The 71,302-nt window shown below is 40.4% G+C and overlaps 5 protein-coding genes across 7 annotated transcripts in view; 3 read left to right on the top strand and 2 right to left on the bottom strand.

Moving 5' to 3' along the window:
- The window catches only part of LOC102793274 (hormonally up-regulated neu tumor-associated kinase), a 14,551-nt gene extending 10,907 nt beyond the window's left edge, over window positions 1–3,644 (top strand). Inside the window, exons 8-11 of the mRNA XM_087852243.1 lie at window positions 231–408; window positions 526–609; window positions 2,183–2,459; window positions 2,549–3,644. Of these exons, the coding sequence (XP_087708369.1) occupies window positions 231–408; window positions 526–609; window positions 2,183–2,459; window positions 2,549–3,312 (1,303 nt within the window). The 3' untranslated portion in view covers window positions 3,313–3,644. The remainder of the gene's footprint in view (window positions 1–230; window positions 409–525; window positions 610–2,182; window positions 2,460–2,548) is intronic.
- Window positions 3,645–15,647: 12,003 nt separating this feature from the next.
- Window positions 15,648–28,986, bottom strand: selenoi (selenoprotein I). The gene is made up of 11 exons (XM_087852746.1): window positions 28,882–28,986; window positions 28,518–28,797; window positions 26,496–26,564; window positions 25,983–26,091; window positions 25,307–25,381; window positions 21,578–21,840; window positions 21,379–21,487; window positions 21,242–21,290; window positions 20,965–21,145; window positions 19,177–19,356; window positions 15,648–18,668 (listed from the first exon to the last, which is right to left on the bottom strand). The coding sequence occupies exons 2-11, from the start codon at window positions 28,572–28,574 to the stop codon at window positions 18,561–18,563; spliced, it is 1,200 nt and encodes a 399-aa protein (XP_087708872.1). The 5' UTR covers window positions 28,575–28,797; window positions 28,882–28,986; the 3' UTR covers window positions 15,648–18,560.
- A 107-nt stretch (window positions 28,987–29,093) lies between these two features.
- On the top strand, window positions 29,094–30,460 carry ost4 (oligosaccharyltransferase complex subunit 4 (non-catalytic)). Of its 2 annotated transcripts, none has more exons than XM_006792999.2 (3): window positions 29,094–29,099; window positions 29,722–29,859; window positions 30,331–30,460. In XM_006792999.2, exon 2 carries the CDS (start codon window positions 29,723–29,725, stop codon window positions 29,834–29,836), a length of 114 nt encoding a protein of 37 aa, XP_006793062.1. In that variant the 5' UTR covers window positions 29,094–29,099; window position 29,722; the 3' UTR covers window positions 29,837–29,859; window positions 30,331–30,460. The 2 variants fall into 2 exon arrangements, with proteins under 2 accessions (XP_006793062.1, XP_035764607.1); XM_035908714.1 differs by having other exon boundaries at window positions 29,722–29,868.
- Window positions 29,945–48,597, bottom strand: agbl5 (AGBL carboxypeptidase 5). 2 transcript variants are annotated; one of them, XM_087852744.1, is made up of 16 exons: window positions 48,318–48,597; window positions 48,060–48,231; window positions 47,758–47,924; window positions 47,448–47,625; window positions 45,918–46,096; window positions 43,796–44,327; window positions 43,446–43,615; window positions 43,064–43,199; window positions 41,417–41,634; window positions 41,130–41,323; window positions 38,543–38,722; window positions 34,004–34,146; window positions 33,819–33,871; window positions 33,460–33,647; window positions 31,815–31,948; window positions 29,945–31,705 (listed from the first exon to the last, which is right to left on the bottom strand). In XM_087852744.1, exons 1-16 carry the CDS (start codon window positions 48,530–48,532, stop codon window positions 31,631–31,633), a joined length of 2,934 nt encoding a protein of 977 aa, XP_087708870.1. In that variant the 5' UTR covers window positions 48,533–48,597; the 3' UTR covers window positions 29,945–31,630. The 2 variants fall into 2 exon arrangements, with proteins under 2 accessions (XP_087708870.1, XP_087708871.1); XM_087852745.1 differs by lacking the exon at window positions 38,543–38,722.
- Window positions 48,598–51,803: 3,206 nt separating this feature from the next.
- Window positions 51,804–61,319, top strand: LOC102784356 (poly(A) polymerase type 3-like). The gene is made up of 18 exons (XM_087851938.1): window positions 51,804–51,899; window positions 52,147–52,308; window positions 52,431–52,497; window positions 52,594–52,675; window positions 52,842–52,951; window positions 53,035–53,088; window positions 53,186–53,300; window positions 53,406–53,495; window positions 53,851–53,989; window positions 54,116–54,188; window positions 54,289–54,409; window positions 54,604–54,688; window positions 56,851–56,904; window positions 57,073–57,192; window positions 57,285–57,385; window positions 57,461–57,690; window positions 58,255–58,352; window positions 61,254–61,319. The coding sequence occupies exons 1-18, from the start codon at window positions 51,892–51,894 to the stop codon at window positions 61,264–61,266; spliced, it is 1,722 nt and encodes a 573-aa protein (XP_087708064.1). The 5' UTR covers window positions 51,804–51,891; the 3' UTR covers window positions 61,267–61,319.
- Window positions 61,320–71,302: the final 9,983 nt, after the last annotated feature.

Genomic DNA, 71,302 nt, shown 5'->3' with positions numbered 1-71,302 from the left:
ACTTTACGCAGAATGGAAATGCAATCATGTATGGCTCCTGCTGGAAATAATGCGTTTTCCGAAATCCGCAGGAATGATGCCACAGTCTGTGAGCAAGAGCCGTTGCAGCCCTGCTCCAAAAATCCTTCAGCTCCAAGTCTTTCTTTGCCACACAGGCCTGTTAGAGAAACTTCTTCTTCCTTCTATTTCTCATTTGTGAGCCTTTTCCAAAGCTTTCTCTTGTTTTCCAGGTTGTCTCCAGAGGATCTCAACTCGACCGTGCTAGAATACATGACAGAGACACTGGGATATTCCCTCTCTGAAATCATACACGTGGTCACAACCAACCGACCCTCGGCCCTCACGGCCTCCTATCACCTGCTGCTCAGCCGGCTCAACAGGAGCCAGAGAGGAGCCAAAGCCAGCAAGGTATTCCCGTTATAACACACAGATATACACACAAAGGCCTGAAAATATGAAACACAAAAAACCATCAGTGCAAGTGATATATTCATGGTTTGGCATCAACAATGATTAATTTGTCAGAAGCTAGAGAATAACGACTGGAGTCTTCCCAGCAAGAATACATGGAAAGAGAGGAATAACAGTGAATCCCAGACTCCACAACAGGTAATGCTGAGGTCGCCCATCTCACTACTATTATTACTCTCCCTGACATATTGGTTCAATCAACATTCAGATAAAGTTTTGATCCATTTTAAGTGATAAACTGAATTCGGGCCACTCATGTGTGCTTACAGTACAGAATAAAGGAACATATAAGTCAAAAACAGCCCACACAGAAAAACTGACCATGCATCTCATTCATTTGAGTCACATAGACTGTATATAACATTACCAGCTGGTTTGTGGACCCGTACTAAAGTCTAGAATTAGCATTAGAGGATCACATGCTAGCATATCTGCTAACACCAACAAGCTTGTTTAACAAGCTGCTTCTGTAAACCACACAGACACAAACAGCTGCTAATTGTTGCTACTTAAAACACAAAATGCAGCCTTTCTCTCACCATCTCTTTTGTACAGACTTCTTCTACAATTGGCTCTACACGGACACAGCAAGTCGAATTATATATTCAATTCAATTCAATTTTATTTATATAGCGCCAAATCACAACAAAAGTCGCCTCAAAGCGCTTCATGATACAGAGAAAAACCCAACAATCATATGACCCCCTATGAGCAAGCACTTTGGCGACAGTGGGAAGGAAAAACTCCCTTTTAACAGGAAGAAACCTCCGGCAGAACCAGGCTCAGGGAGGGGCGGGGCCATCTGCTGTGATTGGTTGGGGTGAGAGAAGGAAGACAGGATAAAGACATGCTGTGGAAGAGAGACAGAGATTAATAACAGATATGATTCAATGCAGAGAGGTCTGTTAACACATAGTGAGTGAGAAAGGTGACTGGAAAGCAAAAACTCAATGCATCATGGGAATCCCCCGGCAGCCTACGTCTATTGCAGCATAACTAAGGGAGGATTCAGGGTCACCTGGTCCAGCCCTAACTATATGCTTTAGCAAAAAGGAAAGTTTGAAGCCTAATCTTGAAAGTAGAGATAGTGTCTGTCTCCCGAATCCAAACTGGAAGCTGGTTCCACAGAAGAGGGGCCTGAAAACTGAAGGCTCTCCCTCCCATTCTACTTTTAAGTACTCTAGGAACAACAAGTAGGCCTGCAGAGGGAGAGCGAAGTGCTCTAATAGGGTGATATGGTGCTACAAGGTCATTAAGATAAGATGGGGCCTGATTATTTAAGACTTTGTATGTGAGGAGCAGGATTTTGAATTGAGTTCTGGATTTAACAGGAAGCCAATGAAGGGAAGCCAAAACAGGAACAACTTTTGTACAGACTTCTTCAACGATTGGCTCTACACGAACACAGCAGGTCAAAATATATATCCGTTGCATAATTGCACTAAAAACTCCAGAAAGGCACAAACAACACGCGTACAATCAAAATCAAAAATCAAAAACTGCAGAGTTGAAACCGGGCAGCAACCACCTGTCAATCAAAGTGTCCTAAATAATGCAATGCTTTTTGCATTGGCTTTAATTTGTTTTAGTGTTTAAGGCAACATTGTGGCACAAACTAGTGTCAGGTAATGTGTTTTAGTATCATACATGTATTGTTGGTTTTATATTCCTCTTTCATCATCCTGACAACCAATCACTGATCACCCTTCAGAATGAACCAACCAATGAAAAAAGCTTGAAGCAGCTGAGCAAACCTCTGAGGAACCAACAGGCGAGTGAATTTAAGAGCAGCAGAAAGAGGACTGAGCACCTGCACAGAGAGGGTGACGAGAATCGGTCACCTTCTCCTTCTCTACCCCAGCTTCCTCACTCTGCCTCTCTGTCCTCACCCCCTCATCTCCCCTCTCCTTCCCCTGCACCTCTGTCTGCAGAGGAGAGGCCTACTGATGAGGAGCCCTTAGATGCCAGAGAGACACTGTTTGCAGAAGGTGAGGAGGGCATTAAATACAAATGCTGCATGCAGTGACAGTATAATACAATGTCAACTATACTATACTTTTATCTCGTTGTATTCTAGTGACTGTTTTTGGAGACAGGGAACTCGTCCACCTTTCTCCTCCTAAAAACTCCACATCTCAACTCTGTGACTCCGCCCCTTGCCAAGTTCCCTTACCTGCGGAGCCAATCAGAGATAGTAGCACGTCGAGACCAGTCCGAAATACGCACCTGCTCAGGACTACTCAGTCAGACGGTGCTGCAGACCCCGGGTCAGACTGCTTCAAAGGCGCCCGACGCCAGGAAGATTCTCATCACCTGAGCATCAATGAGCGACTGGAGAAGCTGCAGACGTTTTATTCGTCCGAGAAGAACGGCACGTCTCCCAGGACGCTCCTGGACACTGACACGCGCACCACACACTCCTCAGACAGAGGCCACTTGGGTTCTGTTGAGGCGTCACAGACATCGCCCTCTTCCCCCCTTCCACTCCTCAACAACGTGGCGCTTAAAGATGGGCGGGGAAGGAAGATGACATGGGCAGGGCTGACCCGACCCGGGCCCCCGAGACTCCTCGTGAATGGGTCTAAACCTCCTGCTTTCCCCTCACAAAGACAACATACTCTGGTCTTCAAGAACCTCAGGCAGGAGAGGGGAAGGAGGAAAGAGCTGTCCGCAGCACGAGGAGAGAGAGTAGCAGGAGGGATCAATGGAGCCAAGAGGAACTCAATTCAGTTGCGCTCGTCTCTGCAGCGCCGCGTGACAGACCTGAACCTTCCACTGCTTTCTGCAGGCCTGCAGGGGAAACCCGACAGGAAGAGTCAGCTACACAGCATGGACTACTGACACAAAGATGACAGGATCTGATAGTATTTCAGGGACAGTAACTAAAGACGTATTCAGTAAATACTGGTGTCAGCAGAAATAATAGTGAGCGACAGTTATTTGGAACAGATTTAAATGGCAGCTACAGAAAAGTACAATCCTAAAGATATTACTTTCTCACTCTGCTGTTCTCTTTATGCCTTTTCTCACCAGCAGGGTCAGTGCTGCAGTGCCAAAGCTTTCAACTCTTAACAATAAGCTAGTCGTACAACTCCAGTGTCCATCAACAAGACGAGCACCTATCAAGCATGTTGTTCTTGAATTTCGACGTGCTGATGTCCACTGACACAAAGTCAAAGGCAGAATTCAAAATGATTGTTTGTATTCACTCTTCTGAAATAGATTTTTGTACTGACGGTGAAAGTAAAAGCAGTCCTTGATACTGGTTGATGTTTTTGTGTGCTTTCTTTTTCAAAGTTATTGTTGCCATAAGAAAAAAAAACTGTTACACAAAGAATACAAATACTTTTATTTATTTAGTTTGTGGTATGTGTCAGATGTACACTAAACAACTATCATGGTTAAAAGAAGTGATAATAGGAAAACATGATGATCATAACAAGAAACATATTATAAATCTCAAATTCATCTTTAACTCTTCTTACTCCATCTTCTGTCAGGTTGCGCTGTGTGCAGGCAGGAATGGTGGACCCAAAGTGCAGACTCCGGAGACAGAAAGTAACACAAAAAAGTAACAAAACTGAGTATCCAACATAAACTTAGACGGACAGACAGAACACACAGCAAAATGAGGGTAGATCGCGACACAGACACAGAGAAACAGAAGGCTTAAATACACAGAGGGAACAATCAGGGAATGAGTAACAGGAGGGAAACACAGCTGGGGCAAATCAGGCCTAACGAGACAAAGGAAGCACAACCAGACGCATTTACATGAGACATGGACTTTCAAAGTAAAACAGGAAACATAACACAGACTGAACTTACAGACACAGACTCACAGACAGGCACTACAGAGGGAACAGAGACGTGGGACCAGGGCAGACACAGACACTGACTGGACACGGGGATATAGCCGACAGGGGAGACAGCAACTAAGGATAACACAGAGACATAAACCAAAAGACAGAACTCTAACAAAGAAATCAAAGACTAGAAATTATAAATAATATAATAAACGCAAAAACCCTGGGTCAACGACCCAAGCATCCTAACATCGTCTTCCGATTATCCGGCCCCAGGTCGTGCTTTTTTTTTGACCAATGTCTCACTTGGTGAGAGAAATAAAAAAAATGTTTGTGAGCACAAACAAATATCAGTTTGTGACTATTTGATTGACGAATATCGTGCCAATCAAATAGTCAAGCTTGACAAGGGTAGTAGAAAAAAGCACAGGGGTAATACATTGTATATGCAAGTACATGTCTATTATTTTAATAAATTGCTAGTTGGTTCTTAGGCAACATTATAACATCATAACACATCATGCAAGTTTTGCGGTCATAAATTAGACGTTATTGCCATGAAATTAAATGCTATTATAAGGTGCTGTAAGTGCATAAAGACTACACATTTTAGTGTATTGTGATATCATGTTGCAACATAATGACATCATAATATCTGATCTAGATAAGAACCTTCAGGGGCCTACTGACGCAAAGATGAGAAGACTTTTTCGGTTGTTCGACTCCTGTATAGTCGGAGTTCACAGACAAACAGAAAGTTTCTGTATTATAGTAAAATTATAGGCACTAAGCACCCATATGATTTACACCCTGACTAGTATCGGCTGAGAGATGCTAAAGGTTACTGTGCTTTAAAATCATAAAATTTAAGATCTTACATGACACAAAATGTGAGAACATTAGCTGTTGTTCTGAATGCACCTTCATATGCAGAGGTATCATTAGGGCTGTATCGTCACTGATTTCTAGAATCAATTAGACTCTGATTCACAAGGTTCTGATTTGATCCACGAGTCGATTCGATTCAATTTGAATCTGAGAAATTTTGCCTCAGATAGTCAGAAACATTATAATTCTGATGATTTATCAGTACATATCCATATTTTTATATCTATAAAAAGAAAGCTGCCACTTGTGAGACTATCAGAGGTGTGAGCATCACAGCAGATGCCTGTGAAGGAGATTTTCCTGGCATGGCTTTTTATAGCAGATAACCTTAAAAATATTCTGCAGTAGAACAAAAACGGAAGAAAACCATGAACCAACATATAAACATTACCTGATGCTGCTTAAGTGAAGCAGAGCAACGTTACAAAGGTTTGATTAGAAACACAGCAAAGCATTTTTCAATTTTGCATCATTTTAAAAAGTTTACATTTCTTTAGTATTGAACAGCAGACATGAGAGTTTCTTCACGGAAGTCAGTTAAATTTAAGCAAGCAATAATGCAGAAAACAGATTTTTAGATGGGAAACTGTTCTTGAAGTACACTGAGGGGGGAGGGGGGTGCAGGAAGTGTGATTTTATCATGGTGGAAGCAAAACACCAAAAGTCAGAGGGAATTCATGGCGATGTTTATGTGAAGCGAAATCTGAAGCGCAGTTTGGATCGTCTTTGGCTGCTGGTTTAATCAACTTTGGTTGGAGAGTGATGAAACCTGCAGCTTCAGACTCGAGCACAAAAAAAGTCGTAAACACAAAGCGCGGACCCGCCGACGCATCAGAATCAGTGAGCTGTCGGCCCCGATGGCGTGTCCGTGTACCTGCCGTCGGGTGAGAAAGCGTCGGGTCCGCGCTTTGTGTTTACGTCTGATTACGTCTGACAACTGATTTAGCTGTTTAGTGGTTGTCGAAATTTAGTGAGGTTTAACCTGAGATTCTCGTGTTTCGGGCAAAAGAAATGTATATTTAAAAAGTCAGCAATGTTTTCTCCCCAAATCTCTGGCTTGTGCCACCTCCCCCCCCAAGTCTAGGATCTGCGGATCATTAAAATTCAGGACAAAGATGTAGAAGAATCTGGTTGCTGCTTGGTGGCTCTCAATAATTCAGGGACCGTCATCTGATACTTTTGTTTGCCAGTGTGTGTATTGGTGAGGTGGATGTTCTGTGTGTGCCCACTATGGACAGATTGAACCCACTGAGCTGGATACATTTCGAACTCCAGTTACCTCTCTGGCTACTTAACAGTGATATGAACCAGTAAGCTCTGATACTGTTATCAGACATGAGCACACATTCAAGCTATACAATAGTAGAGTAACAGTAAAGCTGCCAAGTAAAGTAAGCCTATGTAAATAAAGACATAACATTGGAAACAAAATATGTTATTTCAGTATAACTCTATACTGAAACTATATTAGCTCTTTGGATTAAATTAACATAAAAAGATCCATAATGCTTGTTTTGGATGCTGGAAATGTTGGTGTGAGTAAACAAGCATCGGTAACCCTCACCCGTTTACAAATGACTTCAGTCACACTGATTCTGAATAAACCATGCGCAGAACAATTTGGATGAACGTGGTATGGAAATTCAATTAAAAATGCATGCTGCACCTACAGATCCATAGCTGCTGGAACGTTGCATTTGCATGCATGCCACAGGAAATGTCATGTGATGAGCATTGTGCCATTAACAAAGGCTTTCAAAGGTGTTAGAGAACATAGAGTTCAAGCTCTACTGGCTTCATGCAGGAAAAGTTAGACTTTCCACAACCAGTGGTATAAAAGGGTCCATTTAGGTCAGAATGACATCCGAGGGTCAACGTGAAGCTCTGTGAGGTCTTTTTCCATTTGTTTGCGGCACTTCTGCACTAACTACACACACTTTCTGAAAGTGGAAAGGGAAATAGTAAAAGATCAGGATTATACATGCTTTATGGACAGCTGTAGGTCTGTGTGACATTTACATCTGTTGGATACGGTGGCCCTGAGAGGCCAAACAGACTGCAACTTAATAAAACACCAGCAATAAGAAAAACGCTGCAAAAGCACACAAAACACAACGGAAATAGGAAAAACGAAAACAGAAATAGGAAAAAACAGATTGCCAAAAGCCAAAAGGGAATTGTTTATGGGGAAACAATAACCCGACGGACCAGTTACAGGAACCAAAAACATGGTAGGTGTGTTTTATCAGGATTCATAAAATACTGATGATGGATTTTTAGGCTAATAGTTAGGCTAACACACTTACCTCTCATCTTTTCTTTCCTCACAAAACTAATAGATCCACAACACACTAGGGAAGTGTTTATGGGGAAACAATAACCCGACGGACCAGTTGCAGGAACCAAAATATGCTAAGAACTGCGCTGGGAGACACTTAAAAGAAGTGGAGGATCTATCAGTCTTGTGGGGAAAGAAGAGATGAGAGGTAAGTGTGTTAGCCTAACTATTAGCCTAAAAATCCATCATCAGTATTTTATGAATCATGATAAAACACACTTACCGTGTTTTGGGTTCCTGCAACTGGTCCGTCGGGTTATTGTCTCCCCAGAAACACTTCCCTTGTGCTTTTGGAAATCTGTTTTTTCCTATTTCTGTTTTCGTTTTTCCAATCTCCGTTGTGTTTCGTGTGCTTTTGCAGCGTTTATCTTATTGCTGGTGTTTTAGTAAGTTGCAGTCCGTTTGGCCTCTCAGGGCCACCGTATCCAACAGATGCTTACACACTGCTGATGAAGAAAGTGAGTACCCACATAAAGACGCTATTCAGCTGCTGTTCAGTGACATTTAAAGCTGTCTGTAAACACATCTGCAAGCACAGTCGTGAGAACAAGAACGTTTTCTCAGGACTCTGTACAGTCCCAAGAAAAGTAAAATCCATGATTCAATAACTTGTAGAACCACCTTTAGCAGCGATTGCTCAAAGTAAGCATTTTCTGTATGACTTAAGGAGGAAATTTGATCTACTCTGCTTTACAGTGTTGCTTCACTGAAGTTTTTGGGCCCTTAAGAGAGCTATGCATAAGGTCTGGACTTTGACTGAGACATTGATTGAGATCATGGTCCTGTTGTATTTCAGCCAAGCTTTTGCTGTTGGACTTCGTGGCTGACTCAAAAACTGCAAGCTGCCCAGATCCTGTGGCTGAAAAACACTCTACCACCGTGTCTGACAGCTGGTATTTGTGCTGATATGTTGAGTTAAAACGTGATGTTGTGTGTGATGGACAAACATCTCTACTTTGGCCTCATCTCTCAAAGGAAAATTGTTCCAGAGTCTTGTTGTTTGTTCAGTTGCAACTTTGCAATCCTGAGCCGTGCTGCCATGTTCTTTCTCCTGCCAACCAAGCTATACTTGTTCAGTCTTTTTCTTTTAACTTTAACCTTTAAAATGCTAACTGTAGAGTCTGAGATGCAGCTCCTGAGTTTTTAAAAAGCATTGCATAGTCTGACCTTGAAGTGAGTTTGCTGGGACGTCCACTCCTGGGAAGATCTGAGATGACACACACCTGAAGGCTATGGCCCATTTGGTAAGATGCTATAGAGATGGTTGCTTGTGGTCAAGGGCAGTTAGTCATGTGTGCTCATTTAGTTAAAATTGTTCAGACATCAAACATGCCTGGACTTGTCTCCCTGCAACTTCTTTTGACGTTTGCTGTTTTTAGTTAGTTAAATATTAGAGACACATTAGAAACAGCAGCCGTGAGCTTTCTGAACCCAGCAGATGTGTCCTAAATCTTTTTTTCACTCATCATTTCCCTCCAGTCTCCCTTCTTTCCTCATTTGTCTTTGTACCCATTTATAAAGTCATTGTAAGTTTCTCGTCTTAAATAGCATTTGTCCACACCGCCCTCTGCGGATCAGTGTCTTTGTCTTTACTAAATTGGTATGCAACAATGTGGTCTTGTTAGATTGCTTTTGATTGTGCACAAAACGTTGTCTCCGTGCAGACTAATCCTGAGGGAGAATCGTGTATTTAAAAGCTGCAGAAAAGAGCCCACAGAAAAACCCAATGTGCCCCGATTGTACTTGTAAGCTGAAGCCTTCGTGTCTGTGTATGTGTGTGCCTGCGTGCGCGTACGCTGTGAACGCATAATGCCACCGTCTACAGTCTATAGCTCAGTTCATCTGTTAACGGCTGATGAGAGACGTCCCCAGATGATCCCAGAACAAATGCAGGATTAAGAGCTGATACAAAACCCCAAATATGCTGCGTCTATGTACAATAGACAAGAATATTGTATCGCTATCATGCATGAAAGAGAAGAACTCAACCACTCAGCTACCCCCCCTCGAATATCATGATATGACACAGATTTTTAAATTGCTAGTAACGATGACACTGATATGGAAAATGCTAACTGGTGGTGACCTGGAGGCCACAGGGGTTACAGGTGCAGTGCTTATGGAATGAAATGGATGGTGTTACTCCATTAGCACTTCAATAGTCTTGGGTGTCTCTGAGCATAATCGCCGTGTCCATCACGGTGTTTGCGTGCGCGCCTGTGTGTGCCAGTCTGGGTAACCCTGTGTTCCGGCGTGTCTAGTTTCTAATGATGGTCATCCATAATTGAGACTCACCTCGCAGTGGAGGGCCGGGAACAGTCCAGGGTGGCGTGGTGGTTAACTGGGCTCCAGCTGCTCACTGTGAGCGTCCCTATATGAGTCACGGGGGGTCAGCGGTGCACAAAACGCCCAGCACCGCAGGGCAGCAACCTGAGCCCGGGGCAGTTTAATTGATGCCACCTCTGATTAACTGTCAGTTGGGCATCAACACCAGCTAATTCACTAAAGGACGTCCTGACCAGAGACGTTTTAACCTCGGCGCGTGGGAGCCGCCCTCAGCTTAAACACACGTTGACTTTCAAAGCGCGGTAGATCACTGTTTGTCCATGAAGCACATCAAAATCCTACAGTACAGCATTATAAAAGTTTAAGGTCAGGGATGGACGGACACCTTTAATATCTGCATGAATTGGGTTCAGTGAGAATCACTTCTGTCTTTTAACTTCTCTCTGCCATGTAAAGCTTCTCTTATCTTTCCTGCAATGAAAATAAAGGCTAATGAAATCTTTTTACTAAAGTTTCTCATCATCTACATAACAAAACATGACATGAAAAAAGCTTCCTCTCTAAAGGTCGTCATTTACATTTATATTCACTATACATTCAAACTTACTAACATTTTATCACATCTAAACCAATAAAAACAATATTTTAAGTGAACTGTTCATTATAAAATATTATTGGCACTCATAAACAGTAGAGGTGGGAATCACCATACATCCCATGATACGATATTATCACAATACTTAATGCACGATACGATATTATTGCAATTTTTTAAAAATATTTTGCGATATTCAGATTCTGTACATAAAGGTAAACTTTATCAATATTCATTTTCTCTAATATCAAAGTCTCACACTCACTCTTTCTCTCATTTCAGTTTGATTGTTGACAAACTGAACGGTTTGTATTACAGTCTAGTCCAACTTAACTGAATCAACCATCTGGTACAATTATAGCTATTCTGAACTATGCAGTTTATGAAAACTATGCAGCCCCTTCAGCAACTGAAGAATTTGAAAGTAAATTAAAACAAAATTTAATTTTACATTAAATAAAAAAGTTTTAAACTTAATTAAAATAAAACATGTCTTAAATTAAAATAAGTAAACTGTCACATTTGGACAGTGAAGGAATGTCAGGATTCTTGCTCAGAAAAAGGATCAACATGCTCTGAAGTCAGAGCACAAAAACCTTTTTTGTAACAAAATATCGATTTCTGCTGTCCCTGTATCCATACATTATTAGCAAACAAAATATCACCATACTACACAGTATCGATTTTTTCCCCCACCCCTAATAAACAGTAAGAGATGCCGCTACAGGTGCACAGTTTATGTCAACCTAGTAAAAGTCCATACATTTGTTTCTAATAAGCAGACAGTTAAAATTTGTCAGTTATCTGTTTTACATGTTCCTGGGTGGATTTGAGAACAATCAAGTGTGCAGTTGTAATTGTTACTCATTCATTAGCAAATATAATTAAAGACAAAGTTTTTTCCACCTGGTCCCACAGAAGCTGTGCTGTTTAATGGATTAGAGCTGATCTACGAAGCAGCCCCTGCTTCGTAGATCAGCTCAGTCTAAAATAATTCTTCACTGAAAATGATTTTAAATTTCATGGCTTCAGAAAGTGGCCCCAAGGACTCACGTTTTGACAATAGTAATAATGTGACTGGAAGACTGAGCACATGGATCAACCCAGCAGAAGTCCCCTGTGCTTTAGGATTAGCTTCAGGAAACTAAAGCTTCTTTCTTTGTAACTTCTTGGTCTTTTTTTCAGTTTTCTAATGCTGCGAATCCACCACAGCTATCAAAGAGGCCAGCTTTAAACTTTTTTAGCATTTCAAGCAAAAAGACTGTGAGATTTTAAGGGATTAATATATTTCTCCATAAAGTGTGGAACTCGTTTGGTGCACAGATGTTAATAGGTAGAAATGATCATCTGTAATTTATCCCCCCCACTCTTCTGTAACACTTCTGCAACCAGGCCGTTGTTCCCAGACAATCAAGTTGATCTCATGTTTAATGTGCCAACAGTCCCCTGGCTCGCTCTTTGTTTGAATGAATCATTGCTTCGTGAAAAAGATCTTGGGGAGCTGCCAGCTGTTTTGACAGGCAGGACTCAGCACCTACACATGCACAATGGAGAGGCCGGCCCGACGCTCCTCCACATTCAAACATACAGCTCTGTGAGCTACAAGCAATTATTACAGGCAAACTTGCCACGGACTCTGGCTCTTTGATGTTCTCTGGCAGCTGCCCTAATGACTTTAAGCATTTCAGATTTCTCTTTGTTTGAAAGTTTTCATTCATTTTCAATCAGTACTCTGTCTCTTAAACTTCCCCGTGAGATTTATTTTTACAGTCTTTCTGTGAGCGCAAAGCTGATAAAAACCAAAAACACACAAGCTTTTTGCTGTCAGACAAACTTGCATGCAAGGACACATCAATTACTAATGAAGTCTGTTAGAGAGAGCAGAGCCACATAAGTCAGGGGTGTTGAGTTCGGCACATTTTGTTCATACTATGAAGAAGACTTTAAAATGCCAACAGTTGTGTTACGTGTGAAGCTCGTTTTGTGGAGAACTGTGTGCTGAAACAATGCTTTTATAGTTCTCAACTGTCAGGTCCACTCTACGCAAGTAAAACTGCAACATCTGCTGAGCTACAGCGCCATCTGCTGGATGAGCTGCATAATGCATAAGGATGGGCCAGTTCCTACCTTTGATATTTCATCTCTGAGGCACACACAGCACTAGAAATGTGCAATGAATTGAACTCACTTGAACAGCATAGCTCCAGTAGTGTATGTTTAATTGTTTTCCTTATTCCACTCAAAAATGTAATTGTGTTGCAGATTGTCTGAGTTCATTCGACCACAGTTTGACTGGAGAACAGCTGCAGACATGTTGAATTCATTGCATGGGCAAAACTGTGGATGATTTAATCCACGTATTAGTTCATTCCACTTCTTAACTTTTATTTTCACTATTTTTCTTTCCACATGTGACTCAGCAGTGTAGCGATTTACACATCTGCCTGTCAAGCGACCGATCGCTGGTTTAATCCAAGGAGGAGATGCAGATTTCTTGGGCGTTGTGTCAAAAAGAGCATGTGGTATAAAAATCTGCCACGCATGTGCTGTGGCGACCCCTTGTGACAAAGGGAGCAACTAAAAGTAGCTTCTTCCGTTCGTGTAAATAGGTTCAACAGTATATTCCATTTTAAAGCAATTTCATTATTTAAATGAGTGAAACTGAAATTAATTATGTGGTAAAATGCTCATTTTGATGTGGCGCAATAATGGAAGCATTTTTCTACAGCTGAGGTCGATTTTTATTATATTTTCTTATTTTAGCATAAGACACTTGAATATCAGTAATTATCAATTTTAGTAGTATTTTTTTTTGTCTGATTACATCTGTTGCAAAGGTCAAGTGCTTCCCATTTCTGATAATGTATACTATGAGATGCAGCTATATTTCTCTAAAGTTACAATTAGGGCCGCCACGATTAGTCGACTAGTCACGATTACGTCGACTGTCAAAATCGTCGATGACTGATTTAATAGTCAACGTGTCGTTTGAAGCTTTGCAAGATCACAAAAGACGCAGGAATAAGTAGTAGGATTTAAGAGTGTAATAACGGACTGAAACAGAAGATGGCAGCACTGCATGGACAAGGATGCCAGCTGCCGTTAAACCCCGAAGAAGAAGAAGAAGCAGCTCTGTCCCAGAATTCATAGCGCAGCCCAGCTCAGTTTCCAACAATGGCGGCAGCTAGTTAGTTTTAATATTACTCTTATTATTCTTTCTGGGTCACAAAATAAACGTTTAACATATTTTTAGGAGAATGTAGCTGTGTAAACCTCAAATATCTGCTCAGTTTATCAAGACACCACATATTTTCAAAAGCGCTCCGACGTTTTCGGAGACGTCTGTTACCCACTAGCTTGATAGCTAGCTGGGGGCTAGCAGTGTTGCCAACTCCTCAGTAAGGAAAATCGCTATTGGTTGTCCTAAAAGTCGCTAGAAGTCGCTAAATGACGTCATCACCTAATTTGCATAATTGGTCATGCTAATGTAATTGTAACCTATGCTGCTGGAGAGAGAAATAACATCATGGACGAGACATAAAGTGAGCAAAAAACGTCCTAAATGCATTTAGAATTTATTTAGAACTACAAATTAAATTTCTTTTAGCAATTATTGTTTTTTGTAATGTCTTTCACGTCTTTTTTTAGCAACTTTTTTTAGAAAAAAAGTCGCTAGGGGGTCTGAAAACTCGCTAAATATAGCGACAAAGTCGCTAAGTTGGCAACACTGGGGGCTAGGCTCACTAGAGCCTGTGAGAACACCGGACTCCCTGTAAATCATTTTCAAACCCACCGCAGTCTTTCGCTACTCAGGTTAAATATATATAAGTCACTTAGATAACTTGAAAATGTTATTATTTGGCTTTTTTTAGTATTTTATTTGTTCCTGAGTAAATCGGTTTGGCTGAGATTAAAGTTATAGTTTTTACACAGCTGAATAAACGTCAAGCAGACAGCTGATTATCAGAAGTGTGAGATACTCGAGAATATACTCCGGTGTCCTGTTATATTTTAGATAGCAAGGAGTTTATTAAACTTCACCAAAACGATCTGCAAATGTCATTAAAATTTAATAAACTATCATCTTGTCTTTATTTTTAGTTAGCACATACCTTAAACACTTAAAGCTGTAAGCTAATGATAGTTATATAAGAGCAGATGCTGCTGGTGCAATAAGCTGTACTTTTATGTCCAATGGATGATGATCTGATTAGTCGACTAATCGCAAAAATAATCGGTGACTAGTCGACTATCAAAATAATCGTTTGTGGCAGGCCTAGTTACAATATATACTACCCTAAGTTGTGAAAATTGGAGTGTGCAGTTTGCCCTTAAAAAGTTCAGGGAACTGGACAACTGGATCACTAAATGACTGCTACGCCTAAAAGGATATCTACAGCATCTGAAAGTCATGTCTTGTCACTTTGTTCCACCATACAATACGTTCTGCAAAGACTGTGATTGCTGGTTCCTTCATTTTTCAGCATGACAATGATCCCAAACACGCTGCCAATGCACTAAAAGCATCTTGATAGAAAAACACACAGTGGAACATTGTGAGACATGGCTTGGCCTCCACCAGAGACCTCAGCATTACTGAAGCAGTGTGGGAGCATTTTGACAGAGAACAGACCAAAAGGCAGAAACGTCCAAAGAAGAGCTTTGAATGTCCTTCAAGAAGCCTGGAGAACTATTCCTGAATACTTAAAAGACAAGAAGGCTCCATGAGAGAGCTCCACTGGTGAAGAAAAAAAGCGCTCACACCAAATATTAAGTTCCAAGCTCAATAAAATTGTACAAAGTCTTTTTGTTTGCTTCAATAAATCATAGCAACTATTTCCATTTTCCTAACAAAATATAAAGAAATGACCGGTGGTCTGAGAGTCTTGCACACTACTGTGTGCAAAGAGGATTGGCACATATATTAAAACAACAGTGTATGAGGTGCTGCTCAAATCTGTTAGATGGGTCAGATGGGTCAGCTGTAATATTCACTGCTTTTAACCGATCAATAAATTTGCGCTGACACCCAAAAGCTTCAAAGACAACAGTCGGGATACTGTGGAAAGTTTCTCTGAATATTCTGCATGCAGCTAATAACATAGTGCTGTATGTAATCACAGCGCAGCACTCTTACTACATGAGGTGAGTGAATGCTGCTCTCTGCTACCCTCAGGAGGACACTTAAGAAATGACAGGCTTCCAAGCCCTGAAGTTCAAACCTCAGTCAACAGCAAAATGTTAAAGAAAATCTATTTTTATTTGTTTCCGTACAGTCCTTCTTCTACTGGTTAAGTACAACATCACAAGAAGCCACACTGAGGCTCTGGAGTGTTTGCCAGAGCAGCATTATACAACAGCTTGGTTCATCTGAGGGTGGGTGGTTAAGACTCGCGTGGTGGTGAGTGAAGCTGAAGAACACAAATTGGATTCTAAAGAAACTAAGGAAGCAGCATGACAATTTTTTGTTTCCTTCTTTAAATAATAATAATTTAAAATAATCCCAGATAACATTTTCTCTGATATGAATTCCCTGTTTGGAGTTTGTAGTGTCTGCAACCTGGAGAGGAAATCCTACTGCTCCTTTCCACAGGATCCCAAAGAAAAGACCTGGAGGTGATCTCATCATCTGGTAAAGCAGCACAAATTAAAAAAAAAAAAAATCCTACAATTGTTAAAAACAAACAAACAAAACCAAAAAACCCTTAACATCGACACATTTAAACACTGTTCCATAGACCATTTTGTGTTTTGTGCTGCTGACTGGCATCACACCCCATCACGAACTGTGAGACAGTCAACAATCCCACTTACAGTTTAAAAAAAAAAAAAAAAGGAAGAAGAAATAATAATATGTATTTACAGAGATATTCACACATACAGCGTATACACCCATACTTAAACAGACATGTACTCATGGAGCTGTACATACCCAGACAGTGCACAAACCCACCAGAGACACAGTTAGCTCACTGTGCCGGGCTTAAATCAGTCACAGTTGTTGCCACATTACTACAATCTACTTTATGAAGCGGGGCTCCATAAACATCATTTATTTAAAAAACTGTCCTATCAGTGTCAACTGTTATAATGCGATAAAGACTGAAAACAGGTACTGCGAATCACAATCATCTACTTAGCTGTCCATGTTCCTCCCAGCCGTACAGGGACACTAACCAGGTTGTGGTCTCAGTGTTCAGTGATGCTCAGTAACAGTTTACGTACAAAACTTCTGCACAAGTGGTAAAACTGCAGAGATGATACCAGCGTTGTTTATATATCCCCAGTGCATGTTACCTATGTATCCTTAAAATAAAGAAGACTGTATAAAGAGATGATGCTTACTATGACTGTAAATCGTATTCAGTCAGATAACTAACAAACATTAACTGTTCCTGAGCCCAGTCCAAGGTTTTCCTATAATTCTTATTCAGTGTTGAGTTTTGTGGGTTTTGTCCTTTTATTTTCAGCTTACTGGTTCTTCCTGTCCCACCTTTCAATAAAGACTGAGGTACCCCAAGTAAACAAGAACTTTACATCTCATACTGGTTTTCTTCTGGTTTGGCTGGTTTTCAAAAACGGTGAAACTAACAACCTGAGCTGAACTACAACAAGCCTGCCCCTCTTCTCTCGGCATGCTTTGAAAACCAGTTTGATGAAAATCCAAATACCGAGGCCATGACTGAATGGTTATCACACTGGATACATAGTTACAATCACAAGAGAGGAACAGTGTTTTACAGGACTGGAAAAAGCAACGAGAAGTTATCAGACACACTGCTGAGAAAAAACAAAAATAGAGGAGCTGACAGTTTCTGTGTGAGGAGGGACCACGGAGCCAGGCGGTGCTGTGGAAATCGCGGTGTCCCGTGCGACGACTTGTTCCCTCAGAGTGAGCCCGCTCCGTTAGCGGTTTTTGGACCCACTCTTCATTCAAGTGCTGCGCAACTTTACCACACACCATTGCCATAGCAACAGTTGAATCAACCAAAAGATGTGATGTATGTTAAAAAATGTTAAAAACTACAACCAAAACAGTTTTAAAAAATGTTTAAAAAAAGAAGAAGAAAAGAACGAATCAGCATGAAGACACGACACCTCAGATAGTAGGTAGAGTTGGGAAGCCAGTGCTCAGACAGAGGTCAAAGTGGAAAGTTAGTAAAAGTCACCTGGGTTTGCTCTATAGTCAACTCTGTTCTAAGACGACAGCGCAGAGGGAAATTTGTACAATGTTTTACAGTTTCATTTAAGTTAGAAAAAAAGGATGCCCCAAATCCCCCTGACATATACCATTTATATATATATATATATATAAGTCATCTCATTAAAAAAAAAGTGACAGAACCTTAAACACTGGACCCAGCTGTGGAGCCACATGTGGCCAGAGTTTGATGGTTTGGTCACGTTCAAGAACAACACTACTTGAGGCATTCCTGTTAATATAATAAAACTGAAATGGCATTTCCCCAAGGCATATGATACATTCATAATACTTTTAAGAGTACACGTGTGTGTGTGTGCGTGTTTGTGGCTGTGTCTATAATCAAATATCTGCCACAAAGTATTTATTCATGTGCATTAAAACAGAATAATGCATCTTCCTGTGTCAATTAGGAAGATGCATCTTTGTGAAGACCTCGGGAGTGAGGGGAATTTCTGCCTTTCCTCACTTTGAGTCAGAACTTAGAAGACAGGCTGTGTGAGGGTGGAGGCCTGGAGTAGAAACGTGTGCGGTTAAGGGTTAGGCATTGACTTGTTATGGACAATATAAGAGGGGGGCGGTCTGGACACTGCGCTGGGACAATGAGGGCCCTCGCGAAAGATAGCAGAACAAACGATGCGAGTGTTTATCTTTGCATGGCTCGTCTGGGCTCCTGTCCTCGCGACTGAAGCACATTTCCGTAGGAAACAATTGCACCTCATTGGCTCAACCAAGTTGGCCAATCATCAGTGACGGAAGCCAGAGCCCCTGGGCCCACCACACCGCTGACACCAGAGTTTGGTTGGTGGATAGGTTAGGGGAAGTGTGAGCGTGTGTGCTCAGAGTGACTGTTTTTGAAGACACTGGAAAAAGAAAACCCTAGTCCTTTCCACTTGCAGTGTTGTCATGGATGGAGGGGATGCAGTTTCCGCGGTGATGAAAGTGAAGTGTCGGTAAGCAGAGGAGGAGAGAAGCTTAAACCTCTGCTCCTTTCAAGCCGATTCGTTCCTCCTCCTGTCAGTCGCTGTTGGGCTTCTTGAGGGAGAAGGCAAAGATGTTGAAGTGGTTACTGAGCTGTTCTACCTAGCAACGAAAAAGGTAAAAACAGCAGTTAATTCAAATTCAAAGGCCTTCATATATTCTGTTTCAGTTCAGTTTTGTATTGAATGCAAAGTTTAGGAACACGAAAATCACTGGTCTCCTCGGGGTTCAGGTTTTGGGCCACTGCTCTTTAACATGCACATTTTCTCTCCAAGTTAAATCATATAGGACAGAAGCATTATTCATTACAGCTATACAGGCCATGCAGTAAGATGTATTATGTATAAAATGGCTACATAAATGAAGACCTTTTTGAATTTGGTGTTTTAATGTCTATAAGTTTTGACCTAAATGAACACAATCACTGTTTTTGGGTTTTTTTTAAGTGTCTTCTTAGCCTCAGTTGGCTGCGTGTTACTGGCACTGCTGCAGTGCTGGTAATCAGGATAAAGGCAGAGCTACAGCAACAAACACATCTTTGTCTTTGGAACAGCTGCAGCCTCTTTGCACAGCAGGGAATCAAACATGTTCTTTGCATGTGTGCTCTTACCACAGACACGCCGTAGTGTATGTGCGCTAATACGACAGCAGCTGTCCACAAATAAAGCAGAAGCGTCTCGTTGGTGAAGACCCTGGTGATGGCTAACACCACCACCGCTGTCATGGGCAGTAACAGTATGCTCAGTGGCTGGCAGCGTGTGTTACTCATTTGACACACAATCAGCTTACACTGAAAGACAAAGACACGTGAAAAAGCATTAACTATGTACTTAATCAAAGGTAATATGTATGGCATGTTTTGATTTCCAAAAACATGATAGTAGCGTTTGTTTTTTGATTTTCTAAAATAGATACTCAGTGAAGCATCTTACAGACCGACACCCTTCTATTTCTGAGGAATTCCATGAGGTCAGTAAAGCTACAGTTTCACCAACACAAGTATTAAACATAAATGTTAACCAGGCTGACATTACTGTTAGCCTATATACTGTTTGAACAGTCACATTAGCCATCTGTTAAGTTATGGTTTAAGGCAACAGCTAGTAACTGTGGCTACTTGATAAAAGGATAACATTATTGTGGGAGTTAGGCAGCAAATGCTATTAGTCTTGCCCCTCTGTGAGGTTAACAGACAGCATTACTTAACAGAAAAACACAATCAGTGTCTAAAAAGTGTTGTGTTGCTCCTAAAGTCTCACACTGAAGTTGAAAAGTCCCGAGTTGAAGTCCACCAGCAGCTAAACAGAAACAGTGGCAGTCCACCTTAACAACTCATTATAGAAAGAAAAATACAGTGCCAAGTAGGGGTGGGCGATACATCGAATAAACTCGATGTATCTCAAGTCTTTCCACGTACGATGGTTAAAATGGCTTTATTGTAACCATCCAGTATAAGTTGCCATGGAAATATTAAGCTGTCTGAATGTAACTCACTCTAAATTTTCTTTTCTCCCACATGCTGCGAATGCATCATTAACCCCCCCCCCCTTCCAACCAAAAAATGTTCTACCAGCGCACTGCGCTGAGCATGTGTGTCTATATACCAGCAGATAAGGAAAAATATGGTGATAGCGGGAGGATGTTGAACATAATGCTGTAATTTGCAAAACATGCCGTAAAACTACTGCTGCAAAAGGTAGCAGTACCAAGAAAACTTTCCACCAGCTCAAAAGTCATCCACTGCAAAATTAAGACTGTTTTAAACTCTGCAATCTGAACCATACACCAAAGAAAACTTTAAATATGGTAAATGGCCTGCATTTGTATACCCTAAGGACCCCAAAGCGCTTTACACTACATTCAGTCATTCACCCATTCACACACACATTCACACACTGGCGATGGCAAGCTACATTGTAGCCACAGCTGCCCTGGGGCGCACTGACAGAGGCGAGGCTGCCGGACACTGGCGCCACCGGGCCCTCTGACCACCACCAGTAGGCAAACATGGATTGGATATTGCAGCCAGGAGGCAGCCTGGGATCGAACCACCGACCTTCTGATTAGTGGCTGACCTGCTCTGCCACCTGAGCCACCTAAATAAGCCAGCTGTGATACGAGCTACAACAACTATTGGTGAGAGAAACAGAAAAGCGGCACAGTAGCTGAATACATGTGCATGGACCAGGACTATTGTAATCTATCTTTGACAAGTTGAAAAAACACAAATGAAATCTTTGGTATAGAAAATGGTATCAAGTATTTTCCTGGGTATCAGTACAGAGTTTGAAATTCTAGTGAGAAATTCTGACTGAGGAAACTACATTGCAGAGGTGAAGGAAAAAAATAACACAAAAAATGTAAAAAATAAATAAAATAAAAAAAATTACACACTTACCGTGACGTTGGCAAAAGCTGTCCCCACCATGAGGTAGAAGATCCTGGGCTGCAGCTCCAGGATGTTGGATGGAGAGTAAATCACCCAAATGGTGGACAGGACAAACAGAAGAAACGGAGAGAGGAAAGGCAGTAAACCTTCATACAGGCTGCTGTGCTTCAGTGTGTTATTCCTGTAACCCCTGCAAAAGCACCGTGGGAAAACAGTTAAGAACAGAATTAGCAAAGGCAAGAGAAAAAAGAAAATATGATCTAAAGCTGATATAAGTTGTGCTTACTTGAGGACGTTGTAGAGGCTCATAGGTAAGGTCACAGTGAAGGAACAAGCTGGAAATCAGCAGAAATTAGTTTCAGTTTCACTGCTTTGGCTAATGAATGAACATATTCAGTAACTGAGTAATTAAACACAGCTCACCAATGATCATAAAGGTGAAGAGGTCTCTGTAGAGAAGGTGAAAAATAACTGGTTGGTACCAGGTTTCCACACCCACTGCAGCAGTAACCAAGTAAACAAGGGAGATTGTCTGCAAGGAGACAGGACACAAGACAGATGTTTAGAAGTCTTAAAGTGTAGTGTCTCACACTGTCAATCATCCAAATGCCCAAAAACTTACCACTTGGCTGATATCATATCCCCAAGGCAGAAACAAGATGCCAGTGTTATATTTCTCCCAGTGGGACAGTATGAAGGAGAACAGCACCACCCACAGTATGTAATAAAGTGTGACCACACCGACACCACTCTCCGCACGCCCAAATATAGAGTATACAGTGGCCACGAAGAAGACACAGGCCCAGCTGTCCAGACCGTGGTCAAAAAGCTCCCCTAGTGGTGTGGAAGAGTTGGTGCGACGTGCCTGTTTGCCATCAACACCATCTATAAAAAGCACAGACAGACACAGATCAGCACGTACAGTACAAGTTTATGGGGATATGTATATATGATGACATCTCTGCTCAGCTAAGGCTGAGCATAACTGGTCAAAGGGAGCAACATTCCTACTTCCCACTTCACTGTTACACCAACACAACTGGGCTTCATTCAGTTCACTCAGGAGCACAGCCTCATATGAAACATAACAGTTGCTTCACTTTAATGGTTCACAGAGTATGATGGAAGGATAGATAAGAAGGGATCAGTATAACTAACACAGATCATGTCAGTGGGAGAGCAACAGACAATTATAAAAAGATATTTATCATAAACTGCAATGAGAAAGTCAAAACTAAATGTATGCCCAGAGATAAGAGGCTTCGTTCATGTCTAAACGTTCACATTTAATGTTACACGCAGCGATTACTGAGGTCATCAGTCATTAGGGCTGTGCGATATGACCAAAATCTCATATCCCGATATTAAGACATCTATCGTCCCGATAACGATATAAATCACAAAAATGTAACGTTTTCTGTAAATTCTGTGAATCTCGGGCAGCTCGACTTGCGTGAAGTGTTTCCAGCTGCGCGTCGTGTAGCTGGAGTCGAGTGTTTTAACTGATGCATGAAACGATACATTTTTAGACATAAGTTGTAACGGCCGCCGTTTTCTTTGTGAGTTTTTTAAGCGGACACGCAGTGGTTTTACCGTCGTTGTTGCTAGCGACAACGCATAAAAACAGGCGCTTGTCCGTCCGTAGTGTGGTTATATTAAATATAAGAGATAGAGAGAACTTTAAGAAATAGATATAGCCACTACAGTGACCATCAAAATGATGAAAAATATTGCCATAAACAGTTTATTTTGCGACACCACGAAACAAACGATAGCGTAAAATGAAACGATAGATGTTTTTATATCGTCATCCGATATATATCGTTATATCGAACAGCCCTATCAGTCATTCACTAATGGTGTTCAGGACAAACAGAAGAAACGGAGAGAGGATTCAACTCTAACCTAACTCTGCCGTCCAGCAGGAATGGCTTACGTTTCAGGATGCTGCAGTGTGACCCTTCTCTACAATCAGGGAATGAAGCTGCTTCAAAGTGTGAGATTATTATCTTATCTTATGCCACGTTGGACCCCTAATTAAAGATTGTGAAATCATTATGTAGTTTTAGTTTGCATTATTCTCCTGAAGAGGTGATAACTATTACAGTTATTAAACTGATTTGTATTACATTAGACTGCTCATTTATTGTGAATGAATGATATTGTTTTATGATGCATTATACTGCTGATTTATAAGAAATACTGTTTTCAGAGAGTCATCACCTTATTTGTCTGATTAGAAAAGAACAGAACATACTGCACAGGAAGCCAAGGTCATAACTTAGGCTCACTGAGAGAGAGAAATAATGTGGATGTTTAGGTTTTATGACTAGGTTGAGGGGGGGCTGAAGCTATAAGAATGTGTAGAACACTCAGACACTTCGAGATCAGGCGGACACCTTCCCGCGCTCATCTCCCCTCCGGATGGTTTAGGCTCATAAAGTGTTGAATTGTATGGAATAAAAGATTGTTGATTGAGCATTTATACACTGAGTATTGTCCTTCCTTCAGCCCAAAGATCAAACAGAATTGGGAGAATTTAACAAAAGCCAATTACAGCGGTCCCTCGTTTATCGCGGTACTTACGTTCTAAAAATAACCCACGAAACGAAGTAGCTAACTTAATTTTTTTACAATTATTATAGATGTTTTATGCCTGTAAAACCCCTTACTACACACTTTCTACACTTTACTCCGACAGGCATGAACATTTTCCCACTTTTCTTTATGGTTTAAAGACTAAAAGTTCAAACCTTCGTAGAAAAATAAGTCCAGCATTACAGAATAACACCAAAGGCACCCGTGATTGCCTTTGACGGTGCGAAACGTTTCATCGACATTTTTTTGTTTGTTGGAGAAAACTTACAAACATACAGTGCAGCACTTCAGAGTCACACCGCTAGCGATCAAAGATTTAGATAAATTTGACAAGCTGAACGCGTTCTGTATTGTGCAAGAGACACGGCACAAGATTGATTGACAATGGTCTACAGCCAATCAGAACACATTACACAATGCGCTGTTTAATTATTTTTTTTTAAAGCATGCAAAATTGCACAAACAAAAAATCAGCGAAACAGCAAGACCGTGAAAGGTGAACCGCATTATAGCGAGGGACCACTGTACTTATGTTATAGCTATTAAGTGGGCAGCCATATGTACTGAAATCCATTTCCCCAATGACATTTTCCAGCCTGGACCAACCTTGCTACTTGTCAGAAGATACGTCTCTTTTTTGAAGCCTTGACAACCACACGTCATACTGAATATCAGACAATTTTATTTCAAATATGCTTTCCTTCAAGTTAGGGCTGCTCAATTAATCGAATTTTAATCACGATTACGATCTGGGCTTTCAACGATCATTAAAAATGACTGAGCCGATTATTAGCCCCTCCCTCGTGCTTTACTCTCGCGCTGCTCCGTGTGGCAAATCGAGCGCACCTCTCTGCATTTCGAACACGTGTCACAACAAAGAGGACCCGAGGGAAGCTCGGAAAGCTAAGCAGAAGTTATTTGGAGAGGAGAGTGACTGCCGTTGATTGAAAAGAGAGGTAAAAAAAAAACTTCAGTGGTGTGGAAACATTATGGGTTGGCGGAGTCAGACGTGGATCAAGTAGACACAGTGTGTAAACTTTGCTACAGTTTCGTAGCTGCACCACAGAGCAACACTGCAAAGTACATTTTTCATTTATTTTTTTATTGCAAACATTTGCACTGTTATCAGTATTTGCACACTATTAATATATTATTTTTTATTATCTTTAAAGTCATTATTGAATACATTGTTATTGTTAAATAAATATCGTCAAATAATCTCAATTTCAGTGAAAATAATCGTGATTATCATTTTTGCCATAATCGAGCAGCCCTACTTCAAGTTTTTTTTTTAAATAAAATATATAAATATCAGAATTGGGAGTGCAATATATGTACTCTTATAATGTTGTTGCAGTGGTGGTTAGTCCCTTATATTTCATAGACATACCTCCAGGATGTCATGCATAGCTTTAGACAGACAAGTGCAGCTTTATCTGATTCAAGTTACAAATATTCTGATAACTTCTATGATTTCAGTTAGAAATACTTCTAAAAAATGAAAATGTAATGCTATGAGATGTAACATGAGTGCATATAAACAATCCAATTATAGCAAAAACAGAAAAACAGGTGTCTGCGTGCCTCATTCTATAAAGTAAACATCCGAAACAAAAACAGAATAGGGGCCTTTAAGCGTTCGAGAGGCACTGCACTTCCCTGTGAGTTTCTCTACTTCCCGTGAGTAAGAAGGGAAAAAAATGTACAATAAAAATAAAACAAGCCACATGGAGTTGCAGAGGTCAGAACTCACCAAGTGTATAGGCTAAGAAGTTGAAGATCCCCGCTGCAACCCAGACCCAACTAGGCACGTGTTGGTATCCTGCAGCTGAGAAACAAACATTGTGAGTATATGGCACGACACATGGAGATCATGAAAAACTTAGACTAGAGAAACTTTCCACATTACTGATTCCACTCATTAGACCAATGTTATCCAATCTAAAAAAGTCAATATTTTAGGACAACTGTTAATATGTGTGCACTGTTTGGATTAGCTATTCCTGTAAGAGCTCAGTACTGACAGAAAAAATCCTGACTGGCCCTCATATTGACTGTAGAGGTCAGCCTTTTGTCCATGAGTGTTTCATTTATGTGTGTATAAGGTAACCACTTAGATTGGACAGCAAACATGCCAGAGCAAAGTATCTTATTTGCAATACAGAGATGTACTCTAGCATGTTAACAGGAACAGCTCCCTGAGTGTTGTTGCCTGTGTGAATGACGTAACGGGTTAGTGATTACCATGAGGCACCATCGGCAGTCAATCGCTGGACTTTGCCTTCCATAAACAAACTTGCACATGTCTGAATCTCTCTTCCTACTCTAGACAACAGCGATGGATTCAACCCACGTCTAGTCTGTTTGAGGGGAAAACAAACTGAGCAACCCTCCCCAGTTTAAGAAAAAAGAAAAAGTGAATGACCTACAAGATGCATTGAAGTCAAAGTCGTAGAAGGCCAACATGAGGAAGTTCAACACAAGGAACATAAAGCCTGTAAATGTAATGAGGTTTGGTGCCAACCATGTGGGTAGAAACTGTTGAGAAAAGAGTGAGAAAAAAAAAAAAAAAGGCTGTGAGAACAACAATTCATGATCATGGCACTCAGCTCTCACACACAGTTTTCTCATCATAGTAATGGCATATTGAATAACTGGAATTTAATTAGTACTGCTGAATAAAAGATTTATGTATATTAATATGAACCTTTTCAAATGACTGTCTGGTTAAATGACAGCATTAAAAACAACAACAACAAAAAATCCTCCCAAATCTAAAACAAACCATTACAATCAGTGACTGATGTGTTCTGACACTGGCAGAAAAATGAGCGCTGGTAATGCATCAGGTTGTCTCGCTACTGTATCACAGCACACGGCTGGAAATCTCATTAATGATGTAGCCTGCAACTGACACATTAAGCTGGACGGGTCTTCCTCACCTTCACAACAAGGTTCCAGAAAGGATGCATGACGTAGATGGACAGGGGATTCGAGTCCACTGCGCTGTACTGCAAAGAGGCACAGAGGTGTGATCACAAACAGGTCTTTAATTCTGTATTTCATTGCAGATAAAGCAAAGCAACTGCCTTGTTTACTGGACCGTCTTGGTACTAAATAAGAATAAAACTGATTGCAGTGTGCACCTTTATCCATTGTAGGACCCAATGTAAAAGCTATATTGCATTGCACTATGTGTTTTATTTTGGTAGGCTTTCCTATTATGAGTAAATATTGACTCTTTGATATCAATCCTTTGGCACACCCATCTCCTGCGATAGACTTTGATCGCACTGTCACTCCTAGATACTTGGAAGAAGGGTGGGATCTTCATTTTTAGGGGACTACACAAAGGTTAACTATTGGTTTTTTGTTTTGCTTTGTTTTTGTTAAATACACCGTTCTTACAAAAGCTGGGCTCCCCAGTTCACTGTGAATACAGTGCAGCACTTAATACTGCAACAGCCAACTAAGGACACAGGCTAATTTTACTACACAGTGCTCTCACTCAAGCCTACACAATGATTTATCTAACCTAATATGAAAATGTTTATCTACTACTGCAATACTGACAGCATGTTCACTGTAGATAATGATGATTATAATATGTAATGACATAATAGGTTGTTTGTGTAATCACCTGTGTGATTAATTATAACCACACATGGAAAAACAGGCACTATAATCATAGTCTGTATGCACTAACAGATACACAAGTATGTCACTTTCACACCAACTAAGGTGGCCCTGCAGTCTGTGACCTGTTACAAAGGAGTGTGAGAAGTGGAGTGACAGAAAAAAAAAGTGAACTGATCAGCTGAGCAATCTCCACGCTCTTGTGTTCTTCCCACTTAAAGCTCATCTATATGCATCTTTATTCCCCTTTTGAGATGCAACCTCTGTTTTCAAGGAAAGCCACAATCCCCTCATTTGCTCTCATTTGTCCTTCTCTGCTGTCTGCTAGAAACCAGTGCTTGGGTTACGGCTGCTATTAGACAGAGGAAGCCACTTATAAAGCAAATACTGGGAAAAATTGTTTCTTGTGACAATCAGAAATATATGACGACTCTTGCTTTTGCTGCTGTGTGAAGCAGTAAAAGCATGAGGTATTAGGAATGAGCCTGAGTACCCACACTGAGGTTTTAAAGGAAGAAGAAACTTGACTAAAATAATGCAAAATATATAGAAAAAGTTGTAATGTTATAGCACATGTTAACGAAATGAAGATATTCAAAGATCAACTTACTACTTAAAATACTCCATGACTTCCATGCCCTTACAGATGAGCGCACTGGTAATAGCCCAGTGAAGCGCATCCTTATGGGAATTAACTAACAACTAAAATGCTATTAGTTGGCAAACACAAAGTGTGATTCCGTTCAAAACCCATCAAAAGACAATGTTGTACACCCCAGAATTTTTTACAATTGTATTTAGACGTTTTTAATGTGCTTCTTTGTTTCTCATATCCTACTGGATCCAATTCAATGGTTTCCTCTTCACGCTACCATTACAGGTGTTCGTTAGCAGTTTTATTCCTTACAGTGGCTGAAATAAAAAGAAATTAACAGCTGGAGTCCAATAAAAAGGAAATAGATAAAGTATATGAATTGTGGTGTCAAAGCAAAGAAGCCTCCATTCAAATACAACATAAGCAGACAGGAGTCGCTAGCTTTTAGCGCATATGCACCAAATGTAAAGTAAAACAGAAAATAAGGACACTTCCGAGCAAAATTTTCAAACAAAAAACGTACCATTGGTGAATATGAGATGAGCTACTTGGCGGCTTTTATTTTCAACAGGAAAAATGGCAAACATCCGGTATCGTTCCGTAAACTCTGAGTACCTTTACACATTTTTCAGGGGAAGCACCCTGCAGATCGTGACAACTAGCTGCTAAACGCACAGAACCTGTCCGCTCAGCGGCTAGCTGCTAGCATGCCATTGTAACCTATAAATCATACCTTATATTTGTCGAAGCCCGCAAGCTGCTCCTGAGTGACATATTCGTAAAGAGCCATGGCGGTAGGGTCTGGCTCAAAGACGAGATAACTAAATATCTCTTCCTTTGGAAATGCAAATCTCCAATGTTAGCTGCCGTGTTCAAGTACCATCTAGCTTGGCCGCCTTCGTTTACGCCGGGTGAGGCGATGTCGAACCATAGGAGCCACTCCTACGGAGCGCAACCCCCTTCCCGGTTAAAGGTAACCGTAGCTCACTATCGCCACGCAGGCCTGGAGGACCCTGAAAAAATAAACCACACAAAATTCCATGAAATTCTGTTGACTGGGTCACTCTTCCACTATGGTATGGTGATTGTGGTCTCACCTGATAAAAAGAATGCTAAAATAACTTTTAAAGTGCCGGAAGCAGTTTTGACTCCTGTTAATTGCTCACCAACTCCATCAATCAAACAGCTTCTATGGCGCTCCTAGATGTGACGTGGCTTTCCGCTTTGACCGGAAGAAACGTCACTGCGCTTACCTGCTGTTGGAGAGCTGGGGTATTGCTCGAACCGGGAGTTAAAAAGCAATTTAACAGAAAATGTGAGTGATAACATTTGGGAAACGTGATTGCAGTTGGATAAAATTTGTAATTTCGCTGAAATATAATATGAAACGTTACTTATTTTACTTAGTTCAGTTCGTGGGGGTGTTAGTAGTTAGCATGCTTAGCATTGCTAACGCTACGTTGATTGTCCACTTAGAAATTTTACTAAAATGTATGATAATTTGGCGGATTATTTTGAAACTATCCGATCACTCCTATCTGTTATTATCACTCTGTTGATTCGCATAAAAATCCTAATATGCAAACTGCGGCAACGTGCAAAATGTCGGCACTTAATTGTAACATTACAAGAAGTTGTGCGTAATCTCGCTACTATTTCATTTTTTCCCAACTTTCTGTGTTAATTTGTGACATAATTGTCATGCCTTGCCTTCAAGTCGCTAGTGAGAGAGAATGATATTTATTTGAAACTGGTGAAAGGTCCTGAAATGCATTCAGATATCTACCAAAGCTGTAAAAATAAGCACAGAATATACAAAATAAACATGACTTTATTTTAACCTTTTGAAAATGCCTCTTCTCCTACTACCCACTGATGTAACACACTTTTTCTTCACCCCAGCACCTGCCTAATCTTGCCTCTGTGTCCCTTTGCAGAATGGTGACAGACGTGCAGCTGGCCATATTTGCCAACATGCTTGGCGTCTCCTTGTTCTTGCTAGTGGTGTTATACCACTACGTTGCTGTGAATAACCCCAAGAAGCAGGAGTAGAGTTGTACAGTATGACTGCAGAGGTCAGTGAGGTCAGACACTGTTTGCGTTTTTTCTTTTAACATTGTCATTTCTGATGTTGATCATCATAAAATAACAAATTGGACAAAATCAGGTTCTTTCAGTTTTTCTTTTTATTGTGTTTCTATTATGTATACCCCCATGTATTAAAAAACATGACTCAAATCCATCTATAACTGTTTTATAGTATGGCAGCTTTTACATTTAGTTAGTATAATTTTGATGCTGTCAGTGCTACATTATTCTATTATTGAAGAAAAGTCCCTTCTACAGTTTTCAGTAAGTGTCATTAATAAAGGAAAATGCACAGAAATAAAGGTTATTGGGCTACATATATAGAGTTAATTTGTTCCATCCTAGTTCATGGCTGATCACTGAGCACTACTAAAAATCTGGAGGAATAATTACAAACAAACAGGATTTTAAGGTTTAACAACTGTGAAACGACTGAGGCTTTTTTTTCCTCCCCACAGATGAGATGGACATCAAAACCACCACCTTGATTACATCATTCCCCTCATCATCTCCTCTTTCTAAGAGGTGTAATTTCTGTTTGCACAAGGATCTTTTTTTCTTTTTCTAATAAACATGTTTGAATTTGAATTTCTACAGTCTTTGAATTTTTTCACCTGCTCTGTACACATGTAAACATTTGTTATGCAACTTTAAAATACATGGAGTTTATTGCAGATTATTTATACTTCCAAATTTAAACACAGTTTTGTTCATCACAATCTTTTTTGCAAAAAAACCCAAAACACGAACGCTATATGAATAAATATACACATATACATATAAAAGGATGTATAATTGTAAATGATTAGTTCTCACTCGTGCGAAAAAAAGGACTGTGACAAGAAAAGTTAATTCAGTACAAACGGGTTACTATTTAGGTGTTTACTCCAGTTGGATGCATCACGTTTCCTTCATTAGCCTCACTGAGTGCATTTTGCAGCATTAATTTAATCCTCGACTTCCATAAGCCTCACACAAAATTTTAGCTTCAGCATACAGCTATGATCATTTTGGTTTCTTATACACATAATACATTATTTTAAACCTGCACGCAGGAGGATTTTATAATGTGACATTTACTTTTTTGGTGAGTAGAATCACAAAAACTAAAAAACAAAAAGGCCAAGTAGGTAAAAACCATTTTATAAACAGTATGTGCAAAGCACAAAAGTGGAATAAATACACTCATCTCACATTTGTTAAACATCCACAATAGAGATAATGAGATTATAAAGTTGCTATTGTGCTCATGAGTCTAAATAAAAATCATCCCTTCCTTGTAATTGTACAAGTGGCTGCCTAATAAAATATTTAGCAGTGCATAACAGTATTGGTCGGTATCTGAGGGGAGCAGCAAGGACCAGAAAAATGCAACTTAAATCACAAAAACAGGAAATGTGAGGTACAATTATGGTAGCTGAAATGTTCAAGGATGTTTCAAGTCTGCATTCTTGAGCAGCTGGAAAAATTTGGAAAGGTTGAACCACTCCCCCAATACAGCTGCTAATGTAATGTCATAGAGCAAGGCACTTAACCTTCAGCTATTCCAGTAAAAACAAAAGCTGCTCAGTAGTTGTAACAGGTAATTCTAGGTTCTAAATGTTGCCCAAAAAGGCTAAAAACAATACGATTAAACATAAAAAAATTTATTTATATTGCACATCATCATGCCCCAACCAATCCTCCACTGGTGACAAGTCCCCCTCACATTTTGAAGTATTCAATTGCTCAATATGATATTTTTCGGCTGTCGGTTTCCTAGGCTTCTCCACACAGGGTTACTGTCTCACACATGTTCACAGTGTCAGGCACAGTCACTGGAGTTTCCTCCACCTTTAAAGACAACATCACACAGCCTGGTCATCTTTTAGTTATTCATATTAAATTATAGCTTCAATCTAAATGTACATTAACAACAAGAAGCGTGCACATCGGTTTTCACCTGTTGTTGTGTTCCCATGTCCTCTGCTGCACTTTCTATGATAGCACTTTCTTTGCACGTGATACTTCTGTCTGTGCTTTTCTTCATTAAAGCTTTAGAGGCCAGCTGTATGGCAGCTTCTTTCTCAGATACACCTGCAGATGGAACAACAGAGGGGAGTCAGCAAGGAATATGTGAGGTGTCCACTGTAATATGGGAAATGGGAGTATTAAGTAAAACTTGATGGTAACATTGTGGGTTTAAGGACCAGAACTTCAGAAATTGTTACATTTTAGTGGACACAAAATTATGTAGTGCAGTAATAAAATGCTCCAGCAGGAGGCAGTTTATTAAAGTCCATTTCTGAGTCTAAAGACTGCTGGGTTCCATCTGTTCATTTTTACTCTTTTCAATTCAATTCAATTTTATTTATACAGCGCCAAATCACAACAACAGTCACCTCAAGGTGCTTTATATTGTACAGTAGATCGTACAAAAATAGATACAGAGAAAAACCCAACAATCATATGACCCCCTATGAGCAAGCACTTTGGCGACAGTGGGAAGGAAAAACTCCCCTTTAACAGGAAGACTCTTGTGTCTGGTTGATGTGACGAGAGGGGATTGCAGTGTATGGTCACAGATAGCGTGTTCCCTGGATTAAAGAAGACCAGTTACACTCAGTTCAGCTCCATATTCCAAAGTTTTGAAGCTGAAATTAATCTTTATTTATGTCATGCTGGGCCTTGGCGCAGCTCTTCAGTTCACTACATCACAGAAATCAGCTCACGCCCCTTCCTTAGGCTGACTTTCTCCTGACTGGCTGCTGATTGCAAACAAAAGATCTGAGCAGCAAGTGGGTAGAGCTTTCTTGCTCAGAGCCAGAGCTATGTGCCTGGGTTGACCATCATAAATTATATATTTTTCCATTCTCATATATATATCACTCTTACATACATGGGCCTCAGAGAAAGTTTTACTTATATTTATTACAAGCATCCGGCACTGTAGCGGTAAAACATGTTGTTTAAGATGGTGTATAACCTGACGGACTGTGTCAAGGCCAGGTGTCACTAAAATAAGCATGTGTATCATTCAAAACTTCTAGCAGAGCTCAAGAATAAAAACATTAAGCTAATGTGCCTAATAGGTCCACTCTGAAGCATCACTATGCTAACATATGCTAATTACCACTAAAGTAACTACTACATCTGCGGATCAAAGCCAGGTGGCAAACACCATAGTAATTAGAAATGTATGACTGCACCAAAAACAGCTGTTTAAATATTTCACTTAAAATCAGAAATGTCCACCTCATATTAGCCAGTGTCAAAATCAGGGGGTGACTGAAGTCATTCTACCACTTGGGGATCCTGAATGTGTGTCCTCTATATGGATGTACAGATCTGTACATATCTGAAAAGTCAGGAGACTCTATAAGACTCATTCTCTGGATGTCATTCAAAGTTATCTCATTACATTTCATGCACACTGTGGTCAGATGCACAAATAAGCACGATCATGAGTTCTATGTTGTTGTTTTAGAAACGATTCTCCTTTAATATCAAGTAAAACATACTTCTATGAGATGCCTTCATGTCACTTATCCCCATTTTAACTGATCATTGGTCATAAACAGCCCAGAGCAACAAGCAGGTGTACATGCCTGACAATGACAGGTGTCTGTGGAGGCCAGGTCTGAGCAGCTTCCACACCTTCATGGTAGCAGACACCTCTTTACCTCCTGGTGGGTTATTGCTAGATGGAGATGCTTTATTGTTGTGTTTGGGAGGTGCGTCAGTCGAGCCCATCCTTCGGATGGGAATGCGGCTGACGTGGGGCTGCAGCTCACACCTGGGCAGGCGACAGAGAGGTTAACATTTTCGCTATTCAAGAAAGAAAATATCAGCATGAAGAAGGAGTTTCCAGTGTGGTTTTCATTTCATTTTTCAGATCCCAGCCTTTGTTGACTGTTTTGGAGTCAAATTATTACAATGCATAAAAAAAAAAAAAGATAGGGCTTACTTGCTAAATTTGATGGAGGAAAGGATGTGTTCAGGCCCCTGGTCTTTAGCAGTCTGTGACACATGGAGACATTACAACAACACATCATAGTCTAAGTGTATATTAATACGGGAGATCTTTTGCAACAAAGTGTAATAATGGAAATGTGAATTTGCTCAGTGAGTGAGCCAGCAAGGTAACCTAACCTCTCTACCAGCTTCTGTGGGGGGATGAGTGATTGTAAGAGTTCGGCACCCTCTCCCTATGTGCCCAGGACGTATAGGTAGAGGCATTCTGGACCAGACCGCAGAACTGGGTCCACCAGTCTCAAGGTCCGGGCAGCTAATGCCTGTCAACCAGATGAAGACACATAAATAAACAGAACAAAGAGAAGAAAGGAGAAACAAAGAGTGGAAGATGAAACACTAAGAATCTGATTTATAAAACTTAAGATTTAAGCCATTTAGTGTGTGTATGTTTAAAGTATCACAATTATGCTGGCAAAAACCAAATATGTTGAAATAACTGAATGTCCTGTAATATCTCATAATCTACATATACTCCTAACTAAGTTTAAGTGGTGAGAGTTTTGGTGTTGATCTTTTCCTCGACGTGAAAGCTGAAAAATAAAGATCACAATCAAAAGAGTCAAACGAGAGCAAAAGGACCCACACTCTGTAGCTGCTTGACAAACGGATAGTTTTTATTCCAGAGGTTAAACAGAGAGGCGCTAAAAGACAGCAGCACATTCAAGAAAGGTGACAATTGTAGAGACGTTACACGGACAAACACATAACTGTAGTCTGGTATAGAAGGTTAGCACCACATTGAAGGAAACGGCACAATTCTCATAAGGAGTATAAAGCCGAAAGACCTACTGAGAATGTGACTATGCATACAGTGTTTTCACCTAAAGCTGAGTTTGTCATTTTCAATGAAGATGTAGACGCTTTAGGGCTGAAACAACTGGGACACAGAACATCATAGTTCACAGTGAGAAAGCAGGAAAAAAACAACAACTACAGAAAACTCCTTCACCATTTAGCAGGTCACTGATCTAGACTGGTAGATCGTAACTCCACTGAGCTGTGGCTACACTAAAACCTTTAGTACAGTAATATTAGATGAGACTACAAATCTGTAGATTATATACTCATCTACAGGTTTGCAGGGTTTTCTGAGCTTCCTCTAACTTAGAGAGCTGACATTTGAAGCTAATGCCGTGTTCAGACTATACGATACCAGGCTGGTCAGATCTGAGTCACATAAAGCATCGATTGGAGGTTGAGAACAAAAATGAGAGTAACGCATGCCAATAGGGTGTCATGATAGACAAAAAAAAGCTGTGCCAACAAAAGGGCTAGCATATAAGGTAGGTGTACTATTGCATACATTACAAAAGAGAGAATGATGTTCCAGTATAGTTAGGAAGAAGTGTGAGAAGCAGTAACACAAGATAGCCAGTGTCATAGACACTCCTTTGTTTGCTGTTCTGTTGACACTCTTTTATTGAAAATCAAAATGATATCACACTGATTGTGAAAGAAGAGATGAACAAGATTTTATAACTCTTAATCACCTGACACATCGACCACTGCGACAGACTGAAGTATCATGTAGTCTGAGCCCAGCGTGAGTATTAAGGACTGTTTCTACAAGAGCTTTTTATTTGGCTTAGCGACGCTTGAATTCGCAAGAAATTTATGTTGTGAGATCACTGCAACTTGGGCAAGTCACACTGAATATGAAAGACAGATGAAGAAGAAGGATATATACCCTATAAGATCACAATAGGAGCAGGACCTTCAAAACCTACTGCTTACAACAAAGCAAGGCACAGCTTAACTACAATGTGTAACAGCACTGGATCAGACAGTAGCTACAGTGAGCAAAGGCCAGATGTTCTGAAAGCTATTTTGATCCCTTAATGATCTGGTTTGTTTGCTTCTTCTAAAAAAGAAGAAAATAAATAAATAAATAATAATTCACTTCTGCATGTTCAGTGCAACATAAACGGTCGGTCCTAAAACACAGACCATCATCAAGTACTTGGATAACAGCACGCAAAAAACGAATTACAGACAAGTTACTATAATTCCACAATAGATGAGTAAAATCTTAGACAACATGGTAGCTTCTCACGACTGCTTACCACAAGATATATTAACTCTAGCCGTCGACAGCCTACTACACACCTGCCACGATCGATTTACACAAGGAACATGTCTATCTGCTTGAACAAATTAGGATAAATATTATCTTCATCAGTTTAAGGAAACATATAATACATAAACAAACAAAAACTCTTCACCATATTTACACCTAAACTAGGGCTGCCACGATTAGTCGACTAGTCACGATTACGTCGACTATCAAAATGGTCAACAACTAATTTAATAGTCGATGCGTCGTTTGAAGCTTTGTAAGATCACAAAAGACACAGGAATAAGTAGTAGGATTTAAGGGTGTAATAACAGACTGAAACAGAAGATGGCAGCACTGCATGTACAAGGATGCCAGCTGCCGTTAAACCCCGAAGAAGAAGAAGTAGCTCTGTCCCAGAATTCATAGCGCAGCTGTCAACAATGGCGGCAGCTAGTTAGTTTTAAAATTACTCTTATTATTCTTTCTGGGTCACAAAATAAACGTTTAACATATTTTCTGGCGAGAATGTAACTGTGTAAACCTCAAATATCTGCTCGGTTTATCAAGACACATATTTTCAAAAGCGCTCCGACGTTTTCGGAGACGTCTGTTAGCCACTAGCTCGATAGCTAGCCGGGGGCTAGGCTCACTAGAGCCGTGAGAACACCGGACTCCCGCAAATCGTTTTCAAACCCACCGCCGTCTTTTGCTACTCAGGTTAAACATGTAATATAAGTCACTTAGATAACTTAAAAATGTTATTGTTTGGCTTTTTTTAGTATTTTATTTGTTCCTGAGTAAATCGGTTTGGTTGAGATTAAAGTTATAGTTTTTACACAGCTGAATAAACGTCAAGCAGACAGCTGATTATCAGAAGTGTGAGATGCTCAAGAATTTACTCCGGTGTCCTGTTATATTTTAGATAGCAAGGAGCAGACGGCTGAGTTTACTCAACTCCACCGAAACAATCTGCAAACATCATTAAAATTTAATAAACGATCATCTTGTCTTTATTTTTAGTTAGCACATATCTTAAACACTTAAAGCTGTAAGCTAATGATAGTTATATAAGAGCAGATGCTGCTGGTGCAATAAGCTGTACGTTTTACGTCTAATGGATGATGATCTGATTAGTCAACTAATCGCAAAAATAATCGGTGACTAGTCGACTATCAAAATAATCGTTTGTGGCAGCCCTAACCTAAACCAGTGTTAGTGTCATATTAAAAAAACAATAAACACCTGCCAGTCAAACTGGCTATAAGCTAAACTCATTCTTTTCATATAATACTACTTGCTGGCAAATAGTCCCACAAATCAACCGTAGTTATCCCAAAGCAGCTACAAGATTGCAAAATCCATAATGAGGTCTCCACACAGGAAGTGAGTGACATGGTGACCAAAGTCAACGATAATCAGAGAAATTGTAGCTATGACCAATGAGAGGGAAGGATGCTGTTTACTGATGTATGAGAGGACGGTAAATGCCAACGAATGAGCCGCAAAACATTTCCTGTGTGGGTGCCCCTTAAGGACTTAAGCTAATGAGGGTACACAGTTTCTGGCAGTAGGCTATGCTGTGATTATAACGTCATGACCAATGTTGGTCCGACATTGGAATGATGCAGGTTTTTGTTTTTATTTATTCATTTATTTTTAATGGTATTTAGAATGAAAAACTGACTTGTGTACAAAAATCTAAAAGCAAACCTTTAAATGTCACTTTGAATCATAAGAAATTAAAAAAAGCTATTTAAATGTTTAGCCTCAAATGACAGTGACATCGTTTTACAAATCAACATTAAAGCGAAACCCAAAGACAACAGAACAGATCAGAGGGTGCTTTGGAAGGCTTTTAAAGAAAATAAAGTCTGATTATGTTCAGTCTATAAAAATATGTCAATAAATAATTCAAAAATCAAACGCATCACAACAGCAACTGTGCGAATAAAGAAGAAAATCTCCCGGCTACTTTCAAATGGTGAGCAGAGTAACATGGTAATTAGCTTTAGCTTATTATTGTATACACAAAAAGCTTCGTCTGGATCCATATTATAATATTATGATGTCTACGGATAACATCTACTGTGTGCTCTGAACGTCTTATAGGACAGCAGATATTAGGTACCAAGAGGTACAAAGAGCCAGAGGACAGTGCGGCAACCAGCACTTGATTCAAGGTCGGTGAGAAAAAGCATTTCAGTCACAGCTGAGATCTGAGGAACACATTCGCTCTCAAGTGAAAGTGTTATTTACCTTAAGGTGCTAAAACTGTAGACATGTAATTACTGTGCAGAAAGAAAAAAATTATTTACTAGCACCAGTGATGTTTTGCACGCACGCACGCTTTGACCTACATGGACTACCAGGCTGGTTTCTGAAAAGACAATCTCACTCAATCATCTCGCACAAGCACATGAGCCCAGTGTTTCATGGTTTAAGTCAGATTCAGTCCGGGGTGGGCCCAGTTGGACTGCTGGCGGCCGGCGGTAAGCTCTGAAGGAGCAGGGGACTCAGTTTGGAGAGCAGCCCAGGGCGGGGCAGGGCCTGCAGGGATGGGAGCAAGGTGGAGAGGCTGGGGGGCTGGAGGGAGTACAGACCTGTCATACTGACGGAGGCCGGGAGGGGACAGGAGCCTGCTGCACACACTGAGGAAGATGAGGAGGACGAGGAGGAAGGGGGTGAGAGTGGGGGGCGAGCGGGTGTGTGGCTGTTGCTGGGAGACCGGAGGATGAAGCGGTGGTGATGGGGGGGGCGTCTCTTCTCCTGGGGCTTAGTGTCTACAGAGAGGGAGACACATACACCTGCTCAGAGACGTGCAGGGACCGTAGGGATACACAAAGCGGCTGAAACTACCCTGCATGCACTGAGAACAAAGTCATTACAGGTAACGCAAAGTAAATGCAAAAAAACTCATTAAAGCAAACTGAAATTCTTTTGGTACACAGGGTTTCTGCCAGGGAAGAGAAAAGGAAGACAATCGCTATATCTTTTTTCACACTTCCAGCATGAAGAGAAAGTAAAAAGCATGTAAGCATGTAACCTATATGTAATCTCATATCCCAATATAAGACCTTTATCATCCTGACAACGATATATATCAAAAAAATTTTACATTTTCTGTAAATTCTGTGAATCTCAAGTGTTTTCAGCTTGGCGTCGTGAACCTGGAGTCGAGTGTTTTGACCAAGACATGAAACTATACGTTTTTAGACATACAGTGGCTTGCAAAAATATTCAGCCCCCTTGAACTTTTCCACATTTTGTCACATTACAGCCACAAACATGAATCAATTTTATTGGAATTCCACGTGACAGACCAACACAAAGTGGTGTACACGTGAGAAGTGGAACGAAAATCATACATGATTCCAAACAGTTTTTACAAATAAATAACTGAAAAGTGGGCCGCATTTTCTTTGTGAGTATTTATTACATGGCGTGCTGCGGGGGAAAGCCTATTCTAATGTTTTGAGCACCTGACGGCTCTTTTTTGCTTCTCATGTGTAGGTGGTAGAAGAGGTTTGTCGTGTTTGAGTCTGAGGTGGGGACCGGTTTCCTGCATAATTTGCATTGTACAGTTTTCTGGTCCGTGTCAGACTTTTCATAACCAAACCATGTCCATGCTACAGAGGCCCCTCGTTTAGGAATAAGGTCCTCGATTTGTTTTGACTGGTCCTTCTGTTTGTCATCATTTCAGTTTATTTTGAAAAATCTCAACAGGATCTTCAGCTTTATTGTGAAAGGTTAATGTGGAAAAATAAACAAGCAGACGGCGGAGCCACAAGCTGGGTTTACCATCATTGTTGCTAACGACAACGCATAAAAAAAGTTGCTTATTTATCCGTAGTGTGGTTATTTTAAATGTAAGAGAAAGAGGCAACGTGAAGAAATTAATATAACCACTACAGTAACCATCAAAACGATGAAAAAATATTGCCGTAAACAGTTTATTTTGTGACACCACGAAACAAACGATAGCGTAAAATGAAACGATAGACGTTTTCATTTCGTCACCCGCTACATATCGTTATATTGAACAGACCTAAAAGCATGCCTGCATATACAAGCTGGAGAACACCAAAACATATTCAACTCTATTGAAATAAAGTGATGAAGGATATATCTTACAGTGATTAGTGGACCGAAGTGGATGAATATGAGCAGAGTAAGTAAAACAGAATAAAGTCATAACATTTGCCAGGTTCTTTAATGCCCTTTAATAATTGTGGATCTCTTTGTTTTTACATTCATCAGGTGCCAATCAGCCCAAATAGCAAGAAGAAATTAAAAATACATGCCATGAAAGAGTTGGGGTCTTAGGAGGCTAGAAATGTAATTAACTTATAATTGTTAAATTGTTATACTGTTTATCTGATGGCTTTATCTGCCAACTTTATTTTCATATTCTTCCATCTGAAACAACAGGAAAGCAGTTAAAAAGATTTTTTTCTGTCTCTGATGATTGCTCCACCCAACCATGTAGCAGAATACAGGCATTGTGAGGAGCCAAAAAAGTAGTGACGCTTATCACGTCCAATATAGCGGACAGCTCGACATGCCCATGATGTCACGTGCAAACCCTTTATACACTGGTGGAAACCCTGGTACATGTGTTATTGAGACTGGGCCGCGTGTCTATTCTGCACTCATCATATTTCTTTAAAAAGAAGAAAAGAAACTTGATAACTCTAACTAACTCTAAACATCATGTTAGAATTCTGGATTATCCATACTGTGAGAAAAATTTAGGAGTTTTGTACCAAAATGTAAACCAATGTTGAGATTTTTCTTTAGGGTAAGGACACAGCAGCAGGAAAAGGGGTCATGCAAAGGTCATGCGGGGGTAATGTGGGGGATGTTACAGGTCGTTAACATCCAGGACACCAAGCTCATCCCAAACCTGTGGCCAGTTTCGCGTCACGCGCAGCAAACCAGAAGCTAACATTCACGCAGACAATAACACATCAGCCAGCCTTTTTGAACAGCTCCAACAGCAACGAACAAGAGGTTGAAGAAAAGGAAAGAGAAGAAAACGAGAAAGAGAGAGACCACAAGAGAGGATTTGTGATATAGAGAGAGAGAGAGAGTGGAGCAGACGACCACTGAAGGAGATGTGACTTTTTTTTAAGAAAAGAAAAAAAAAGGCAGCCACAGCACAGGCAGATAGTTGGGAATTCAACTTACCTCTGACTGGCCCGAGTGTTTTGTTGCCTCCACGTCCGCTGCTGTTGTGCTGTGTATGAGTTCGGGGTGGGGGGCAACCGAAAGTAAAACTTGGGGAATTGTGCATCTTCGGCGAGGGTGTTTGGCTGCTGCTACTTTGGCTGTTGCAGCGGACGCGGCTGAGGGTGTTCTCCGATGCAGATCCAGACAGACAACTAGTAGGAAAATGAAGAAATCACAGAAATCCATGACCCAGCTGTTATCTTTGGACAAACTAAAGGCAAAAAAAAAAATGTGTGGGAACTCACTTGTTAAAGCTCTTTGGTGGTGACACCTTGCTGCCATTGTGGTGTATTCGTGGAGGAGGGTTGGCATGGATGTGAGCGTTCAGTCCTTTGGTGTTGCGGACGTGCTTGAGGATCCAGGCTCGGAGATTTGTCAGACAGGTGTGCTCAGAAAGCACCAGTCGCGGCCAAGGGTTACACTCTGCCATGTCCAGGGCAGAGATCGCCACAGCACGCCCCACCTGATGGCATCACCCAAATGTATTTCAGAACTGATATAGATAGGCGCACTTTGTTTACATAAATTGCCAAATTTCTTTAACGTGTCAGGGTAGGTGTACAGTACTGTCTTGAGCCACATCTCATTTCTTTATATTTTGTAGAAAAATGGGAAACAGGTGCAATGATTTATTAAAATGTGCAAAAATACATCCGGGTTCTGGGGAGGCCAGTCAATGACTGACAGTGTTCCACTGTGTTTTTCTGTCCAGGTATATTTTTCCTACACTTTCCAGATGGTTTAGGTCATAGATTTAGGTTCTATTTGTTGGAGGAGGAGGGTCGATGCATACAAGTGCTTTATCGGTCATTAGCAACATAGTTTCTCTTTTTAAATATTTGATTTGCCAAATACTTTGTGACAACGGCTATGTCCACACGTAGCGGGTATTTTTGAAAACACCGATTTTTCTGTGCATTTGCACCTTTCGTCCACACGTAAACGGCGTTTTTGGTCACTGAAAACGGAGATTTTTAAAAACTCCTGCCAGGGTGGATATTTTTGAAAACTCCGTTTTTGCATTTACGTGTGGACGAGAAAAACGGAGAAAACGCAGCGTCAAAGGTGTGCACATTTTTTGACGTCACACTGTGCGCCACGTTATTGTTTCGGTGAAATGAATTTCTACAATACTGTTACTGTTAATTGTTCTCTCTGCAGTGTTTAAATGCTTACATATACACACACAGTTACTGTCCCTCCACACATACCACTCGGTTCTGCTGCTATGCCCCAGCTTTGTTTACTTTTTCCCACCGAGGCTTCTAGACTTCTGATTGGCCAACATTTCTACACGGTTAGGAATATAGCGCCACCTGCTGCTTTGGCATGTTCCTAACAGCGTTTTCCTTCATTTCTGCCTTTACGTGTGGACGGGATTATTTTTTAAAACGAAAACGGAAAATCTCAGTTTTCAAAAATACCCGTGTACGTGTGGACGTAGCCAACAACTAAGTAATATAATCTGCTCTCTAGTGAGACTTTCATCCTGCCGAATAACTCTAACTCCATTGTCTTGTGTGAAGGTAACGCTCGTTTTGCTCTATAGCTTCAGTGAGCTCATCACGTGTGTCTTAACCGGTTCCACATACAGTATGCTGCAGGCTGTGGTTAGTGTGCTTTCAAAATAAGAGCAAGTAGTCCTTGTCTTTGAGATGTTGCTCTCACTAATCAATAAAAAAATGAAAATCTAATGTGAGGTGACAAGTATGCTTGAAGGGGAAGGTAATACACTTGGACATACCTCCCAAGTCTATGGCTGGGAAATAATTCAAAGAAAAGTGGAGCAAATGACTTTCTATGGAGAGTAACTTTATTAGTAATGGCCACAACACTTGTTATGATATGATATGATATTATATGCATGTGTGTGTTATATATGCGCTTCCTACCTGCTCAAATATTTCTGGAGTGTATTTTGGAGGGAAGGATGGCGGTGGAGGGGGGGTAGCTCGTCCGTTGTCATGGCAGGCAGGTGGGATTGTATTCATGGTTTTTCCTGTGTTATAGTTGCACTCCAGAGTGTAACTGGTCGGTACCCAGTTGCAGAAGCAAGATAAAATATAAAATTACAACACAAAAGCATTACTGTGTTTCCGAGGCTTTTTGCAACTTAATTTGTACTGGGCCCACAAAATCTGCACTTGGTCATTATGGCTAATTCGAAACTGAGTAAAAATTCTGGAAATCACACTTTAAACACCTGAAAAACGACTACATAAACTTCCTACACCGAACACAGATTGCAGCAATGTCATAAATGTAATGTCTGACCTGTGAAGCAGCCCTATTGCCTTGTGAATGGCGACCCGACCGCTGCCTTCTTTAGATTGGCCATCTCTCTTGTCTCGTGCGTACATGTTTTTCTCAGAGAAGTTACAGCCCAGAAAATCAAAGTGGGCAGAATTCACAGCGATCAGCCTTGGATACAGCATGTTCTCGACCTGCGGCAAGAAAATCACAGCAATTCAGACACACGTGACAGAAAGTACAAATCAAATGTAGAAAATGTTTTTCTAAAAAAAATTTTTTTAAATGAAAGAAAAGTAAAAAATAAATTTGAATGTTATTTGACAATTTTGCAAAAGTACTGCAAAGTAATGGATAAATGCATTCATTATTACCTGCTGGCTCTCATCAGGAAGGCTATTTCCATACATGAAACACCCACGTTTAGACGCGTGCCCATGCAAGTCGACATAATATGCCACACCCCCCTCCTGTGGTGGCACCGACTCCTGTTCCTCCACCTGTGGTACTGCTAAATCTCCAGCTCCTGGAACTACAGTCTCTGTGGAGCTCGATGAGCTGTTCTGATCTCCCTTCTCCGCCTCCGAGGTAGCCCAGGCGTTTTCCTCCATCGTCACGGGGACCTCTGGCTGCGCAGGCTTTGCATCTTTCTCTGCGTTCCGTTGGTTTAAGGTGACTTCGAGGGCAGTGAGGGGAGGTGCTTCATGCTGATTTGCAGGTTTTGTTTTAGCAGCTGGGGGCTCTGTATGGGTGGGGCCGTTAGAACGAGTGCTTGGCTGTGTTTTGTGCAAGCGGTTGTGTGTGTGGTGGTAGAGCAACAGTGTTTTGGCTGCATAGATGGACGGGTGTAACTCGGGGCTGGGGTTCAAGTATTGTCTATTCAGGTTCACACCCCTGGAATCCGTCCTTTAAAAAAAGAGAAAGTAAAGAATCTTTATTGTCGACAAGCGTAAACCCAGCAGAGAGTCTTTTGTACACTTCTCCTCTGCCAAATTTAACATGTGAGCTATTTTATACATTATTGCATGGTGATGTTTAGATTAAGTAAAATTGTAGAGGAACACAAGTCTGGGAATCAAAAGAAGAGGCAGCATACCACTAACATGCCAAGAAAGCAGCGTCACCATTTACTGACACCTCAGTGCATCATTCTCTGAGACACAGGGACATCTGGTAAAAAGGTCACCACATCTCACCTCTGCTGGCTCTTCTCACCTCCTTATGACTAGTAGTAGTGATGAGCCTAAACTAAACTCAGCTGTGGTCGACTTTCCCTTCCAGTTTGATTTCCAGAATCTTATCATTTGTACCAAATGCAGTTTCCATAACCAGACTAGAGCCAGGGTTTCCATCACTGTATTTGAAATCGTCACATCTTGAAAGATATTACTTTTTTATTTATTTAACACAAGCAATTTATCGTCTGTACACAATAATTAAACATAAAATCATCAAAAAAAAAACCAACATAAAAACATCAAAACTGAAAAAAGTTAAATATAAAGAAGAACCAGGCTAAAACCAGATTATGACTTAATGATATTTTACCTATACAGCAGATTGGCTCTCTGTCTTCCTGTGTCCACTAGGTCTACCATGATTTGGTGCTCTCTCATTGGTGTAGTCTAAATTATTGCTGGGAATGTGAAAAAAAAACTCTCCAGTGTCTCTTATTCTCTCACCCCTGTGTCAGCATATGCATATCTTCACAGTGTTACAGCAGATAGCAGGTGGGCAGCTTTCCATTAACTGAGTGCAAATGCGCCTGCATTAAATTGCACGTAATTTCTGAGTAGGTCGTAGTCACTGGGCTTTTTTCCCCCTGAGTGATAACTGCATAGGGCTTAAAGAAACTTAATTTTTCCAGCTGGATTTCTTGATTTCTCCTAAAACGAGCAGGTTCATTGGCCACACACATGCATAAATTAGTTCTTATATAATTTAAAATGTATGCACATGTTAGCAAAGACATTCAGTTGATATTGACAATGAATGTTGTGAAGGCAAAGTAAGAAGAAGATATGCACATAGCAATACAAAAACTAATGGTCATTGTACAAATTCAGACACATTTGCACTGTAGCATCAGGTGCCATATCCCCGTTGGTTGCCTGGTCTTCAGACAAACTTTCTATTCAAATCAAAATTTCATTAGGAAGCCAAAAAACAAAGATTTTGAACACACAGAATGCTTATTTTTAATAGGATATATCCATTGTATTTGCAGTACATATGGGTCTACAGTTGTAAGACTTCCTATGCAGAAACACAGAGATAATCATCTTATACTAGCAACTGTTAACTGCTGTGTAGCCTTTTAAAAGGCTCAACATCAAACCAACTTGCTTTGTGACAATAATGACAGAACAATGTAGCACGACGATACATTGTAGCACATTTCCAGACTATAATTGTGGTGCACACTACTCACATTATTATTGAGAGGAAACGCTCTCGTGTCTCATTTAAGGATGTATATGAATGTGAAACTCTTACCTGTAGTGTCCACGGACAACCCCGTCTGGGTTCAGCATGGGAATGAGCTTGAACACAAACATGTTGCGCAGCGCGTGTGCACGTGGGTCATCTCTTCTCAGGATGAAGTTGAGGAAACCGTTAAACACAAATGATGAGGGAGTCTCCCCAGGGTGCACGCGACTGCTGAGAAAAAACACCTGGGAACACACACAGACACGCAAATACCGAGAGTGAACGTTCCCGTTTAAGGTCAGAGTCTTATAAATTATCATTAAAGGTCCCAATCTACAAAAGACTGGAAGTGATTCACAGCCATGTGGCAACTGGAGATCACAGAAAGTCAAGGATATTCAGCGACTTTAAGAATACCAATAATTGACATTTGTACTGGTAGTAAATACTAGAGGTGGGGGAAAAAATCGATACTGTGTAGTATGGTGATATTTTGTTTGCTAATAATGTATGGATACAGGGACAGCAGAAATCGATACTTTGTTACAAAAAGGTTTTTGTGCTCTGACTTCAGAGCATGTTGATCCTTTTTCTGAGCAAGAATCCTGACATTCCTTCACTGTCCAGATGTGTTTAACTTTTTTTTGGCAGCAATAAACATGACAGTTTACTTATTTTAATTTAAGACATGTTTTATTTTAATTAAGTTTAAAACTTTTTTATTTAATGTAAAATTATATTTTGTTTTAATTTACCTTCAAATTCTTCAGTTGCTGAAGGGGCTGCATAGTTTTCATAAACTGCATAGTTCAGAATAGCTATAATTGTACCAGATGGTTGCGTTCAGTTAAGTTGGACTAGACTGTAATACAAACCGTTCAGTTTGTCAACAATAAAACTGAAATGAGAGAAAGACTGAGTGTGAGACTTTGATATTAGAGAAAATGAATATTGATAAAGTTTACCTTTATGTACAGAATCTGAATATCGCAAAATATTTTAAAAAATTGCAATAATATCGTATCGTGCGTTAAGTATTGTGATAATATTGTATCGTGGGATGTATGGTGATTCCCACCTCTAGTAAATACATTAGGGATTTACCAAGGCAGCCAAAACCTGGAATTTCTGCAAGTCAACAGTCTTCAGCTTAAAAGTAATGCACAATGAGCAACTCACTTCCAGTGTGGATGCAGCTTAACAAAAAGCCAGTTAAGTTTAAATTAAATGATCATTTCTTTACTTGTGGTAAAACAGTTCTTTCTAAGGTGGGAAAATCGCTGCTGACAATCCACATTATTATATTTAGCATCTATATTAGCAGCATGCTATAACTCGCTACATCAGACTCACCGAGGAAGAAACAAGCAGCTATGGGTTGATTATGTGCGAATGTACTAGTTTACTCTTTTCTTCATGGGGGGAGGCTAACTGCTTGGAGGCGGTCTAGGTGACTAGGTAACTTTGCTTCACAGACATACTTTACACACGGGAATGTATTTAAAAAAATCTCATAATGGTCTAAAACTAATTTTCATTATAAGGGACCTTTACACAATAGTGATTGTTTTGTTTTTGTGTATGATTGAATGATACCCTTTTGCCAGGGAAGCGGTGTGGTCTTGGAGTGTTGGTGTCAGGAAACAGCTTGGGCAGACGGGCTTCCCGTTCATCCTGCATCCCGCTGCAGTTGGTCACAGTGAGAAGGTCCACCCTATTGCCATCTAGAGAGTGGCATAGCAACTCCCTATGATAATACACAGTGCCTGGAGTACTAGCAGTGGGAGCAGTGCAGGAAAGAGTTTAAGGAAAAAAAATGTTAGAGAACTGTACACATTTAAGGTACTTTGACAAAGAAAAGATTCCAAATTTGTGTGTATATAGTTGTGTCATTTGTGCGCTTTACCTGCTCGGACTGAGCTGAGCAGCCCTGGGGTAGCTCTGATCCAACTGCTGCAGCATCTCCTGGCACTCTGTGTAAGAGAATGGGTAGCAGAAGGAGAAATAGGTGGTAGCCCCTCTCACCTCCAATAGCCGGTGAGTGAATGAAAGGATGAACTGGTTATCTACAATCTGAAAAGCAGCAGAAGAAAAGAAGAAGAATGATATTTATAGATGGATAATAATAGCCTGACAGGCAGTACTCTGCCTCACAGAGTCCTGTTGCCCACATCCTCTCTCTGACAGGCTCAGAGAGTGAATATCTACCTCAGATGTTGGTCTGTCTCGTATCCTTTCCCAGCGGGTTTTGCCCGGTAAAGTGCGTACGAGAGGAGCCATGCCTTGGCTGTAGAGTTTCCTCTGATTGTTCATGTTCATCACATTGATCTTCAGTAACTTCCCAGGTGCTGCCCCCTTCACACTGAAGTAAAACCATGATCTGAAAAACCACAACATGACACGGGACACTTTAAGTCATCTAATGTGGTAAAGTTGGTGTGGCACGAAAAATTTAATTTTGGTTACCTGTTTCCGTTCTCGTGCTCTGTGCCGGCACAGTCTGGCTGCGTCCACACATTGAACTCATAATCAGGGGTGAGGCTTGACCCAGAGGAGGAGCTTCCACTAGCAGGTGTGTCAGAAGAAAGGCTGGAGTTGCCCTTCTCCACCTTCTCCACGCGTGCCAGGTTCCCTGAGTCAAACTTGGAGCTAAACACAATATTCCCAAAGCGAGCCTCCATGGCTCTGAACTCTGGCCTCTTTCACTTTTCTTTTCTGTTAAGTGCCCGTCAGAGTTCTGACACAAACCACCTGTCATGAAATTAGGAATACAAAAATATGTTAACACTGGGCAAAAACATAAAAGGGAAAGGAGGTATAACCGGCTACAACAGGGGTTTTATGTATAGGTAACGTATTTCTCAAAAACATAATAAACAAAGAATTTTATACAGATGCAATATACCATAATACTAGTTTTTGATTGTAAGACTAAACAGCGACATCTCGAGGCCATTACAGGAACTACAACGATGGCAACAACCAACAACATAAAACATTTTCTACAATTACAAGCTTTATTCGTGTAGCCATTGCTGTACATTGGTTGCTTACTGTTTCCTCATCATTAACAAAAACGCGAGTGAAAGTCTGTCCAACAAAATGAAATAACGTTTCAGTGTATCAACAACAAGCAATAACAACAACAGCTGACCGAGAAATCGAGGGCAGCGTAAAAAGGGGGAGTGAACTAACGGCTGCAAGCATTACAGTCGGTTCATAAAAAGATTTCACATGATTTAAGGCAAATTAGCAACCGCTAGCTAAAATCGATTACACAGCTAATAGCCAGTGTCCTTCCTTTAATGTTCCACACAGCTAGCATACCTTTCTAAGCTACGGAGGCTAACTTAGCAACGGAACTAGCAGTCATTGCTCTGAAGGAACAATCTGTTTTTTGAAAATTATTCTACGTTTTTGGTCCACACTCTACCTCGACACCTAATCTGCTTCAGCGTCTTTACGTGAAAATATAAAATGTCAATTTTACCAGCCTATTTTCGATCGATGTCCATTTTTGTTTCACCGTCCTTCTCAACCCTCAATTCATTGCTCTGTATGCTGCGTTCAGGGTTCTCTGGATAACTGACACTGCCTGGAAATTTCCTTGTGTCTTAACCTAACAAATTGCAGGATGGATTTTGTTATTTTCACTGTGGCGAAACGTTTTACAGTCATTCTGTGCATTTGGTCTGCTTATTACAGTGGACATGCAAAAATATAATCAAAATATAAGTAGATTTATCTTAAAAAACAGTAATTAAAGTTACCAACTTTGTTGTTCTTTTCCTTATGAAACGTAACCTTAGTGTAGGCTTACTTTATTTAAAGGTCTCATTATTTGGCTGTAGCATTGCAGTGACATTATGCACCCAGAATATCTCAAACCTGAAAGGCCTGTTCTACAAACCAGACCTTTGTAGATGGTCACCACCTCCTCACCTCATCCTTTACCAAATTTGACACGTTAAATGTGTGTGTGTGTGTGGGGGGGGGGGGGTTCTATTAGAGGGAGAGCTACAAAAGTCTGAATAGTGCTTATTAAATCTTTATAAGATAGAGACTGATTGGAAAACTTCAACATTTTGCTGCACATATTGAAAAATCTCAGCTTCCTTAGGAAACAAAACCTGTTAAGCACCTTTTTTGTATATATCCTCTATGTTAGTCTGCCAGTTCAGACTGCTGTTGTCGTGGACAACCAGCTACTAATACTTCTCTATCACATCAACATCCTGTCCCAGGATAGACATGGGTCATGTACAGTAGCTGTCCTCTGATGCTGTCTTCCCACCCCCATCTTTCTGGTATTATTTGCATTCAGAAGCCAGACAAATGTTTAGCACAGGTCCTCAGAACTTGAGATGATGCTATCAGAGCATCCTAACTCCTAACCCAGGCCAGTAACCCATTATCTGTAAATAACATTAAAGTGAAATGCTCAGTTTCACAAGGATCATATACATACACATTACATATGGTCTGTGAAAAACTGATGTTCATTCCTAATCTGCAGTAATCTCATTTTACTGTTTACATCCTCCAGAACTACATATGTTTGTATATAATATATGCATAATGTAGGTATATGCATGTATAAGCCCATATATTTTCACAGACACACAAATACACATGTTAGTATATTAATTGGTTATTTAAATATTTTTGCACCATGTGAGGGAGTATAGGTGCAATTTTGTTACGCTTGAATAATGAAAATAAAGACTTGAATCTTGAACGGTGGGAAGGAAAAAGCTCCAGCAGAACTCGGCCCAGGGAGGGAGAGCCCTCTGTCATGACCGGGTGGGGGTGAGTGGAAAGAGAAAAGAAAAAAATAGAGAGCGAGTACGGGGTAAAGTTTTGAGTCTAATCCTAAAACCAGAGAGAGTGTTTGTCTCCTGAATCCACACTGGAAGCTGGTTTCATATGAGTATGGTAGCAGAAATCCCTTTCAGATATTCTCTTTAATACATGATGGGGTCTAATTAGGATTTTGTAGGTAAGGAGAAGAAAATTTAAATTTAATTTTGGATTTAACAGGGAGCAAACGGAGAGAAGTCAGTATAGGAGAAATATGTCTTTCTTGTCCCTGTCAGAGCTCTCGCTGTAGTGTTTTGTACTACCTGGAGGCTTTGGGGGCTTTTTAGAGCAACCTTATAATAATGAAGCACAATAACTAACAATTAATTCATTAATTCAGACTTATTGCATAAGTTATATGCATAGTTAAACACTTAATGATATTCAAAACAATGCACTTCGTTTGAAATAAAGTAATATTTTAATGTAATATCACAGGTAATAGATAAATATTTTGCTTATATTTAAATATCAAATTCAAATATTTTATATTGAGACAAAACTAATACCTAGCTACTCTGACTGCGCCAATATTAATTTAAAGTGGACATGATCCACACATATTAATTGTAATCTTCCCCTTTCAGTGCAGCTAGCCAAATAATAAATACTGCATTAGCAATAAAGTGACAGCCTATCCTTTATTTATTTATTTAATTTATTTAATTCATTTATTTATTTTAACAAAAACAATTTGTTGCAGCCAGGGGTAATAAAAATGAATTCTCTTAGGCTGTTTTTATTTATAACAGCCTTCTTTTCCACTCAGTAACCGGTTCTGTTATTAGTTAGCTTAGCTAATAACTAATGTTACTCCATAAGCAGCAACCCAGTGAGGTCACTTTCTGTACTGACACAAGAGGGCGCTGTTCCAAAAACTTTAGGTTTGTACGCTTATTTCTTAAATCCAGCTTCACGGACAGAGTTAAATTATTACTGTTTATCTATTACAGTGTTTTTAGTGTAAATTACCCTTGATACTTGTCGTGTTTCATGTGCACTTTAATGCAGCTTTAAAAGCATACATACCTGGGGCTCACGTCACGTGTCACTGTTCCTCTGCGGCTCACCTTCATTGCTGAACATGGAACGTTCAAGGAGCTTGTTATTATTAGCGCTGTTTTGATTTGAGAAAGCAAGCAAGCAAGATATACCTGACTGTAAGGAAACAAGTGCAACAATGTTTCAGTAAGTACTTGCGTCCCCTTTTTCTTGCTGCTTTTTCAGCAATTTAGCTAGCTAAAACACATCATTGCTATCCGGTCTTTGTTATGGTTACGGATTTGTTATGGGATTAATAGGAATCATATTTAAAATTTCGTAACAAAATAGTTGGCGCAAGTACATTTTATGCATATTGTTAGTTTTTTCATAATGTTATTTGTTTTTAAGGTTTCCCATTAGTGCACTAGCATTTTCCTTTTACTCCAAACAGGAGCCAAGCTCCCACGTGGTCAGACATGCCAAGGACCTATGGGCTCACTGGTCCAATCAGCGAGGATCTACCTGAAGAGGACAACTTGATCCAGACCAGAAAACTGTTAGACACTATGAAATCCTACAATGTATATGAAAACAACTTAGAATTGGAGCACAGGTACATATTTTTTCCAGCCCTGTTTAATGTTGCATCACCTTGAGAAAGAGTCAGAGCAAGCAGTTGACTGCATAGCACCCTTCACTTCAGAGAAATTTCAAAATGCTCTGTTTCATCTGCAGAGAAAGGGTTGTTAAAAGACTGGAGTCCCTCTTTAGGGATTGGCTCAAAGAAATGTGCATAGAAATGGTAAGAATTTAGCAATCTGGCATTTCTTTTAAAAAGAATCTCCAAATCTGAAAAACAAAGAGTTTATTTTGATAGGTGATGTCATTTGATTTTTAGAATGTACCTAAAGTGGTTACAGAAAAAGTTGGAGGCAAGATCTTCCCATTTGGCTCGTATCATCTGGGAGTTCACTCAAAGGGTAATTACCCAGACATTATTTAATGTTGTTGTGCAATTAAACGTTGCATGTCTTTGTGATTATACGGCATCTTTCAGTGCTAACTTTCTGTGAGAACACGGTGAAAGGACAGTAGTTAGCTCTTTCCCTGGCTTTGCTTTTATCTGAAATAGTGCCATTTTGACAGGTGCTGATATTGATGCTCTGTGTGTTGGACCTGGATTCCTTGAGAGAAAAGCCTTCTTCACCTCCTTCTTTGCAAAGCTGAAAGCTCAGAAGGAGGTCAAAGACATACAGGTCAGTCACATCACCGAGTCACTGTACAAAAGTTGAATGACATTTTGCTATTTTGTGCAAGCTGACGGTATCATTGTCCTCAGGCGATTGAAGAGGCTTACGTCCCGGTCATCACACTGTCCTGGGAAGGGATACAGGTAATTTGTTTAGAGAGCAAATTTTTTAATAATGCAGGATGATTCAGTGTTTTTGTATCTGTCTTAATCATGTTTTTGTGTTTGTCTTACTTAAAAGATTGACTTAGTGTTCGCTCTGCTGTCTCAGAGGAGCGTTCCTGATAACCTTGACCTCCTCAATAACAGCATAGTGAAGAACGTTGTAGATGCACGCTGTGTCAGAAGTTTCAATGGTAAGTGTCAGATTAAAAATTGGTAATTAAATTGCTAATTAGCAATTAACACCCTTAAAAAATAAATAAATAAAACAAAATTCGACTTTTATTTCTTGTCTTTAGGCTACAGAGTTACAGAAGAGATTCTCAGGCTGGTACCCAATGTTCTCAACTTTAGGGTTGCTTTGAGAGCCATCAAACTATGGGCCAAACGTGAGTCGGACTTTCAACTCGCAAGATAATTACACATTTATATTCATATTGTTAAGCCATGTTGGCATTTTATTCAAGCACGCGCCTTACATTCTGAAATAAAAAATGTAGACCTTGAGTAGTTTACCTCCTGACACATCTGTTAGTATTTTGACATAGTCTTCTGTCCACAGGCCAAAACATAAGTCATGATTTATTGTTTAGCGACTCAGTGACTAGTACCTGTTCAAGTACCAATTTGAGTATTAGGAAGCAGCAGCAATGCAAACTATAAAAGTCTTATCAGATACCTAAAGGGTGCTTTGAGATAATAAATAGATGCTGAAGTCTAATGTTCTCTGTTGTTTCCCTTCAGAGCGTAACATTTACTCCAACAAGCTGGGCTTCTTGGGCGGTGTATCGTGGGCCATAATGGTAGCCAGGATTTGTCAGGTGTACCCAAATGCTACCGCTTCTACCCTGGTGATAAAATTCTTCAAGATCTTCTCCATGTGGTGACTTGTCTCACTTTTTCCCCATTTCATTGATGAAAAAACGCCCAATTATTTTTAAATTGCAGTGTCAACACCCAATGCAAACAAGGATCAGCTGCTGTGAAACTCTCATATGTTTTGTCTCAGGGTGTGGCCGATCCCAATCCGCCTGATGGAAGTAGAAAAATGCAACTACAACCTTCCTTTTTGGGATACCAAGGTATGCCCAGCTACAAAAAAATCTGGTGGAGTCACCACCAGACGTTTAATAAATGAACATTTTCAAAAAGCACAAGTAAAACGTGCTTCTGCATTTCCAGGTCAATCGACGTGACCGCTGTCACCTAATGCCCATCATCACCCCGGCGTACCCGCAGCAGAACACCTCAGTCAACGTTTCTCGGTCCACGTTTGCCATCTTGAATGAGGAGATTGATCGAGGTTAGAGATTATAAGCACCATAAATACAAGCGTAATTGAACAGTCTTTGAACCTTTCTGTTTGCTCCAATGTGAAGAAACTGTTCACTGAGTTGAGTTGGACTGTTCGGACTGTTTCACTCACAACATCGGGGATGTTCCTCTGTAAGCAAAGCGAGGGACTCTAACCACTTTTATTTCCTTCCTCATCCACAGGTCACGCCATCTGCCTGGAAATAGAGCAGAAAAAAGCAAAGTGGTCTGAACTCTTTGAACAAACGGACTTTTTCAAAAAGTACCAGTATGTATTAAGACATGTAAAGATGAAAATCGACATTGCCACACACAGAACACAACTGTCTTCCCCAGTTTCCTTATATTGTACCACACATCGATGTTTTGCACTCGTGTCTTCTGATTGTTCATTTGTACTTTGACAAAGAAAAGAGCGTTGTATTTGATGATGTTTGACTTTTTAAATTGTAATATTAATAAATTAAATGAAATTAACAGCTATTTACATTTTAGTATTGTAGTGGCAATTCCTTTTGTTTGACAAACCAAAGATCCCACAATTAAAAGTCCACAAGCCACTGCTGCACCGAGATACTATTTTGTACGCAGGCAAAAGAAGCATGCTGGTCCTACACCAGTCTCTTTATTTATAGAAACAAAAATGGCCCTACAGCTCTTACTGACTAATTTAACAAAGTAACATCAAACAAACATTGAAACAAAATATTAACCGACAAATAAACTCGTAAATAAATCCCAAAATATAAGTAAACTAACAACAAACTTTAACTAATTTCAAAATAATAAAAAACAAGAACAAATAGCTCCAACAAGTATCTTTACTGTATATAAAGGGCAAAATAAGAATGTTTTGTGCACACATTGTAATCTTACTCTATGTGCTGTGTAAATTTAAAGTGGGTGGTTAAGCCGGGCTGTCTTACGTTATTCTTTTTGGAAAATGTCTGGGATGCCGACTGTACAATGAGTGTACAGAAAATGCACTGCTGTTATTCAATTAATATACAGGAAACCTGATTGGTTAAATGTAAAAAGTGGATCAGCTTTAGCGTTCAGTGAAGTCTGTTTGAGTCATTTATAGGAAGCGGTTTTTGTGGGGATTTTAAATGATTTGTTTGCTTTCTAAACTCTTGGTTTGCTGCTTCAGACATACATTTGCATAATGGTGGAGTGAGTGGTGGGTTTGTTGAACAGATTTTTCTGTTTTCTGTCCATGATTCAAATATAAACTGAAACCTGTTGGGGTATTTGTAGCAGTTTCTCGTTTATTCATCGCTATATGAGCTGTTGGACGGTTTGAGTCATTTTTGAGCTCCTGATATTCTCTGATTCTTTAATGCTTTCTCTAAACTCTTGTGGAATCTGTAGCTTCTGTCATTTCTGCTGCACTTACATCGTCCCGTCTGAATAAATTCACCGTGTGTTCTGATCTTCTGGGTTACTTAATAAAATGGCAAATAAAAGGTTAATGGTGTAGTCATGCTGCCCATGGGCAGCACGGTGGCACGGTGGTCAGCACTGTTGCCGCACAGCAAGAAGGTCCTGAGTTCAATTCCATCATCAGGCCGGGGTCTTTCTGTGTGGAGTTTGCATGTTCTCCCCGTGTTTGCGTGGGTTCCCTCCGGGTACTCCGGCTTCCTCCCACCGTCCAAAGACATGCAGCTTGTGGGGATAGGTTAATTGGATAATCCAAATTGCCACTAGGTGTGAATGTGAGTGCGAATGGTTATCTGTCCCTGTGTGTTGGCCCTGCGACAGACTGGCGACCTGTCCAGGGTGTACCCTGCCTCTCGCCCTATGACAGCTGGGATAGGCTCCAGCGCCCCCCGCGACCCTGAAAAGGATAAGCGGAAGCGAATGGATGGATGGATGGATGGTGTAGTCATCAGCTGTTGCTTTAACCTCCTAGGACCTGGCATCCACATATGTGGACATCACATTTTGGGTTATTTAGACCAAAAAACTCAATTTTGCTCTATAAGGGCCTGATATCCACTTACGAGGACATTATACTGCTACTGTTCTATCAAAATTTTAAACAAATATCCTCATATGTGGCTCTCATTTTTCTTAGAAACAAAAATCAGGTAAAAAAAAAAAAATCTGGTCATTCTTTGTTTTTACATTCATTGGGTCCCAATCAGCCCAAATATCAAAGAGAAATCAAAAATGCTGCCGTGGAAGAGTTCAGGTCTTAGGAGGTTAAAGTGTGGTTAGTTGCAAGGGCTACACCGAGTAAAGGGGAGATCATCGTCAGTATTCTGTCTGTTATGTGTACAGCGTTGTTACCCACTGTCCTGTTACACTGCCTGACTTGCTTTAAATATTGATTAGACAGTCAATCAGCTTCAAAAACAGGAAGCATGATTAATGTAAGATTCCAGCATGTGTGGAGCCTATCGCCATTGTTCTGTCTCGTGTTTCAAGGCACTTCGCTGTGTTGGAAGCATCTTATACTACAGAAGAGAAGCGTCTCGAATGGTGAGTACATAGCACAAAGCAAAACTGGAACATCTCATGACTTTGGGTATGAATCCTTCTTATGTGTTCCAGCACTTCTCTTAAAGGCTGAAAACTGTTTAATATTTCATTCCCGGCTGCTGTAGCGCCGTCCTCTTTCTGAAGACTCTGTGTTGTTCGCTCTGGCAGGGTTGGCCTCGTGGAGTCGAAAATCAGATTGCTGGTGTCAACTTTGGAGAGAAATGAGCTGGTCTCCTTGGCCCATGTTCACCCGCACGCCTTTCCTGGGCACAGAACAGCGAATAAAAAGTAAACACAAGCGATGTTCTGGTTACGTTTAAACCGTGTTTACGAGTAGCGTTGTCTTTGCTAACTCGTGCCTATTTTTCTGTCTGGTTTAGAGATGGACAGAGCACAACGTGGCTCATTGGACTTGTCTTAAATGTGAAAGAAAGATGTAGAATAAATCTAGAGCGCAGCTTCAAAACTTTCGCTAATATCAGTAAGTTTTTCTTTTTTTTTTAATCAGAAAAAAGTAATTCCTGAAATTATAAAATGCGTTTTTATTTTGTTGCAGTCAACAGCCTGGCCAGGAGCTCTAACATATATGATGAAGGGATGTCCTTATCAGTCGCATGCCTAAGGAGGGAAGACCTCATTTATGATCCACAGCAGAAAACTCTCCGAACCTCTGAAACTGAGCCGTCTTGTCTCGTCTCACCTGTCAGCGCTGACAAACAGGGCGCGACAAAGAGAGAACTACGCCATAGATCTGAGACGCCATCCAAAAAATTCAAAGATGACAAGGTTTGCTTAATCATCCATCCAAATTGCTTCTTGGATGTTAGATTGGTTTTCTTTTTTTTGTTTTGCTTTCTTAAGTGGTAAAAAAGTCAATTTTTTTAGGTTTTAAGGTGGATTAGACACTCATCCATGTCACTTACTAGAATCTGTAGTAGTATTGTACAGTACCTTAACCCAGGAGTGTCAAACTGACTTAAGCAAGTTGGCCTGACCAGTGAAACTACATGAAAACATTTAAAGGTTTTGGTAAATCACTGCTTAGTAAGTTAGTATCCTGTAATTGAGACTATGAAGTTTTAATTAATTCAGAGAGAATATTCTTGTACTTTGGTGTGGCGTGGATGGCAGGGGGTGAGGATCTTTATCAATAGGAAAAGCTTTAAAGGTTATGAAAATACTGTTACAAAATACTGGGCCTCATTGGAGTCTTTGAAGGGCTGATACTGGCCCCCGGGCCCTATGTTTGACACCCCTACATTAACATAAAGACATCAGACTCTTATCAGTTTTCTTAGACTGTCAGGAGATATTAATATGCTGTGAATAAGTCTGTTCCTTGTCTCTCAGAGTCTGCCCATCGACCGGCCTCACAACGTCCCTTCAGGCGGCCACGTCGCTGGACCTTCTGCATTTGCAAAACCCGCCGTCAGCCTTACAGCCCCCAGGTACAGAAGAACACGAATGAACAGAAACCTCTCCCCAGTTTCCCCCAGTTCATGTCTTCCATGTGCCAAAAATCACATAACATAGCTTTTGTGAGGTTCATGGAAGTCCTGTTGAAAGCTACACTTACAACATGAATTTCATCTCTTTACCACAAGAGGGCAATGAAGCCTTTCTACTCAACTGCAGTGAAGCAATGTGTGCACAGATCAACTTTTCAGACGCCAGTCAGTGGCTGCTAAAGAAAAAAAAATGCTGCAGATTAGAGTTATGGGAGCAGCTTTGGATCCAGTTATCTCTGCGAATATTCTGCACTTTGAGGAAGGAAATTAAAGAATCCGAATGCTTGCGTTTTTCACTTTAGTGTGTCGATTTGGAGACCAGATAATAGTAGTGAGGTGCTAATTAATACATTGGGGGTGGTGATCTATTATGTTGTGCATTTAAAAATAATTTATCGTTTCTTTTTTTCTTTTTTCCCGGAAGCCCTGCTCCCAGAGGAAAGTGTTTTGTCTGTTGACCTCTTCCAGCTCTTTGCTAAGTGGTGCTTTTAAGTCATCTGCTGTCTTTGATTAACTGCAATTAATGACAGGGACAAACAAACATCACTTATTATTGGGCTGTAATCTATGTGGATAAAGAGGCTAATAGGAACTATGCTTAAGAATTTAGTATTGCCAGAAAAAACAAAACAAAAAGAAGCTTTCAATTCCTCATAGGCTTAGGAGTTTCATACTTTCACTTGCATTGAGTAGATTTCCTCTCATTTCTACACCAAATGCGACATTTGCGGTGTTCAGCTGATGATATAAAACTGATTGATAGAGGGAGAAAAGGTGAGGCTGACCACTTTGTGACCATTTGAGAGCACAAAGTCTCCGTTGTGTGACAACATGTGTGATTTTTCTTTTCTTTTAAAGCTAGCTCAAAAAGGTACTTTTGTTCTTTTTGACATTTAGTCATAATGGATGTTGGAACGTTAATGGTATAATTTGTAATCGCTCAAGTAAAAATTGAACGGGATTAAAAACGGGCCGAGATTTTGATTTTTGCAAAAATACCACGAGCTGGCTCTTTTTCTCTTTACTGTCTTTTGTTGATATGCAATATGTATCATTTTGGGGGATGATTTGTGCCAGGCAAGACACTGAGATACTCATCCATAGGGAGCTGTCTCATAACATGGCCTAGTTAAAGGTTTTCTGTTGTTTGCATCCCAATCCGGTCAAAATTTCCCAAGATATGGCTTGTAAGAGTGTGTATGTTGTTGCTAAGGAACAGTTTTTTCTGCACTCTCAGTAGGTGGTCTCTTTATGAATATCATTACATATCCTTATTCAGGGGAGGCAAGGCATGTTTATTCTTTGCACACCGCGTTTATCACTGTTTTCGTGTTAAAATCTGCGAGGGCTCCGTGTGGCCACTGTTTACACCTTGATGTATTTCCTAATATCTACAATTGTGATCCAGACTAATCGCTGATGATCTGATGTGTTTTTAAATAGGTGTCTGATCTGACTGAAGTTAAAAGCCAGACTGTTTTTCCCTCACTTGCATTTGTCTGTAATTAATCAAGGACAACATTAGGACTCAATCCAGAGGTGTATCCACGGGAGGTCCAGTTTAAGGTCTGGGGCTCCCCTGTAGTTGTGGCCCTGCTTACTCCTGCCGTGTGCACTCTGTGTGGGGCTGAGGCTCAGGGCACGGCCCCCTGTCTTCCTGCTGGGCCTCCATCTGCTGCGGTGGTGGTTAGGTCCCCGGATTGATGGCAATACAATGATTTTATGACAAGTGTCGCAGTGAGTGACAGAGGGTCTCGTCCTAACCGGGCCTCCCGACGACCACGGCTCCCACATTTGTGGTCGGCTCTTTGCCAAGGCTAATGGGAGGAGTGATCCTCCTGCTGTGGAATGGGACTTGTAGTTTACAGCTGGCTGGTAATTCAGGACAAGGAGTAAATCTCTCCGGCTTCTGTCTCTTCTGGCACCAGCATGTTTTTTTTCTCAAATAGTAATCTTTGGTAAATATAAATAAATAAATAAATCATCTATTCTTAGAAACTAGCCTTCAGTGCTAACTTCTGATTGGTACATGAGTGTAGCTGCTCTTCTGCCAGAAAGACTAGCCCACTCTTTTGAGAGACTTTTGTTAAGCCTTCTAAACTGGTCTCTGAAGTTCCCCAGTTGACCCAGCAGCACTCCTTTCACACACCTGTCAACACGCTGTTTCTTTCCACTTTGGTGGGTCCAAGTTAAAAAGAAATTGTTTCCTTCATCTCCCACTACTCTCCTCCTTGCCCAAAAAACAGGATGATAAAAGCTAAGAAAGAGTTTCACATCTGAGCAACAGCAACAACGCTACTGTACCTTCAAAGGGGAAGATGCCACATTGTGAGATGACAGGGTATTGATATGAAAGTGTTGTCTCCTTCCTGGGAGAGATCAGAGGAGGCCTGGTAGATGTGTACTGTTATGTTGCTCTGAGTGATCTGACCAGTGTGGTGGAAGAGACGTGCCATTCACTGGGAAATGTGCCTGTGTCAGTTTTTCCCTGACAGGATCCAGCGGAATACTTCGGAATAAGCATCGGATTCTTTTTCTCTTTTGCTCTCTTTTAAAAAAAAAAGAAATCTTGGCTTGAGTTTGTTCTTAATCACTTTTTGGGGCTATAAATTACTTTTAATTTCTGGAAACTGACATTTCTGGGGAAGATAACACAGTTGATACCAATAATGAAGATTATTAATCTGTTACACACATTTTAGTCTTTACTTTGTGTACAAGACAAATCAAACTCCACGATTATTTGTTAAATCTTTATGATATCTGTTGTACTTGTGCAGGATTGTTCTGCAGGTGTTACAAGCTTGACCGCTAACTTAGTTCTGCCTGTTTCTCTTACAGGCAGACCACTTAATTGCCACCGGTTGGATCGCTTTCTGCTTGCAAAATAAATACATAAAAATGAAATACTCCATCTCCTTTATTTGCCTGATTTTTGTGTGTGTTAAGCCTATATCACATGTGTCGAACTCCAGGCCTCGAGGGCCGGTGTCCTGCAGGTTTTAGATGTGTCCTTGATCCAACACAGCTGATTTAAATGGCTAAATGACCTCCTCAACATGTCTTGAAGTTCTGCAGAGGCCTGGTAATGAACTAATCATTTATTCAGGTGTGTTGACCCAGGGTGAGATCCAAAACCTGCAGGACACCGGCCCTCGAGGCCTGGAGTCCGACACCCCTGGCCTATATTGTACTGAAACTATAGTGCTGTACACACATGCATCGCTACATGTAGAAGAAAAAAGCATGTAAGCACATAAATCAGCCCCACAAGCATGCAAGAGCTTCTGCTTTAGAAACTGAAGTGCTGCTTGTGCTAATTGACTGACTGACTTTTGACAGTTACAGGGCGGAAACCAAGGGAGGAACTGGCCTTTTGATGGTCACTTTAACAGCAACGGCACACACGCAACCTTCCTGACTGACAGCTTCGGTTAACTGAGTTACGCTGAGTTACAAAGTGGCAGAAAAATGACTTTATATTTGTGTTTGCTCAGTTAACTGAAGCTGTCAGTCAAGAGGTGGGGTTGTGTGCATATTAGTTCTTTGAAAGTGATCACTGATAAGAGGGTCAATCCCTCCTTGTCACAGCCCATCCCCACCACCAGGAACTGTCAGATCCACTTTAGCAGCAGTTACCTGTAAAAGCATACAAATCCACAAACTCTCGAACACCTGGTTGCTGCTTAATTCCACACCTGCACCTATTGAATTTGTGCACATACACTGGAATGCCTCAGCAAACAAACCTAAATAAGCAAAAACTTTTACACATGAAAAGCTTTCTAGTTTTAACAGTGTAGTTTTTTGGTTTTGTTCTGTGTTGCAGCATTTAAACGGTTACCTTCAGAAGACTTCACGATAGCAAGGATTCAGAAACTACACGATGTAAATGTAATGCCTTTTGGAAGCCCATTAAAGTTTGGACCAAAGCCACATTTTCAGCACCAAAGAAAGTAAATTAATGAAGTAATTAATACTTTATTTAAATGTGAACTCCCCAAAGTCTCAATATGCTTTACAAGAAGAAAATGAGCCCATAAAACACACCGATATCAATAACATATATTCTAAATTGATGCTAATCTTTGCTTTCCAGGTGCTGGTCACAGCGTGCCTCTAATTTATATGAGTCTGAGTCTTTTTTAGAAGAAAAATTCATGTCTGTCCTCTAAATGTCCCCAAGTAAGGAAATTATAGGACAAAATAGGAAACTTGGCTAAATTAAAGCTCAAAAACAGTGAAAGAGAAATAAAAGCATTTGGCTGTTTGTGTTTATGGATCGTAATTTCTGCATTAATGAGAGTAGATATCAGCTTAGTGATTCTGACAGTCAAAATATTGTCTGTTTGTAAAGTGTGACCTGCTTATGCTCCACAAATGAAAACAAGAGTGTTAATAATAGACTCATATCAGGATGTATCTAAATTATTCTGACAGTCGTCGGGAAATTATGGAATTGGAAAACTGTCCTAAAAAGCAAAGAAAACGCTCAGTGTCTGCTTTGCAGCAAAGGCTGACATATACGTCGGGACGAGTGACGATCTTTTAAATTAGTCACAGCCTGTGAACTTGTGTCAAGCAAAATTCTTGACAACAGGTGAAGTCAAACGCTCCATTCAGACCTCTTTCTGAAGTCTACTTATTACTGTTGACAATAAACAACTGTCATACGCTCCTCTAAACACTTTTCAGCCACATGTAAATGAGTGCAGCGTAAGACTTCATGTAAATATCTTGGTTTAAAAGGTGGCTTAGTTTTAATAACTTTAATTAATATTATTTAATATCATGTAAATGATTTCAGCAATTACTGTAACAGTATCAAAGAGGAACCCTGGCACTAAACACAATGGAATAGAATATAATTAGAATTGAATTCAACTTTATTGTCATTGTCACAGGTACAAGGCAACGAAATGCAGTTTGCATTCATCCAGAAAGTGCTTTAGCCGTGATACAGATATATTACAGAATATAGATCTATTATAGATACAATGTACACAGTATGAAGGTATGTTATGAATATGTACAAGCTATGAACAGGTTATATGTATGGTTATAAATACAAAAAGCTACAGCAGATTATAGATATAGAATTGCGAGTATTAATAAACAGTTTTAAAACTATAATTATTGTATTGTACAGTATGAATACAGCATTTACAGTAGTGCAGTCGAGATCAGTGAGATCCTACAGCGCCTCCCAGAGGGCAGGAGGGTGCATTGTTTGATTCAAGCTGAACTGTGTGCCACAGAAAACCCACAATGTAAATCTGTGCACTTCACCACATTTTTTAAAGCTGTCCAGTGGGCCAGACTGGAGTCTTTGCAGGGCTGATTCTGGACCCCAGGCCTTATGTTTGACACCCCTGATGTAAACCTTTTGTAAATAAACTTTTCTTATTGACAGAACAGTAGAAACAGTAGTCTCAAATATAGATATGCAGTTATAGGAGTGCTACTGTATGACTGCTCTTTCTAATGAAGGTTGAAAACGCTAAAAAGAATAAAAGAAAAGAGAAAAATGAGTAATGAGGTGGGTCTGTCACTCCCAACTCAGTCCTTCATTTAAAGGCACTTGTTAAACACCATTTTCTGATGTGTGTGTTTAATCTTGGGAAGCAGCGTGTTTTAACACAAACTACCATCTTTCCCTCAACCTAAACTAGTAGTTTTTGGTAACCTTTCCAAATAGTTCTCAATGGCTAAACCGTACCAGCAAGTGAAAGGGAAAATACCTACCACACTCAAAAAAGGCTCAGGAGTCACAGGTGCAAACGTGACACGAACCACAGCCTGGTGTTGGTTACACACCAAAGCCAGGAGACACCTTGTACTTTTGTCTCATTGGACGTTCTGGGATGACAATGTGTTAATTTTTACACCTTTTCACAGCACAAGTCTAGAAACACTGGTTGGTGTTTATACCTGTAACTGTAATTGGTTCAAATGACCATGTTTAAGCAAAGCTGAAACAAAATAATTTCAAAGCAACCACGCTTATAAAGATTTCCAGTAGAATGAAGCTCAAATGTGATGGCGGTCATAAAAAAACAACATAAAAAGATGTAAAGCTGTCAAGTACCTCCACTGGAGTTCAGTTGAGTTAATGGCACCTCTTTTGTCTCTGCAATGGGATAACTTTTCCGCCAAATTAAAGCAAACCCTATAGCCAAGTTTCCAGCAGGGCAACAAAGTGGTAACTGAAGTCAATGTCAAGCTCTGAAATGTGTAAGGAGAAAAAGTTAAGCTCAGAGCAAGGCGCTGAGCCCACTGGGATTCTCTCAATTCAAAAGCAACCTGAAGGATGTAATTGAGGCCTACGGACACCATAAGCACAACATGGAAGAGCACCTGTTCCTGGATGGCACCCTGCCATTGCTCGCTGTCTGCCTGCTGTGGAGGCTAGCTACCCACTGATAAGGAATTAGAAAGTCATTAAGGAACACAAATAGCAGGATGGCACAGTCGCAACCAACTCCAGACTAAATTTGTGTCTTCATTTGCAGACTTATGAGCGTGGGGGAAAAAGACTTTTTTCTCAATTCATTATTGATCATATTTACATTTGAAATTCAAATTGTCTCATCAGCGTTGGGCTTTTTATTAAATCTCACTTTCAGATCATTACCAAATTGCTAAAAAAAAAAAAAGATTTTTAAAAAAAGGAAAAAAGTTCTAATTAAATTCAATATTTGTTTTTCTTGTTTTTTGAAAGGTCACCGTGAAACATGAAGCACAGAACTGAAAAATGCTACACTGTTTCTTTTTGGTCATCCATCTGCAAGATTTTTAGTGCAAAAAAATCTTCTTTGAAAGCTATTCAAGCTTCCTACTCCAGGGTCTTTTATGAAACCCACCAGGGCGTGAGCACTCTGCAGAGTAGTTTGGTTTTCTAGAAATTTAATGACAAACCAAAATATTGGATAAATGGGGCGATCGTGGGTCAAGAGTTGGCAGTTCGTCTTGTAATCGGAAGGTTTTGGTTCGAGCCCCGGCTCGGACAGTCTCGGTCGTTGTGTCCTTGGGCAAGACACTTCACCTGCCTACTGGTGATGGCCAGAGGGGCCGATGGTGCGATATGGCAGCCTCGCCTCTGTCAGTCTGCCCCAGGGCAGCTGTGGCTACAACTGTAGCTGCCTTCACCAGTGTGTGAATGTGAGAGTGAATGAATAGTGGAATTGTAAAGTGCTTTGAGGGGTCCCGAAAAGCGCTATATAAATGCAATCCATTATTATTATTATTATTATTATTATTATTATTATTATAAACTGAAAATTTGAACAGGTGTTACCATGTCTGGACATTTTCACCTGGAGGTTGGGCCTCTTTTATGATTTGCCTGGAGATAGATGGGCTGTGCGTGACAGAAAAGTGGTAAAAGTTAGCTCTTGTCAGTTATAGCCTCTGGACAAGCTGTTAAAAATGCGACACAGTTACACAAAACTATGTAAATATCCAACGGCTACTATAAGGTTTTCCCCTGGCCCTGCATTTCTTGAGTCTTTGAACTTTAGCTGATTACCATCTGTTAACACAAACGCAGTCTCATGTCACTTTGTCAAAATATATCCAGTATTGAGTCTATTGTTCTTTCTGTTTATGGACACAAAGCTTCCCCGTTTTTGGATTGTGCGGATGTGTGTGAGCACATACACACAAATATTCCCTGAGAGCATTAATAAGTGAGAAAATCATGATATTGAAAATTCTTATTCAATTCTACAAAACAGTAGTATTGTCAGCTCCTTGCTGTTTCACAGCACTACAAAAACAGCATGAGCTGGCTCATCGCTCATGTTAACATACACTTAAGAGACTTTATGTTCAAATCCCACAGATAGCTGATGGCATTTATTTATTTATATGACTTTTAGCTTTAAATTTCAGTGTCTTCATTCACTGTTTACCAACTTTATTACCCTGGACTGATAAATGTCATGGGGGCAAACAAGTTAATTGCTGCCCATTTACATGATCAAACAGACTGCCTTACTAGTTCAGGTTTTTCTCACGCCGTGTCCTCTGGGGCCGAGAATAAAGTCAATTCAGAAGGGACAGAAACTGCCCTTTCTGGATTAACCACACGAGTGTTTAGTACAAAAAGCTGGTCTTCATGGGAGCATCTGTCCAGAAAAACATCGATCAAACCAACAAAAACAGTTAACTAACTCATTTCTAATAACTGACATGTTTGGATTTTGTTAAAGCCTCGAGCTAAGGGTGTGGTCTAATTTTGTGCTTTATTAGCATTAGCTGATGACTCATCATTTTATGTGCTTACCTATGTACGGTCACTTCTGTCTCTAAAAAGCTCAACATGGCGGTGGGAAAATAATAATAATAATAAAATAAAGAAACCAAGTGACCAAGTTGAGAGCGTCTTTTTATACAGGCTATGGTTTTCTTATGCTTCTTTAACTTTCAATTTAATGACACTTCAAAGACTTTGACTGTAGTCTTTTTTAAACTGTTGTCTCTCTCTCTCTATATATATATGGTGTACGTATTATTATTTGGGCGATCGTGGCTCAAGAGTTGGGAGTTCGCCGCGAAATCTGCGGAAATGAGCCTGTTAACATAACACACGTGCACATGCACACTTACACAGAGGTTAAGAAAAGATTACATTACAAAAAGATTATTATGGGGCGATCGTGGCTCAAGAGTTGGGAGTTCGCCTTGTAATCAGAAGGTTGCCGGTTCGATCCCCGGCTTGGAAGGTCTTGGTCGTTGTGTCCTTGGGCAAGACACTTCACCCGTTGCCTACTGGTGGTGGTCAGAGGGCCCGGTGGCGCCAGTGTCCGGCAGCCTCGCCTCTGTCAGTGCACCCCAGGGTGGCTGTGGCTACAATGTAGCTTGCCATCACCAGTGTGTGAATGGGTGGATGACTGGATATGTAAAGCGCTTTGGGGTCCTTAGGGACTAGTAAAGCGCTATATAAATACAGGCCATTTACCATTTTACCATATATTCAAGCAGAATTACCATTCGATATAATATTAATAAAATACTGTATGTCTACTGTTTCATTTAAAATTTTAAACTCAATTTAAAGGTGAATACTTTAATGCCAGAAATTAAATGCAGTTATAAATGTTTCATTGCACGAGGCATGAGAGAGCCTCATACACCTCATTTAACATATTTGGTGCTCCAGCACGCAGCTGTTTAGTTCTCATGAACCTTTTAAATAAAAATAAAAATACTGCAGTTTGCGTGGTTAAAGTTTTTATAAAAAACTCTGTATCCTGACTGGCTATTAGCAAAAAGGTGCTGGAAACATGAAGACAAACGCGTGCTAATCCTGCTCTAGGTGTGCTGGATGTGGAAACCCTGGAGGCAAAACTTCTGAGGGGCCAATTTTTTGCCTTTACAACTTGACATTTTATTTGTAAGTAACCAAAATAACATTTAAAAAATGAAAGACTTAGAGCATAGTTTCGTGAAAAAAAAGAGAACTTTGAGAGTCTCTGTGTGTAAAATTGAGCTGTACATCGGACGAGTCAGAGAGAATTTATGTCTGACCTTTGCATGGAGACAGCTGCATGTGCAGACTTGACTGCAACCATCAGTTAAGTCTGCATGTGTAGCTTTAAAGCCGGGGCTTTAAGCTTCACTGTTTTGGCTACGCGGTAGCTCGAATTGACCACATGTCCAGTAACTTCAGCAGACTGTGTCTGATGACTACGAGATGAATGTCTGTTTCACTGAGGTCCTCAAATGCGTCAAGTGCACTAAAGCCCATTTCAGGCTGCGCTGCTTGAGAGGTCAAGGCATATGGGAATCTGACAGATATCATGAACATGGCAATAACTCCTATCTTTTGCACTTAAATTCTGGAGCCATAATGCATTGTACTTTGAGAGTTACCCCAAGGCTCACTAGCCGTGTGAGTCATTGACACACCAGTGACTCTGACTGCACAGTCAATTACCCATCTACCTTTCATGGGACAGGAGTGGAAGACAGGGAATGAGTTCATCCATGCATTCAACCTACAGCAGCCATGCCTATACCAGAGGTGAAACCCATATGCAGACTGAAGAGACAAGAGGATATTGGGTTAGTTTTTTTTTTTTTCTAAGTGGAGAATAAAGGTTAATAACAGTCCTTTCCTGTGTCATATTTGACATGACCAGTCATCGCAGTAATTACAATCATTACACTCCAAAGGATGTCTAGTTATCCCTCTTAAACACAGGCCGCACAAAGGAAATCAATTATTCAATCAGAGCACTCCCATTCATCCCTGCCTGAGTTCACTTAATTTTGGGCCTGGGTGAATCTGCCGCAAATAAACCCCACGACCAGAGAAGAAAAGACGAACAGGCCCCTAATTTGTACCCTTTCAGACGGTCAATCACTTTTCAAAGGAATGCAAGCTTATTCTGACAATCAGGCCGACGTGAATGGGAATGGGTTTCATCTGCTACTTTACATAAGTTATCTGGTGATAAAGAGGGCAGAAGAAGAGAGGGAGGGGTGAGCTTTCTGTCTACAAGTGCAGCCTGTGGCCCCCTCCGCTTTTGCTCTCAGCCCCCTCTCTCTTTTCTCTCATCCCCCTTTCACCTCATCTCTCACCCATCCTCCGCTCCTCATCTTGCCCGTGCCCACTAGGATTGGCAGCATGTAATTTAAGAGCATGGGCACAAAGACCAAATGCCAAGCCCATAATGGAAGCTGGATGTGTTCTGATTTAAATGGGCTTCTCTGCACAGGGCCCAGGGCCTGTAATTAAGATCACTGGGACAAAGGCGAGGAGACAGTTTCACAATGCAGTCGGGACCTGGTTGAAGACGAGGGAGTGAAAATATCAGCTCCTTGCACCAAAAATGGAAAAGAAGTTTTTTTTTTTGGTTTTTTTTTAATGGACACTTGAGTAGTTAGAAGAGGAGAAGGAAGTTAAAGTTAAAGTTATAGGCGCTGTCTATTTGTTAGTACTTTGTTGCGATGATCTGATAAAGGTACTCGTGCCGGTGCTGTCCATTCATTAAAATGACAACTTGGACACGCACTCGGCTAACTTTCAAGGATCCGCCACAGTACATGCATCTCTTTGATTGCTTATGGAGCATGTCACGTTGCAAAGAGCAGCTTAACTTCATAGAGAATTCCTATTACCAAGCACTGGCTCCATCAGCATTCCTGTAGGGGTATTTGATCAATCTGAATGATGAAAAGACTACGAGAGGCCTTCATATCCGGATGGAGGGTTGGAAGTCTCGTCCTCCATAGCCATACACCCTCCATCACTCTCTCCTGAGCGTTTTTTTGTTCCCGAGGACACACTCTAGCTCCTGGTGCTCTGGGTGGTTGTGTGTTCAGACCTTTTTCCGTTTAATTAGATTTGTTAAAACAATTTTTGGAGTGCTTTATTCGGTAAAAGCTCTCAGGGGTTAATATCCGCAGAACACTTCTGTTCAGCTTCTTTTCACCAATGGAGCATAAATTATTTAAATTATTCAGAATTGTGCGACCTTTTATCTCACCCCCTTTGAAGGCAGCAAATTAAAAATGCAAATGGGCTAACTAATTAATATGCAAATGCATTCATTCCCAGTTAACAATTAGCAATTAAACCTGCAGTGTCTAGAAAGAGCACTGACAAAATTAGCAACTTATTTTTTCATTTGAAAAATAGTCAGTTCGAAAAAAAAAAAAAATTGATTGACGAAATGACTTTTACTGACAACCACCTGCCTCGATATAAACAAAATTAATAGGATGTCATGTTGGAGACACAGAAATCTGAGTAGAGTCATGTCACAAACAACCAAAATGTGTGTCATTTTCTTTTTTTTTCATAGTTTGCTTCCAAGTCTTGTATATTTCATAGCTCGTTCAGCATTAATTGAAACATTAGAGGGATTCTGTGCATGTGTGAGGAGTTTCTATAAGGGCACTGAGACCCGCCACATTGCATAACACAAATTACTGCAGGTCCTACTTTTTAATAGCTTCAGTCCAGAGCAAAGAGAGACCAACAGGAAACCATAAAACAGCAAAAGCTGTCAAACAGCTTCCCATTTCCTTCAGCATGCTCTTACGCTATCTTACACTTCACACTATCTTCTGTGTTACACTTTATGATAGCTAATGTTACAAACTCGACATCAATCATGCATGCCAAGCCCCGACCGTCTCTCCAGTGTCTGAATTTAACCACATCCAGATCCTTTGATGTGATAGCAGGAAGGTGCGGGGGCCGGGAGGCGTGAACTGCACCTCCTGTAAAGGTTATCTGTGATACACAGACCCGGGGGCACCTGCCTCATGCAGAGTATGCGCACATTTCGGCGGCGAACATACAAAGTGATGTATGTGTGCAGATCACTGTCAGCTGTGGAGCTCTGACAATAGAGGTCAGTCAGCCAGTCAATCAGGAACAGAGAAAAATGATTTGTCCTTTTCTCTCTCTCTCTCTCGCTCTCTCCACGAGACCTTCTTAAGCTTATATCCTAATAATTACTGTCAGTGTTCAACTTGATCTCTTGTCAGCCGGCAACTTCTGCCAGAGGGCTCAGCAGCACGATCATCACCTTTCGACAAACGCTCAGCGATTGCCGAGCCTTTAAACGCGATTCTTGTGTTTCATTAACTTGCATTAAGTGCCCACGTCCCCTGATACTTGAGCGCTATATTGCCAAAGAAGGTTCATATTTTATTTATTGCGGTTTAATATTGTTTTTGAATATTTGCGCTGCCTTTTGGCCTGCCTCGCAGTCACATTATGTTCCTTAATTTCTCTTTGGAATTGACTTTCTGTTGCTCGGAGTGACGTGTGATTAAAAACATTTTCTCGCATAAAAATGTAAAACGAACATGAAGTTAGTCTCCACGCTGCAGCTGTTTGCTACAATATCTTTAGATTACGCCCACGTCTT

This window comes from Neolamprologus brichardi, chromosome 15, assembly GCF_056152115.1.
Source record: "Neolamprologus brichardi isolate AB-2024 chromosome 15, ASM5615211v1, whole genome shotgun sequence".
In the NCBI taxonomy this organism is placed as follows: Eukaryota; Metazoa; Chordata; class Actinopteri; order Cichliformes; family Cichlidae; genus Neolamprologus; species Neolamprologus brichardi.
The sequence above is the reverse complement of the archived record's forward strand: the minus strand, read 5'-3'. Positions and strand labels throughout refer to the sequence as shown.

Excerpts from the sequence above, each read along its gene's own strand:
- agbl5 (XM_087852744.1), bottom strand. The coding sequence starts at position 48,532 with ATGGAGGCTCGCTTTGGGAATATTGTGTTTAGCTCCAAGTTTGACTCA. Across the intron at positions 41,635-43,063 it reads CTCCAGAAATATTTGAGCAG|GTGGGGCGTGCTGTGGCGAT; the intron begins GTAGGAAGCGCA and ends TGATGCCATCAG. Across the intron at positions 31,949-33,459 it reads CAGACACCTGTCATTGTCAG|GTGTATCTGAGAAAGAAGCT; the intron begins GCATGTACACCT and ends TTCCATCTGCAG.
- ost4 (XM_006792999.2), top strand. The coding sequence starts at position 29,723 with ATGGTGACAGACGTGCAGCTGGCCATATTTGCCAACATGCTTGGCGTC.
- LOC102784356 (XM_087851938.1), top strand. Across the intron at positions 53,496-53,850 it reads CATCAAACTATGGGCCAAAC|AGCGTAACATTTACTCCAAC; the intron begins GTGAGTCGGACT and ends GTTTCCCTTCAG. Across the intron at positions 56,905-57,072 it reads GAAGAGAAGCGTCTCGAATG|GGTTGGCCTCGTGGAGTCGA; the intron begins GTGAGTACATAG and ends TCGCTCTGGCAG.